The following is a 72,089-nucleotide window of genomic DNA, read 5'->3' on the forward strand; positions in this document are numbered from 1 at the left end:
GGGGAGGATGATTGAGTGATTGGAAAAGTGTTATAAGACGATCCACTAATAAGATCATTATTAGTGGTAATTATGTTTTGTTGTAATAAGGTTAAGTTGGGAGAAAATTGGTATGGAAATTGTATTTCTGGAGTGGATGTTAGGTAGTTTATTCCTATCATCTCACTTGGATGCATTGTAACTATATATAACAACTTCGAAATATAATATGATATGATATGATATGAAATGAAAACTCGAGGATATATAATGTGTTTCAGGGGCGTGTTGTGTTTTTTGTGAATGGTAATTGATAATGGAGAAGCATGGACTAAGAGGGAGATGCTTATATAGGCAAAAAATCGACTATGTTCGTGCACATAGAGCGATGCGCGCGCATACGTAAGCACACAAATAAAAGTTTTAAAAAAGAAAAATAAAATTGTGTTAGTTTGTTTGAAATTGGAAAGCAAAGAAATGAATATGCGTGTGCATGTTTTTGATTAAAATTGATTTATCCAATAATAATCGAAAGTTACGACAAAAGGAACACTGTTTTTTTTGCTTTGATGTTCTCCTACAGCAATCTAGCTTGTATGATTGGAGCATCTAATGCTAATATAATCTATTTGCATATTATGCGAATAATAATATAATATATAAATGTTTTTTGAGGTGGAAAAACTTAAAAAGTCAATGAGTAAATAATAATAATAATAATAATAATAATAATAATAATAGTAATAATAGTTGTAAAACATTTATTAATAAACACATCAAACTAGGCCTCATCAAATGATATGATTATAATTTCATCTTGGCTGATAGTATATTTGAAGTTGTTTTATAATATATTTTCTCTCGTTTTTAGTAATTGCAATACATATTTTTTCTGCTTGAATTTAAGAAAAGTGGTGGTTTACAAGATTTAAAATACTTTAAAATGGGGTGAGAGGTTGTTAGAAGTACTATAATTTAGGACCTGTCCTCATTGACTGAACTCAGCTGAACTGAACTGAACTGAACTGAATATTTGATAAGAGAAGGAAATTAGGAGCTGAACTGAACTGAATTTCAACGTATGAGAACATACCCTTAGTGGGTCATATACAATAAATAAGGGAAATACAATACTTTAATTTTCTCAAAATAACTTTTCAATTATAGTGTGTTGTAAATATTATGACATTTTCACTTTACAGAAGTATTGTAAGTATTAAAAAAAGAGGAAGTATATTCACTTAAATCATAAATAGTTGTAACATTTCAACAAAGAATAGCACTAAGAAATAGGAGTAACAAGTTATTTCGATCATATAACAATAATAATTCAATAAAAATGGTTTTATACAAGAATTTGCTTATTTGGGAATTAGAAACAATTTTATCTCAAAAGGAGTAATTTTCAACAACAAAGGTAGGTATATAAGGTGCCAAAAATGGGGGCTTTTCATGCATTTTCGTTTGTGGTGTTTTCTTGAATGCGTTTAGGTATTGGAAATTGGAAAGCTAAAGTACCCCATCTCCCAATTGTTGTTCAACTTGCTATTTCACTTGTTTTTTCTTGTCTTTTTTAAATTGGTGATTTGGAAATTGAAAGAGCAAAAAAGTTAAGGTTGTTTAGCTTCCTTTGGTATTGACTACTGAAGTACTGAGTTACTATAAAGTTGCCAAAATAGAGCTGTTTTTTGACAATGAAATAAAGGATCTTAGCCTATCTGTAAATTGAATCATGGATGCAAATTTGGGATTTTTTATAGTTTGATTTTTTCCTCATTTGTACGTATGAGGAAGAGTGTTTGTAACATAAGGTAAACGGAGAAATATATTGTTCTTCCAATTTAGGCCTCGTTGTTAAGCTCAATCATTTTTTATCTTATTACGTATTCAGGTGGTTAATGTTTTTACAACTATATGTCTGCATGAGTGCATCAGCAATGAAATGAAAATGGGCACTACACAAAGAAAGTTCGATATGCAATGAAACCATTTAAACTAATTGACATCCACCTTGTGAACGCTTTATTAATGCTTTTGTTTTTATGATGTTTAAGTTAAAATTTTATTTGAAATAATGTGCTAGATTTTTTGACATTAAGGTTAAAAATAATTATTATTATTAAATAAGTCAAATATCACTTATTTATCATATAGTCAAACGTCACTTATCACATACTCCAGAGACCAGAGCAAGGACTTAAAATCAAACTCATGTCTTAAGATTTCTCAGCAAAACGATCTGCAACATACTAAGATAAATTATTTATGCTAATTAGTAATTCGTTGCATAAGTATGACATATGTATGTATTCTCACAAAACATATGGCTCATATGATAATCGTTCATATAAATAATTATGCCTCTATTAAATTATTGTTTGTACGTCGTATCTAAGACAAATTATTTATGCAATAATATGCTAATTAATGATAATTTAATGCGATTATTGGCTTCTTTATATTTTTATTCATAGATATATTTATTGAGAAAATGGGCTGTCGTTTGCTAATTATTTTTGGACATGGTCGTTTGCCACTTTAGCAAACGTATGTGCATTTTTCATAAAAGTGGAAATGGAAATGCAAATCAACGTGGACTTTCGCATACTCGAAGAGGCATTTAGGATAGCTAACCAAATTTAAGGTCGGTAAGTCCATTTAATCGCTCGCTCAGTGTATCTATTTTTCCTTTTTTTGGTTTTTGGATAGCAAAGCTACAACAGCGAGTGATAAAAATCGATTTAGGCCCCGTTCACTTCATCTTATTTTTGCTGAATTGAAATTATTTTTAATAAAATAAAATTATATTTGCTGAATTTAAATTATTTTTACTGAAATTAAAATAATTTTACTAAAATAAAATTATTTTTGCTAAACTGAAATTATTTAACTGATTTTCTATTATAATTCTTTTTTAAGAAAACTGAATTTTACTGAACTGAACTTATTTTACTGAACTGAAAATATTTTTACTGAAATGAAATTAATTTTACTAAACTGAACTTATTTTACTGAGCTAAAATTATTTTTACTTAATATTATTTTTTAAGGTGAAGTAAACATGGCCTTATACTCTCTATTTGTTAATCCAATCTATAAAATTGAATAACTGTATTATATCTAATTACAACTAATTAATAGCATGAAATAATTAATAAAATTAAAAATAAATGCAAAAAGGCCATGTAAAAACAAAAAAAAACTACACTTGTACAAGTATACAACAACAATTTTTAAGCAGTTAAAAAATTACAAAGTACTCATTGTTATGAAAAATTTGTGGATATCCATTATCCTCCTTTGTATCATTCCAGAACAATCTAGATCTAGGGTTTATATTCTTATCCATTCAAACCCTTATATATTGTATTTATATATACCCCATTATATGGAATAGAAATATACTGATATATTCTCTATCAATCTCTCTTATATTTCTCTCTATTTTATAACACGTTATCAGCACCAAAGCTCTAATCAATATGTAAATTTTATTGTTGATTTCTTAGGTTAATGATTAATTCGTTGTATACTGAATATGCTAAATTATGCTCATTATTATCTTGTTGTGTCGCATCTTGGGAAGAAATTAGAAGGAGATTAATATTCATCATGGGTTTTGATCATTTAATAATGAAATCACACGCACACGTTTCAAGAATGTCATATCATTCCCAATCCTCATTAATTAATTTGGGTCTAGTACAAGGAGTTTCATGGTATTAATAATTTGGAATGTTAATGGTAGTGCCGCTTTATTTAATTACAAAGAACTGCTCGTATTATTTTTTTGGTTGCATTGGTTTGTTTATCTTGAATCATCTTTCTCATATATCCATAATATAATAGATTAGTCTTAATCAAGGGCTATACTTTATTTTCTTTTCATTGACGTTTTCACGAGTTATAGGCTAGCAGATGACGCTGACAACATGAATTTGACGATAAGGCTGGTTTTATGGTGGGAAAGGTTTTGATATCAGGAAAGTTCATTCTCAACTATCCTGTTATTGTTAATTTTAAACCTTTACATAATATGTTTATATTATTTCCCAATTTTTTGTATTTTTATTATTCTTGGATTCAATGAGCAATTTGGTAATAGTTGAATTTGATGCAGAATAACTAATTAGTAGTTTTGTTTTGACTATGAGTTTTGTTTAGTTTGAATATAAAAGGGTATTTAGAATTATTATTGGGGTTAATTTTATGAAAGTATGGTTTTCATAAAATTGTATTACATATATTTGCTAGATTTTGGTATTACTTTTCCTATCCGTAAATGAGTTTGGTTATTTCTCTATGCTTGATAGCAAATATGAATGGTTTGATTTAGCAATTATTTACCCATATAATTTGTTTGTGAAATCTTATGTCTAATGCCTTGAATGTTTATAAATTGTACGAAGTAAGCCTAAGGTACATGTGAAACTATTTATAATTTATGTATTGAATTATGTTTTTATATTTCAAGTATGATATGAAACACGTGGTTTTCTACTAACGTGAACGTGTTAATTTTGGTTGCTTATGTGCTTGTTTCTATTTTCTAATTAAGCTTTATCAGGCAATATATTGATATAATTGATCCGACAGTATAGTTGATTCAATCGATTCAGGTATGTTTTTATTAAAGCGTGAAGTAGTAGGTTTTCATATTTTTTACCTTCCCATTTATAGTATTATGTACCTACTTGAAGTTAGATTATTGGAATGAATGTAAATTGAATATGATGTGCGGACCTAAAGTTCCTTATATTTATAAAGAGTATTCACACACATAGACTTAAAGTTCCTAGCTTGAACATAAAAGAAATGTGCATGATCTACAAAGCTAAAGCATGATGCTTAGATATCCACTACATACTAACGTGATTCTATAAACACAATGTCATGTTTACTTATGTTTCCAAAGATTAATTTTAATTTGGCTAGTATAGTTGAGTGGATCGAATAAGGTATGTTTGATTAAAGCTCGAACTGATTATGTCATGTCTTATTTTTACCTTCTCTTTCTGAAAAATGTAGATGGATTGGTATATATTCTCGTACATATGGACTTGAAGTTCCTTAATTAATTAAATATATAGAAAAAAGTGTGTTATGAGTTCAAGTAATTAAACATGACATTGTGAGAAACTATACATAATCAACGTTTTCTTATGCCCATAAATATAAGAGGTTTTGTTTTTTTTAAGATGAATGTAATTGGGCATGAGGAACATGATAAGTGTTCTATAACTAGACCACTACTATGTAGACGGGCAAGCAAGAGTCGGATCCCAAGAGACTATGGTTCAACGAATTAAATAGACTCAAGCAATTACTAAGCAAGTAACCAAATCAAATAAGTGAGAATCAATAACTAAAGAACTAATTAAAACGACTAAAACGAAGCAATATGACAAATCAATGCTAAAAACATCCAAGATTAAGCATCACCATGAATACAATTAATGCAATAGTCGTTCTACCCCCTAACACATAATTCAATTGATTAATGAGGAAAAGTAATCCATGAATAATACCAATGGTCTCTCCCGAGTTATCAATGGCTTCTCTAATCAGAATCAAGCCTACTTCCGTGGAATCATGTAAATTAAAGACCTTAAGCACATTACTCTAACTTCCTAATCATCCATTCAACTACTCCCGTGATGAACTTCAAACCCTTAATTGATTTATTCAAATCCTTCAAAACCCAACTCCCGTCGTGATCAAAACAAAGGACTAATAACAATACCAATTATCCCTAATCTAGTATTGGCATAAGCATAATCAATCAAGCATATCAATTATAATTATTATTAGAGAATTTAAAGAATTAATTCATGCATTAATCATATTCGGGTTCCGCTAGATCTTGGAATAAGAAAACTACTCACACATATTAATGGAAGCAAAAACAATAATCAATGAAGAAAACATGATTAATAAGTAATTAAAAGTAAAAGAAGAAATAAAGATGAATACCAATTACTTGAATGAAGAAAAGTACCAATTGTTGATGAACAAAGATCAAAACTTGAAAGTGCAAATTAATCTAGATCTAGAGAGAATATTAGGGTTCTAATGAAGGTTTTAAAGCTAGAAAATAATAACTAAGTATGTTTTAGTCGGGGTTTACAAAGGGTATTTATATCCCTTAGTTAAGAAATCCCGAAAAAATAGGAAAACGGGGTCTTCGACACTCCGCCCGGTCAGGCGCGAAAAGCAAATTCGCCTCCTCGCACAATACCTTGCTCGCCCGGTCTGCCAGGGCAATGCCGCCCGGTCCGAGCGGATGGGAGTTGAACTTTTCACTTCTTTTCTTCTTCGCCCTGGCTGCCAGGGCAATGTTGCCCTCCAAGGCGGACATGGGTAAAATTCTCCAACATCTTAATAAGCTTTCGTGGCTATCCAAAACAAGTTCAAATCATCCGAAAATCTTCATATGCCTACAAAATCAATCAAATAGACCAAGCCACACTAGAGTGGAGAATATTAGCAAGAAGTAGCTCCGTAGAGTTCAAAAACCATACGGAAATAGCTATAAAATGAGGGTAAAATATGGTATAGAACGTGTACATCATCATATACTAGTTGTAAATGCTCTAATTTAAAATTGATGTCCTAAGAGTACAACATCAATTGTTGATGAACCTATAGCATGCCTGAAGCGTGATAAATCAATAGATCTAAAGATAATTAAGTATCTTTGAAAAGGAAAGGAGTCACTATTGACAATAACAAATTTGAGGAAGTGGTAAATATCATTATATTTCTAGAAGAAATCACTTTTAGTAAAGTTCATATGTTTCATGATTATATAAAAGACTCCAGAAGAGTATGAAATATCCAACAAGATTAACATGTATCAAGTTTACAGTTTAAACTCCAGTAGAGTATGAGTAATTATTGGATAAAATATTAATTGATTGTCTTGCCAATTGTATAAAGAAACACATGTTGGTGTTCTAATATCGCATCACATTCATGGGCATGCATATAGTAAGTTTAATAAAGTGATCACTAGTGTTGAAAACTGACCAGAGTTCAAATTTAGAGAAGTGATTGGATGTGATAATTAAATTAGGCCATCCGGGTTTAATAATAATTACCCGTAATGAAAACCTGAAGTTTCATTTGATAATGTGATGACGCTTTCTCAATGTTAAATATATAAAATGAATTGAATGGCAAGACGTAACATTGAGATTGAGGTATATTTGGATTGTGAGTTATAATAATTTGTACTGATGAAAATTTCAAGATTTAATATGTTTTGATTTTTTTTTTTTTATATAAAGGAGTAATGGCTGATAATGGAGTAATGGTTGATAAAAGAGTAATGGCTGACCAGAAGTTCACCAAAATAACTTATATATTATTGTCAACTATTAAGTGATCAGAAGCTCACCAAATACACTATTTAAGTCTTTAAAGATCCAGAAGATCATCACCTACTAGAATTACGAGCAAGTGATTTATGCTTGTATAACAATTCTTTTGATTGGGGCTATTATATGTCAGCACATATGAAATAGGAGAAGAAAGAAAAACGTACAACTGCACAACATATGTCTCCCCATTGACATTGATCTCCAGAAGAGAAAATATTATTGAAAATTTAATAATAAATACACATGAAATATAAAGCTAATGAATAAATGATTCTTCATCAAAATTGTTCTCCAGAAGAGATAAATTTTGATTTTGATCCTCCCAATAAAATGAATTTTAATACAAATTAATATACTAAGTTGGTATAGAATTAAACGCCCCTACAAAAGAGATATTTTACCAACTTAGGGGGAGAGGAAATAACAAAAGTTGGAAAAATAAAAAAATTAAAAAAAATTAATAAATAAATAAAGAATATTTATGATCCCTATAATGGTAGTTTGAAAAGTTATACATATGCCAACTTTTGTATATATATTATCAAGATATGTTGCACATTTATGAATTGATTTGTATTCAGTTATGACTCATGTTGCATAGCGTTGAAGATACATTTTGGTCATATTAATTATGTGTATACATTGAGATAAAATCTTGCCAATTGTACTTGAATCACTACACATGAAGTGTAGGTTGTATATGATCGGTTCCAAAATAAAGATATGTTTAATAGATATGATATTTGGCAAGATAGTGCAGTTGACACTAATAGTGTAATAGTATATAAATACCATAGTGTATGAAATACCCTAAAAGTGGTATAGATATCTGAATTATTATAATAGATGGCCTTTGATGTAAGAAAAATTATGATGGTACCAATGAGAAATGTATTCAGATATCATAGTAAAATAGCATGCGGAATGTAAGTTAAAGGAATTTTATGATACCGGTACATAATGAACCGATGAATAATATGCATATGCGTAATGGAATGGACTAATAAGTAAGGGATCTGAAATATATGTACATTTTGATGTCGACATAATGATAATGATCATAAGTTTATCATGGACGCGAAGTCCAAGAAATATGGATTTTTAAATCCACACTATACAGTATCTTGCATCATTTTGAGTCTTATATTCATGTGTATGTGAGTCATAAGTTAATGGTTTATTGGATATGTAGGAAGTTAGATGCATTAATCATTGTATAATGTGTTTATATGTTATCATGTTTTATATATCTCATATTGCATGGATTAATTTCTTACAATGGCTATGGTGTATGTGAATGTTCATTCAAAGTATAGTAAGACATATTTACAACTTTGGTGAAAAATTAGAAAGAAATATTTATATTCCAATGGGCTTATAATTGTAATGAAATTATTGATGACACTTATTAAATAACATGTTATGAATCATGTAAAAGAAGTTCCTGAAGAACTTATATACGACATATTAAATGCCCAACCCTACAAATTTTTATGTCTTGAATATTGCAATTATTATCAAACTCTTGAAAAGTCTATGTGACTACATTATTGACATCTCAACCTGAAGTTTGAGCATATGAGAGTTAGTAAGATTTACTATTTGTATTTACAAGAGAGCTATCCGGTCAATCATGAAACAACTAAATAATATCAATGGAATACTTATGCGCGAGAATGTTTTCTCTTGGTCCAGAAGAACCATGATTAGCGTACATAATTACATATGTTATATTATAATTCATATGAGATTGAAGAATGACATTATTAATATCAATTTTTGTCATCAAATTATTATTAATGAATGTTAAATCAAAGGATGATCACCAATATTTATTATTAACGACTTCCAGAATAAGTCATAACCGCATGAGTTTAACCTTTTTAATCAACTATTAAATAGAGATTTGGAATGGTGATATTAGAGATAAACACATATATGGTGAAATGAAGACACTTCACATGTTCACGTGAAGACTTGAAGAATTGAAGATGCAACTTCAGCTTAGGAGAGTCGAAGATCAACAAGTGATATTTTACCAACTTATTAGAAGATATCCAACATATTGGATTCATTGTTGCGACACTAGAAGATCTCAAGTTATGTATTCATCAGGGGGAGAAAATACGCGCTGCACTCTTTTTCCCTTGACCATGGTTTTGTCCCAAATTGGGTTTTCCTGGTAAGGTTTTTAATGAGGCAGCATCTCGAGCGTATTACGAAGAATGATGTACTCTTTTTCCTTCACTATGTTTTTATCCCACAGAGTTTTTTCGTAGTAAGGTTTTAATGAGGCACAATCTTCGATAATGGACATCCAAGAAGGAGTGTTATGAAATATTTGTGGATATCCATTATCCTACTTTGTATCATTCCGGAACAACTAGATCTAGGGTTTATATTCTTATCCATTCAAACCCTAATATATTGTATTCATATATACCCCATTATATGGAATAGAAATACACTGATATATTCTCTATCAATATCTCTTATATTTCTCTCTATTTTATAACACATACATTGTTTTTGTAATTTTTATGAACGATTATCATATGAGCCATATGTTTTGTGAAAATTATATATATAAGTGAAAAATAGGGTTAAAGTTGAAAAATAGTTAGTAAGAGTTATATATATAAAAGTGAAAATTAGGGTTAAAGTTTTTAGAGAACTATACAGCTTTTGATACCATGTGAATAATAAACGGAGACTCTACTTAATTTAGGAGCCCTGACACTCATGTAGTAATGTATAGTATATCATGTTACACAATTATAGTTTTTAGAGCATCCACAATGATTGCATAAAAAAGACCTGCTTGCCATTTCTAAATAATGTAAAGCTACATGCTAGCTATTGTGGAGCTACTATACATAAGTTGTATCTAGGCAAAATTAAACTACATAACTTGTTAAATCGATTAGGGCTCAAAGCTTAGAGACCCTCATTCATCCATTCATCATATATAGTACATAGTTTCCTAAGGAATATCAAAAGATATCTCAAGATAATTATATCTATAAACTAGGAAACTAAATATACGATAAATATGTAAAAGATATGAGATAAATAAATGCCTAATATTCCTAACCCCCCCCCCCCCCCTCAAGTTGGAGCGGAAGGATTGAAGATGCCCAACTTGCTAAGAAAAAGATCAAATTGCGATTTTCCGAGCGCTTTTGTGAAAATGTCGGCCAATTGCTCATACGTAGGAACATAGGATGGATCGATTAACCCTTCTGTAATAGCACCTCGAACGAAGTGACAGTCGACTTCAATATGCTTCGTTCGTTCATGGAAAACCGGATTCTTTGCAATGTGCAGAGCAGACTGACTATCACAAAATAGCTTGATAGCCTTAGGATGTTGCACACCCAAGCTTTTAAGGAGCCCTTTTAACCACTTCAACTCATGAGCAATAATGTCCATAGAGCGATACTCCGCATCTGCAGAGCTAGTAGCTACAGTTTTCTGTTTTTGGTTTTCCAAGAAATAGGTGACTTACCGAGAAATACTAGCCACCCTGTCAAAGATCTACGTGTCAAAGGACACGCGGACCAATCAGAATCACACCATCCCTGCAAGGTTAATTCACTGTCTGATCTGAGTAGAATACCTTGCCCGGGAGTTCCCTTCAAATATCTGACAACTCGCAGAGTTGCCTCCCAATGTTCAGTTCTTGGTTCCTGCATGAACTGCGACAAAATATGAACCGAATAGGCTAAATCTGGCCTAGTGACGGCAAGATATATCAAACGTCCAACAAGTCTGCGATATGGCCCCGGATCGGCAAGAAGAGGACCATTAGCTAGACCAAGTTTGTGATTCTGCTCCATAGGAAATCCAACTAGCTAGCTTAGATCCCAATAACCCTGCTTCTGAAATAATGTCAAGAGTATATTTTCTTTGACACAAGAACAAGCCCGAAGAACTACGAGCGACCTCAATTCCCAAAAAATATTTCAGAGTAACAAGATCTTTCATATGAAAACAATCACTAAGATACGCTTTGAAAGCCCTTAAAGTAGCGGAATTGTTCCCAGAAATAATCAGATCATCAACATACACAAGGACATTGATTTGGACTTTACCCTTTGTGTAAGTGAACACAGAATAATCAAAGTACGATTGTCGAAAACCGTATGCCTTCAAAGATGATGTTAGTTTGGCAAACCAACATCGAGGAGCCTGTTTTAGACCATACAAAGATTTCCGAAGGCGACATACCTTTTCGGATGAGATGATTCAAAACCTGGAGGGAGTTTCATGTAAACTTCTTCTGCAAGATCACCATGAAGAAAGGCATTGTGGACATCCATTTGATGTAGCTCCCAATTTTTAGAAGCTGCAATAGCAAGAAAAGCTCTAGCTGTTACCATTATAGCAACCGGAGCAAATGTTTCGCTGTAATCAATACCCTCCTTTTGATGATTGCCGAAGACGACTAATCTGGATTTTAGTCGTTCAATACTTCCATCGGAGTTATATCGATAGAGGTATGTAGTTTCACTCCATCCAATACACATATTAATTTGTTTATTATTTTTTATGTATTTGTTTGTTTATTATTATATTTTTGTGTAGCTTATACTTCCTATGTTTCTTTTTAGTTGACATGTTTCTTAACTTTAACCACGTTTGCTAATGCACAATTTCAATTATTAATATCTTTAGTTATCAATAAGCAAAAATTATGAAAAGTTGATATTTTAAAAGTATACACCGTGACGAATCTAACAAGATCTCACATAATTATATTTTTCATTACGTATATAGTACAAAACAAGGTTAAAAGAGAGCTTGTGAATAGTGCTAAACTCAAAACGTATCAATTAAAAAATAATGGAAGTAGTAACTTAGATCATGTAGCTTAAGGATTTAATATGTGACAATTCAAAGCTATATGTGCATGTAGCTAGCCATTTACTTTTAGAGTTAGATTATTAGTTCTATAGATCTCTACCCCCACTTCCACCAACCTTTCATGATATTCCCTTGTTATTTGATCATGTGATAAATGTTGATAATAATCACATAGATTAAAAAATACGGAGTAATATAATTTCGAATGTGGATTTTAAAAGTTGTGACACGAATGTTTTTCATCACTACCAATATGAGATTCTAGGTGACAATTGTGTTTAAATGGTAGACTACCATGCATCTTCTAATATTGTACCACGATTAGAAGACATAAAAATCACTTTAACTAAGAAGAATGTATCCATCATCCATTAAAATGCATGATGTGTGTGTGTTTGTGAATACAATAAATAAAGTGAAAGTTATGATTAAAAAAAAAATAAAAAAAAATAGACAGTTATAGTCCATATATAATTCTATATTATTATAATTTAATTTAGGAAAAATTGACAGGAATAATCCCAACTTTGCTCGATTCGCTCAAAATAATCCCAACTTTTGATTATTTTTTAATAATCCGAACTTTAATATGAATTTGCTTCTAATGGTCCCAATCGGTCATAAGACTTGTTATAATAAGTCACTTGACACGTGTCACGACGTGATTGGTAAAAAAAACTAAAAGAACTAAATTAATAATTAAAAAATATTAACTAAAAAGTTAAAAAAAATTAATTAAAAAAACCTTAAAAGAATTTTTATAAATAAATGAAAAAACCTCCACCAGCCAGCCACCGCTGCCACGGCTGCCCGCGCCTGACCTGTAGGCGTCGGCTGGCGGAAATCGCCGGCGCAAACCACCTTCCCCCGACGGCGAAGCTCGGCCACCTTACGCCTTTCCCTTTCCCACGAACAACCCATACTCCCTAAATTCCCCCACCCTGACGCTTCGCCTTCCTGCCAATTCCCCTTCCGCAATCCACCGTGTAAACACCCCTCCCTCCCCGAAACGACCCTCGTCCTCTATTCACCTGCCCCAGAAAGGCAGAAACGTTAAATCAGACTCAAATTACCCACCAAACGGGAAGCCAATGGGAAGGGGAGAGAATTGGTCAGTGCGATGGTCTCCAGCAAGCCAGGAACAACCGCCGACCGTCGGAGGTGGAGTCAGGGGGCGGTGGTTGTTCCATTGTATGAGTGGTGGTGTTTTTTCTAATAATTTTTTAAAGTTAATTAATTAAACAATTAATAATTAAATCAATAATATAAATTAAAATTAAACTTATTTTTGAGCAATTCTGAAATGGCACTTGTATATTAATATTTTTTTTTAAAAAAAATTACCTATTCAATAGGTTACAAGTCACCTGGGACCATTAAAAGAAAATTTATATTAAAGTTCGGATTATTAAGATATAATAAAAAAATTGGGATTATTTTGGGCGAATCGAGCAAAGTTGGGATTATTCCTGTCAATTTTTCCTTTAATTTAAACATATGGGTGTATAAGAGTTGAGCAAAACACTTATAGTCTCCTCTCAACTACATCAAATCATTCTTTTTTAACCCAAAAACATTAAATACTAAACCAAATTCACGATTTGTTTTGGTTTTAAAAAGCCAAAATCATAATCATTATGAAATCAATCAATATATATATTAAAACTCATGGCAAGACATGATGTTTTGCCACGTGTCAACAATTTTGCCATTTGGCATATGATGTGTCGTCGCCAAATCATACCATGCATTAATTATTGAAAAACTCTATGCATTAACTTTCATGTATTTATATTAAGTTTAATTGATAAACTCTTCATATGCATAACAATTTCCCTTTGAGCATTAACTAATAAAATTGTAATCATAGAGTAAAAGATTTTTGTGCATTATGGAGTAGTATATATCTTGACATCAAATTTATAAAGATTTGATTTATCATATTTTTATGATTTTAATGTAAAAAAATTATTCTTATAATCAAACCAACTCATAGAAGAAACAAACTACTTAAGCTATCATATTAAATAAATTAATTAATTAAAAAAAACACCACTTAAGCTCTCAATGACAAACAAGCCAAAAAATATATAATTCGATTAAAGTAATAAATTTATAATGACCCGGGGCATCGCCCGGGCCAATAACTAGTTATTGTGTAAACGTTAAGACTAGGTCATCACTCTTAACATTGATAAATGTTAATAGAGAAGTTCATAATAGTTTCCTCTTAAGAAATAAAGTTTCGCTTGATTTATATTAACTTTTAGTAATAAATATAGGTTCACTTTTGGCTCTAATAAGAAGAAGAATAACAGTCCCGTAAAACTATGCTCTCTATTATCCTGACAAAATGCTAGCAAATATATCAGCAATGTAGTGTAGTGAATGTAATTTTAAGTCAATTAGGGCATTTTATTTCAGCTTAATTTCAGTTCAGTCCAATTCAGTTCAGCTCCTAATTTCCTTCTCTCGTAAAATATTCATTTCAACTCAATTTAGTTCAGTAAATGTGAATAGGCCCTAAGTGTAACTTCTAGAACCTTTTAATAAACAAATGTGTCATTTGTAACTTTTTAAGATCAAGTTGAAATCTAAATTTCATAACATAAAACTCTAAAAATCAAAGAATGAATTTTAATTTAAATTCAATTAAAAAAAAATGAATTTGTGCATTCATAAAACATTGTTGATTGGTGCCGACAATGGCAAGTTGCTGTTCCTTGGAACTTCATCATGTGGTCCATCAAGAACTCTCCCTCCTAATCGCCAATTTTTTTTATTTTTTTTTATTTTTATTGAGATCAAAATCAGATACTTGAAACCCTAATTTGAGAGTATGAGTATGTATATATATAAGTAAGGAAAAGAGAGAAAATGTCATAAACTTAGCAATCATTTTCAAATGCCATAGATGGATCGCATGGAGTGATTATACTATGTAAGTAAATTACCTAAAGTCTTGAAGATAACTAAAAGGAGGAGATGAAGGGTGAGGAAGAAAAGGAAAGAAGATGAGAAAGGAATGAAGAAGCTAAAAAATGTGACAATTTATATTGTTACACGTGCAAGATGAAATGCAAATTGATCAAATAGCCTTTTATACGATTTGTGTACACCAGCTTTAATCAAGAATTTGTGTTGAACTTGTAATTTCGCCTCATGTTATAAGGTAGTAGTTCCCTAAAAAAAAACCTTTTTGGTGAGTACAAATAGTATGGAGTATATTGCTGAATAATTTTGTTAAAAATTATAGGGACCTCCTTCAATTTTCATCCAAAAAAGGTTGGCATTATTGGTGTTTAGGTCCAACCAAAAAAGTGGGTAGCTTTGTCGCCAACGATCTCTCTCATATGAGAGTGATAAATTAATTAATTAAAAAAAATTAATTAATATTAATTAAATATTTCATCAGTCTAGATTATCCAAATTACATCATCAGGTGTCCTTTAATTATTGTGTTTGACTATTAATGAAGGTACACATAATTGAAAAAAGGACTACTTTCGAAGCTATGATTACTCAACTTTACTTGGTTGTGATTTTATATAATCACTAGTGGATGGTTTTTCTTTTTAAAAATTAAAAAGAAGGGATTAGATATAATGACATAAAATTGTATTACAATTATATAAAATAGATTAATCATTAAAAAGTTTCTCCAAAAAATAAATAGACATGATCTAAAATATTTTTAAAAAGGTTACGGAGTTCTTGTGATTAATATAATTTTTTTGCCTTTTCTCAAAATAAGAAAAAGTAACGAGTATGTATTTTGCAACTTATGAATACTTCCGTTGCTAAATCACATAGAAGTATATATCTACACTACAAGACTACAAGGAGTGAAAGAGTACAACTAATAGTCCAGTCTTCCACTATTGTTTGTCACCTTGGCTGGTGTTAGTTTTGTGTTAGAATTTTCAATACTAACTTGATCCACAAAACTAGTAGTATGTATCGTGTCAACCCGTATAACTAAAGGGGTGGAAAACCCTCAACACTAACCCACTTTTTTCGGGTGTGGTTTGTGTCGTGTTAAGTTTTGCCATCTCTAAAATCATTATCACATATATATGTATGATCAATAAACATGTTAGACTAGTTATTAGTGTGTGTCTACTTTATTTGTTACTAGTATAGGTTTCGTGTCACGCACGGTAATTTTCAATAACTAACATTTTAAATTAACATTATATTAAAATTATTTACTTTCATATGCTATATCATATCAATTGAATGGAACAACAAAAATAGCAGGAAAAAATCACACTAAGGAAAAATACTCCATATGACCATAAAAAATAAAAATTAGAAAATAAAACTAAGGACACGTTCGGAGGTAACACGTGTCATTGTTGATGTGTCTTTTAATATATAGTTATTGATTGATTGATTGATTTATGTGGTATACTAATTTTTTTTTTACACGTTATAAGTTGCAACAACTCACTAATAGAAATTTAGAAGTTTAGAACACATAATTTGTAACATACCATTGAAGATGCTCTAATTTGAGAATGACAAGAAATTACTCAAACTTTTTTGGAATGGAGGAAGCTAAGTACTCCGTAGTTTTAAAGCATACTCAACACTGGAAGTAACTAAATTATTAAATTAATTAATAATTCTATAATTGTCTTTATCCTAACAAATATAAATTTAAATCTTATTATGTGCGCTTAATTAATTAACATGGTAGTTTATGTGTTATGTTATTATGTATGTACGCTTAATTAAATTGTATCATCCGAACTACAAAGTACGAGGTACATGATATGGCACAACCAAGAACCAACCAATTGACGAAATATTTGGACCTTAATTTTTGTTTCATGTCTCACTACTAAAGCTAGCATAGTATAATTATTATTGGTATGCTTACTTTTTTTTGAAAAAAAAAAAATTATAGAATAAAATTAATTATGCTACGCAATTTCCTAAATTTTTTTTATGATCTATTTATTTGATTGCATGATTTGCATCATAGCATTTGTTCTACGTAGTATGGAGTATTTATTTATTTATTTACAAGCTGTTCCAATATTTTTACTAAAAGCATTATACTCTACTTTCTAAATTATTTGATTGCTAAGTTGTTCTAATTTTGACAAGTTATTCCAATATAAGATCATCAATAAATTAACTATTATACGTTTGAAACTTTAAGATTTAAAAACAACTGGACAAATAATAATCAGAGGAACTCCAAAGAAGCATAATCCGATTGAAAAGTTGTGGCAAATCTTATAGGCAGCTAATTGCATCCACAAGTTCATTAAAGTTAACTGTTAAACTGCTAATTAATAATTTTTTTAATCTTACCTACCTTTTGCTTTTATAATCGTAGAATTTCATCCACAAAATTGATAATTAGCACTCAAAAAAAATTAAAGGCACCCAACAGTTACGAGTGATCTGCCTTCACGGCATTACTCATTGCCTAATTGGCTTAATTCCAAACTTTTATTCAAAAAAAAATTTACAAAAAGTTTGATAAAGCATACAAGCTGCAATTTTCTTTTATTCTTTTCTTATAGTCGTCTCATACTAACACTTTAATGTGCTAAATGTATTTATGTAAGAGAATTTACCACATCAATTTTTTTTGCTATGAGCAATTGATGCTTTATGTTATTGCATTTCTATGACATCAAAATGAACATTGCCTAACAATATACAAGTGTAAAATATAGGAGCATTATTCCTGATTTGGAATTTTCCATACATGTGTAGAAGGAAATGAATGTATTTCATATGGAAAAATTGGTAGGAAGGTGACCAAACATTTAGTTTTGCGAATTAATTATTTTGTTACATGGTTTTATGATGGAATCTCACATGAATTTTATGGGGGTTACTTGTCTTTCATCGATCTTGTTGCAACGACTGCATGCTAAGCATGAAGAGCATTTGGCTAGTACTATGGGTCTGTTCATATTTACTGAACTGAACTATATTGATTAAAGCTGAACTGAATATTTTATGAGAGAAGGATAATAGAAACTGAATTGAACTAAACTGATTGGAGCTGAATTGAACTAAAAATAAGAAGAGAACATGCCCTATACCTGTTTGTGACATGGTGAAAACAACTCTAGTATTCTAGATTTCTATATAGATGCACCAACCTTTAATTTTGACTTTAGAGCAAGCATGATGTACAATTAGGGGTGTCAATTCGGTTAAACAGTTCAGGTTTGGGTTGGGTTTATCAGTTTCAGGTTATAAAGGGTCGGTTTATAACAGATTGAAATAATAAGCGGGTTGGTTTGAGTCGGTTTTGAAAATTATCAGGCCAGTTCGGTTTGGTTTTTTTAATTGCAGTTTCTATTCGGATCGGGTCCTTATCGGGTCAGGTTCTAGTCGGTTCGGGTCATAATCAATTTGGGTTGAACTGGGTCGGTTTGAAAACGGGTTTAGCCCATTTAATGTGGGTTTTGGTTAAAAACAGTTCGGGTCTTAATCAGGACGGGTCGTAATTGGTTCGGGTCATAATCAGTTTGGGTTTAACTGGGTCGGTTCGAAAATGGGTTTCGGTTCAAAATAGATCGGGTGAAATCGAGTCCAACCATTATTGTTTCGGTTATAATCGGTTTAGATTGAACTTGGTTGGTTTGAAAACGAGTTTACCCAATTTGAAACGGGTTTCTAATCAAAATCATATCGGGTTAAAATTGAGTCGGATGATTATCGAGTCGAATTAGTCAGATAATGGGTAGGAACGAGTCATGTTATAATCAAGTTAAGTCATAAATAAGTTGGGTTTATCGAATAGTGGGTTGAAACAGATTAGATCATAAACATATTGGGTAACAGGTTGTAAATGACTCAGTCATAACGGGTTACGAGTTTTAAACGGTTTGGTCATAACGGGCTACGGGTCGTAAATGGTTCGGTCACAACGGGTTACGGATTATAACCGGTTCGGTCACAACGGGTTACGGGTTGGAACGATTTAGGTTTATCGGATTTTATCGGGTTTTAACGGTTTTCGGTTTAAAACGGGTCGGGTTACTATCGGGTTTAAACGTAATCGGTTTGGGTTGCTTTCAGTTTCGGGTTGTAACGGTTTGGCTTGATAACGGGTCGGGTTAGTAACGGTTTGCATAAATTCGGTTTAGTTCAGTTTCAGTTTGGAAAAAATTGGGTCGGGTCAGTTTTCGATTTTCAAAAAACGGGTTTTAAACAGTTCAGTTCCTTTTCGGATCGGTTCGAAACAGTCGGGTTTAACGGTTCGGGTCAGAAACTGACAGCTCTATGTACAACTAAGGAGAGAAATGTTGGAATCATATGTGAAAGGAGATATCATATAAGCTCTATAAAGACGTCATGAGATTCTAGATTCTTAGGGCTTCTTCGAAAAACGTAATGTATTTTCAAAAACTCCATGCATGGCATGATAATATATGTTCTGGAGCACACCTGTCACCGAGAAAGAGTCTATATCATAAGTCCAAATAGATTCCAATCAAAAATCATGACAATAGCCTATTTGCTTTAGGGCCTGTTCACTTCAGCTTAATTTCAGTTCATTTCAGTTCAGTTCAATTTTAAATTTTCTTTTCTTATAAAATATTTATTTTAACTCTATTCAGTTTAGTTCAGTTCAGCTCCAATCAGTCAAATGTGAACATACCCTTAGCTTTATCAACTTTTATTGAAGTGGAATATTAACATGTATTTTATCTTTTTAATTATTATTTCTTTTTGTTTATGTTGTAGATTTGTTTGAAAAATCTAAGCTTAACATATTGTAATACAATCTTGCAAATGTATTAATTATCAATACCACTATTTGTTTTTTTAATTATTATTATCGACAAATTGACCATAAAGTCACACATAAGAATTTGTGATATAACAAATCTACTACATCGTCTACATGTATAGTTTGATATCAAGTAAATCGTTTTTTCCTTTCTTCATTGAAAATTGTTTTTATATAATTTGTCAAATCAACCGTCCACAAGATATATGCTTGCTTGATAAATTACTACTTAGAATCATCTTTATTTTCACAATGAAAAAGTTTTTCCATATCTTTTGCGCTATAAAATCTATGTAATTTCAACGCATATGAATATTGGAATCAAGATCACTAGATTATGATACAATTAATAGTATGTTTCTTCTATGTAAAAGGGACAAAGAATTTAAATTTGCAACGTTTTCTAGTGCTCAGTTTTCTTATCAAACTGATGCCAAAATGTAGGTCCCAAACAAATTCTTCCAGTCCACTAATTTTTATACAATATGAATCTTCTTAGTTCTAATAAGATTATCAACTTTATTAATTAATTAATACTTTAATTAGATATCTGCTACCATAATTTTGTGTCATCTATGTTTCATGTCACTTGAGCAGCCACAAGTTTGTCCTCTATTTCCAATTCTATCGATGAGATCATACCACCTTTTTCTTTATGGCTAAGTGAATTATTCTAATAGGATAAGTTCATCATCACCTAACATTTCGTTTTCATGTGTACGGTCTAATCGTCTTATTAAATATTCTTAATTAATTAAACATAGTACTAAAATGTCGTGGTAGAGAGAAATCGCCTTTAATTAAGCAAAATAAAGAAGATTATGTTCAAATTCTATGGATAATTTGGATGGTAAAGTAAACTAATCAAGTGGCTAAGAGTATTTAATGATGATTAGTGCATATATTTGTTCTAAAGTAGTTTTAGGTGCACGCCCATTATTAGTTGTGCTTACGCAAGTTTTTTAAGGTCGTAGTCCACTAACAACCAAGTTGAGTATTGAATAATTCCTTGATACTAGCTTTTTTTAAGTTAGAACCTTGTTAGTTATACTATACATATTGATTTCTTGTTATTCCTTGATACCATATGATTAGTAATTTTAGTTCAACTAGCATCAAATCATTACAAGGCTTCTGTTCTTAGAGACTACATTTCAAGTTCTTGTTGCTCCACGTATAGTTCAATATTCTACTTCCTCCGTTTTTTTTTTTTATCTGCGGTACACAGTAAAGGCACATGCTGCTAGATGGTGAATATTAAAGTTAACAAACAAATTTATCACAATAATTTTACCATCAAGAATAGATCAAGAAGAGTTAGGTAATATATATATTACTTGATTGATTTGTTTATTTACATCATTTAATCTCTTCCTTAAGATGCATACCATGACATTATGCTGTAAGTAACAGAAGACTTAGGTAATATTAAATAAGTTGGATGTAATTAGAATTTGGCATTAGTCTACCTGTACAACCTCACGTGGCTTGCTAGTGGGTCTCGTGCTTAAACGAACTATGCCTAAAACGGGTCATGAGAATAAAGGGGTGTCGTGTTGGGCCCTTGCTAGTTTTTTATAAATAGAGTTCATATACAACCCTAACTGACATGTCATGATGTGTCATGCAAGCATCCTTCATTAATAAATTACTTTGGTGATAAAAAAAAAATAGTTGGGCCAACACATATCATGGGCTAGCCTATCGTGCTCGTGTTAAATAATTTCTATTTACATCCATGACCCATGTCTTTTGTGCAGTTGTGCCATGTCGAACTTGTGGCGGGTTAGTACAAAATTGGGCCATTTTTGTTCTGGCCCAACCCATATCACCTCTGTATATAATTTTTATTGTATGTGGTATCTTTAGAAAAGCTAGTAATGTGTCCAACCCATTAAATGTATAATATTTTTAAGTTAAATATATTTAGTTAGCCTGATTTGACCACTACATATATCAATGTGAAAATTTGACCAATGATATTATGTATCATCAAAGTATAAAATATAAAAATTGTTATTCGAAAATCATATATTGGCGATTTTAACAAGTACGCAATACAACATGATTATGTTTAATCTAAGATATAAAGCACAAGAATTGGTTAAAGTATTGTATTTAAATGATGCATAAGTCAGAGGGGAAAGTAGGATTGGGGTGCTTCAAATCAGTTTTTCTGGCTCACAAGTTAATTGTAGTTGATCTGTGTCATAAAGATTAGAGGATTATTCATTGTCTAATTCTAATTCTACTCTAATTGATCCAGGATTAATATATGTTTGTAATATAACCTTATAAATATAATACATGGTGTTAAACAGTTAAAGTTAAACTATTGCAAGTATTGAGGAATGTAGGGAGTATATAAAAGTAATAGAATTAGCAAAAAACAAAGGAAGTACGGAGTATAATTTAAGCTTTATAGTATATATAAGTGGTCAGACTGGTCACATACCAACGGTGCAACACCATAGCCGCTTGCCCTTGGCCTGGCCTCTTTACCACTAATGAAGCTGAATTAGGATTTTATCTGCTTATCTTAAAGTATGTTGCTGTTTATGGTATGTTAAACAAGTTCCACACCAACAAAATAAGATTTCATATAATTTAGGCTTATTTGACAAATTTTAAAGGTCCAATTATTAATTGTGACTTGAAATCTAGTGAAATGGCAAAGGGTCAACTTTGAAAGCACATATCTCTCAATTTAGAACGAAATGATCTTGAGGTGCTTCAAGTTGGAGGTGATAGCTTGTTTAAGAGCTTTCCAACAATAGGTCATATGTTCAATTCCGATATAATAAACAAGAAAGTTATGGTTGTTTTACGAAGAGCTATCAAAGCTGGGGAAGGATCACGAACGTGCCCTTTTATAGCATGCCCGTGCCTAGTTGAGTGAAGTTGATTTTGCTTCATAATTTTGGGTACGCTTTTGACGGCTACTAATGCTTTTCCTTGGGGAATAATTTAGTGTTTCCTTAGGGTTTTCTTATGCTATATAAGGAACCATTGAATAGACATGCATATATAAGAGTTATATGCTCGATCATATAGATTAGCCGAGCTAGCCAATTCAAGCCAATATTTGTTAGATGGAGAGCATTGTATCTCCTTTGTTATCTTTCTTGTTTATCCTCCATGAAAGCTAATAAGAAATACCATCTCTTACGTACTCTGTGGACGTAGGTCATGTTGACCGAACCACGTATATATGTGCATTCATCTCATCCATTATTTTCTATATATTTTATTTATCATATTTACATTTTATATATTATTGTCTATGTTCCATGCATATCAAACACATAACCTGTATCAATCTATCTTGGTCTATTTTCTAAGACAATTCAACCAAATGATTATAAGTTGATAGTTCGTTAGAGTTCCACATTTGGCTTTTATCGATTTTATAATTTATCATGCCCCTTCTAAAAATTCTAACTTTAAAATGAGAGGGGTACGGTAAGTCTTCTTGTTACATTGACTCTGCCACTCTGCCACCTTATCAAAAGATCTACTTGACCAAAAGGTTAATGTTACAAGTTCATGTAACAATGATAGTTGCATTGCAAGATCATGTTAAGTAATTTAGCTGCAATGTTTATAAAATTTGATCCAATCTTGCATGTAGGTGCTATAGTTGTTTTAGAATAATCAGCACGTACGAAAGATATTATTCATGCATGCATTGAAAATTAAATTGGCATACTCTCAAATGTCAAAGTAATTTCCAATCATCTTCCTTAAGCTTAATGGTCGGAAAGCCAACATTTTAAAAAGTACATGCAGTGAGAAAGAAGAAATATAATAGTAAATTAACGTCAAATTAAGCTTAATATCAAAGTGTTGGTGTTTGTTGGAAATGGCGGCCACTTTTTATGCTAACTCATGATCAATACCAAAACTAATGCATTATTACATATCATCTTCTACTTGCAACTTTCATGTCTAGCTTTCTGTTAGTTGTTTCCATAACCTTTCACTATACCGAAAAGTTATGTTCAATGTCTTGCATTACTACTCAGACGTCATTGAGCTTGCTTCTTTTCGGCTTTGCTCGCTAGCTAGCTAACTAGATGTTTGGTGTTCGAGTGTTATATACGTACATTAACGTTATTCATCTATTGTCTATATGTTATCGACTATATGCCAATCATATAACCTTTCAATTCTATCATCCGATTGAGTTTTACCAAATTGTTGGTTATATACTTGTAAGCAAAACAAGAATATCGTTAAAGTGAAATATAATCGTGTTATTGTGTTCAGTGACAGATCTTGGATTAAAAAGTTAGAGGGATTGGGTTAAGGTTTGATCCTCCAACGTTTTGCTAAAAATTAACTTTATAATACTTAACCACAACTTTTTATATGTAATTATTAGATATCATATTATTTATAACCAGATCAATAATTCAAGATCCCTCCCTCATTGTGTTTATGTAACCCCTAATTGTAATGTTTGTGTTTCGGGTGTTGAGGAGATGTCATACATTGTCGTTGGTTGTAAACACAAACACAAATTAGTACTCTTATTAGAGTATAAGCTAAATATATGCATGCATGTAATACTAATTATACATTAATAAGCTAAGTAATGCTATAATACGCTTGTGATGAAATGATATCAATAATACAACTATCGTATCGGATAAAATCAAAACAGTAAGGATGATGTAGTTTGTTTGTTTCGTACACTAATTCATGACTCATTTAAGCACTAAAATAGACTTTAATTTGTGACAAAATAATTAATTAGTGACGATTCTCAATCCTTCATCCTTTTGTCAACTAATTGCTACATTATGGTGATTATCTTAATATAGTTCGTAAGAAAAAGTCGTAGTTGTTTATATGTATGTCATCCCGAAGACATGTATTTTTTTTTTTTAAAAAGGTGACTTTTTTTTTTTGGTGTGTGTTTGTGTTTGTGTAAAGATTAGAAAGCTATTGGATGTTAGCATTAGCAATAGGGCCTGCCGGGAAGATGAACTTACTATAACATCAAAGACACATTCATAGAGTTTTTTCTCCCTCATAATATTTATTTTTTTCATTCTATCAACCTTTTTGTCTCTTAAATGCACAATTTTTAAGAAGAGGAGCGGAGAAACATAGAGAACAGATATATAAGAAGACGAGCTTATGTGGTGAGGGAGTTTAAGAAAAAAGTTATTCAAATAAATCAATGTTGCAATAATATTTTTTTTGAAAATTTTCAGAAAGATATACCTATAATAAATTTGCTAAAAACAAAACTAGGAAGAATAAAAGTACGTTTGTGAAAAATTTATAACCACTATATTATTATTTTTTTTTTGAAAAATATAACCATTATATTATTAGTATGTAAAAACTAAAATAGGAATCCCTTCAAAACAAAAATTAAAAAAATAAAAAAAATACTAAAAAACTAAAATAGGAATATGCAAATAGGCTATTAGGTAGTATGTGCAATTTTTAGCTCTTAATGCCATTATTTGCAAAAGTACACTTGGGTAGTAAGAGTAACACAATTTAGTTCATTATTACTTATTAGGTATATAGTGATTCTCAAAAAAACAAAAGTATAATGTAGTATGTAATATACGAGTACAACATTACAAATAGCAAGACACATTTATTTGTTAGGTACTTATTTACAAGTTTTTCTTAATATTTTAAAATTATTACTATATTGTCTGCTTGATAGAAGCTATGTAAAATGAGGGTAAGGTACTTAGGGTCTGTTCACATATACTGAACTAAGGTAAACTGAACTGATTGAAGTTGAAGTGAACTGAACTGAACTGGGCTGAACTGAGCTAAACTGAATAGAAATGAAATGAATATGTTATGAGAGAAGGAAATTAAGAGCTGAACTAAACTAAACTAATTGAAGCTGAACTGAACTGAACTGAAATTAAGCTGAAGTGAAAAGGGCCTTAAATATTTATATCAAATCAGGACACACTGCAGCTATACATAATTATATTGAAGTCCTTACGGATCGGAGTATTAAATTACACATTGGAACAATTATCATAACTAGTTAAATAAATTATACGGGTTACATTTAGGGTTTGTTTACTTCATCTTATTTTTGCTTATTTAATCTGATATGAACTTATTTAGTCTAATCTGAGCTGATCTGATTTGACTAAAATTTAACCTTATGTGTATGATAATCTATAAAGGAAAATATATATATCAAAATGGATCTTGTTAGATTCGTAATAATAAAGTGTATTTTATTAATATGTAATTTTCATAATTATTTTAGCTACAAAATTAAAGATATTTGGCGATTAAAAATCACACATTAAACGATAAAGTATGTCAAAACTTATTATTTCTAGTCTGATATGAAATAAGTAAAAGTAGGATGAACTAAACACGACCTTACTCTTTAGTATATGTAATTATGTATAACAATGATTTTTCATCCGTTTTTTAAATTGCATCACTTTTGGGGTAAAAATAGATAGAGAGAAAAAAAATAAGGTCCATGAGATAGGAAAGTGATAGAGATAATTTAGAGGTCGTTTGGTTGGATCATTTGAAATGGATCGATTGGAATGGAATTAGAATCCATTCCATCTAGCTTTTTGTTTGGTTGAGATTTTTAGTAATAGAATCTCATAACTAAGGGGTTCTAACTCCCCCCACCCCCCTACCCATGAATCTCATACCCACCCCTCCTCCTAGGATTCACAATCTGTTCTATCAATGAAGAAAAGAATTCATTCTAACAATAAAATCAAATAACTTTGAACAAGTATGAGTTTTAGAATCCATACCTCTCTAGTATGAGATTTCTTACCAATTCATTTCAACTTAATGAACCAAACACCCTCTTATTAGCTAAAATGAAAAGTGATGCATCTAATAAAATAAACGGAAGACGTAAGAAATTACCTATCACATGTAATGCTATTTTTATTTTACTTTTGGAATTGTGTGGTCTTTTCATATATCTTGAGAATGTTGTCACATTAATACTCTTGCTAGCTTACTTGCAACTCTTGCAAGCAATGGTCTTCGTAAGTCAAGAAGAATCTCCTTAATACTTGGATGTTTAAATGTTTAATTTCAACGACAAGAACATATTCTGTGGAGGTAGATTAGTTATTTGATAAATGCAGCATATATTTTTGCTTTTGTTTCATATTCTGAATTTGTTAAAGGACCAACTCAACCAAAAGCTTAAGCTAATGGTTGAGGTCCACGAATATGTTTTATAATCTATCACTCCCCCTCACATGAAAGGCTCTTTGGGCTTGAAATGTGGATGCAGCACAGGCCCACCCATACTTGGTGCGAATTAATTCCACTTTGAAGGAGGGGCGGATGAGATTCGAACCCGTGACCTTTTTGTCACGCTGGCTCCGATACCATGTCAAATTAGAGAGAAGATAGAATAGAATAGAATGGCTTGATTATTATTCATCAATAGGTTGAGTATTTATACAAAACCTAAGTTCATAAGATAGGAAACAATCTTCCTAAAAGATATACGTCTAACCATAAACCCTAAAGATATATTCTAAAAAAATAAAAATAAAAAACGACTCTCTTGTGTCGTGAAACAAGATATATTTGGTTCTCCTTGTGCCGTGAGACAAGGTTTGTGAGTTGATTCGAGCATGATTTTGCTCCTTTAGATATGAGCGTGGTTTACTCAGAAAAACCAATAAGAGATTTGAGTGTGGTTTACTCTAAAATACCAAGATTTGAGTGTGATTTACTCTGAAAGACCAATAAGAAATTTGAGTGTGGTTTACTCTGACAAACCAATATTTGATTGGAGCTCGGTTTTGCTCTGGGAAAATCAAAATTATTATATTTGCAGGTTCGAAAAGAATGACGTTCCTGCTTGATTGATTGATGACTGATGAGTTCGAAAAGATGAACGTTCTCATCATTGAAAAAGAAGAAAAAAAAATTGAAGGCGACATCACAAGAGTGTGCATCTCGGCTTCAACAAAGTGAAGAATTTCCAATCGCAACGTTCGTGTTACTGCCGTAACGATTGCGGGAGGGTGTTAGAGATATCGGAAAATTTTTCGTAGATATCAATTAAGAGAATAATATATTTAATTAGGATATTTATGTTGATATATTATTTTGAGAATATATCTTTAGGGTTTATGGTTAAACATATATCTTTTAGGAAGATTGTTTCCTATCTTATGAGCTTAGGTTTTGTATAAATACTCAACCTATTGATGAATAATAATCAAGCCATTCTATTCTATTCTCTCTTCTCTCTAATTTGTCAGAATTGCTATTTGACGACAAAAATAAATATACTCACGAATCACGATGATATTGTTAATAAATACTACGTATATATTTTTTGGGTTATGGAAAGCCCTTAAAACAACTTGTTCATGGTATAATTGGTGAATTGAACCAATACGTGATTTTTTAGTAGAATTTTAGCCAAAATATAACCCATACATCCAACGGGCTATAATAATGCTAGAATTGATTGGTTGAGACAAGATAATTCCATCTTGCATGACCTAACTAAAACTCAGTTATTTCTGCTTTGCGATTGCATTGGATAGGAAAGTATCATACTTCATACTCCAAAATTTATTGTTGGACTTAATGATTTTGATGATGACACAACCTCACTTACTTACAAACTAATAAGTGCTTGATTGTTTAAGTGTGTACTCAGTTACAAAGACTAGGAGAATGAAGTGTCTTGTAAAAATACCATGAGGAACAAAAAGGCCAGAAGCAGAGCTATCCATATAGAAGAGTTCCTTCACAGGAACTGGCGCTTCAGAAATGAAGACTGGAGAAGAGAAGGTTCCCTCAGGAAAACAGAAGCATCAGAGAAGAGAAGTTTCTCTCAAGGAACAGAAGCCTCGGAGTAGAAGCTTCATCAAAGACTAAATATATTTTTATATTTTAGGATTTATGTAAGTATAAGATATTAATATGCACTCGAAAAATCTGTGTGGAATTGGTCTTAGGATAAAATATTATGCATGCTAGTTTTTAGGAAAACTGTTATAGTTTAAACGTTTATCTTTTTCTCAAATTAAAAAGATTTTATTTTATTTCTTTTTCTGATTTTCGGAAAATATCTTTAACAAAATAAAATCTCCCATGTTTTCCAAAACTTGCGGCTTACTCTCCCATGTTCTTCTTCAGTCATGGTTTTGCACATTGAGGAGTTCATGGTTCCTTAATTCAAGGAACATGATCTTCTTAGTGGGTATGAGTAGTGGCGTAATGGATTTGCTGCACAAAGAGGTTTTTCCTATACGTTTATTGCTCTATAAATAGTCTTTGAAATCTGATGGAAAAACTCACCCTTGCTCACATAAGTTTTCAAGCTTCAAATCGAGTCATGTGTCAATTCCATACAAGTTCATTAGAGTGTTCTTAATGTTCTTATACTAGAGTTTTGTTTACTTTTCGAGTTGTAATTTGGGGAATGGGAAGTTCGAGTGAACGTTTGTGTATGAGAAAGAGAAGTGAGAAAGAGAAGAGAAAGAGAAGAGAGAATAGAGAAGTGAGAAGAGAGAAAGAGAAGAGTGACAAGTTGGGTGACTTGTTCCTCAGGGTCTCAAGTTCGTAGAGGAACTTGAGTTTGAATCGTTAGCTTGTAATAGGATCATTTGCCCTATTATAGTGAAGATTCGTTTCCCAAAATCCCAAGTTGTCATGGTTTTTCTCCTTGTCAGGGCCAAGGAGTTTTCCACGTAAAATCTCTCTTGCATTCTTTAGTTCCTTCAGTTAATCTTTCAGTTCCTTTAGCTAACTTAATTTTAATTCCGCAAAAAGTTTGGCTAATCTCTCATACTACAATTCAACCCCCCCTTCTTGTAGTATTCTTTAAAACAACATTTACACTCAGGGCCTGTTCACATTTACTGAAATGAGCTAAATTGAACTGAACTGATTGGAACTGAACTGAACTGAATTGAATTGAACTAAGCTGAAATGAATATTTTATGAGAGAGGAAAATTAGGAGCTGAATTGAGCTAAATTGAACTGAACTGATTGGAACTGAACTGAACTGAATTGAATTGAACTAAGCTGAAATGAATATTTTATGAGAGAGGAAAATTAGGAGCTGAACTGAACTAAACTGATTAGAGCTGAACTGAACTGATTGGAGCTGAACTGAAATTATATAAATGAGAACAGACCCTCAGTCATATTCCGGGGTAAATAAATAGAGTAGTAATCAATTACTTATATATACGATGTATTATATATTAATATATATGTATGATTGTGGTTGGTATAAACTTGTGGTAACTCCTAAGTCAATGCATCCTTATCATATTGCTGCTTACGTGAGTTTTTAATAAATATCTTAATCCACTTTTAGAAGTAATTGGATTCTTTAGTGAAGCAAATCTTTAAGTATCTTCTAATTATTGCATTGGTTTTTATTTTTTTCCCTAGCTATAATGATTAATGATGTTAGTTAACCATGTGTCGCGGTGTTGATTAATTATTCTCCATTAATTTTTCATCTAGTGATTTGAATATTTACCTTGGTGTATAATAAATATATATTCTTGTGAAATGGAAGCACAACCATACAATTGGGCAATTCCTATTAGAGTGCTATCATAAAAGTGACAAAGCTAGCATTCCCATTTAATTGACATGAAATTGGACTCTACCTAAAATATGAAGTAACATGAATTGATTTAAGCCCAAATTAAAATCAAAGTAACATGGACACTAATTGTCTATTTATAGTACAGTAAGTAGTAAGCTAATTGACAAATGATCCAAATTTAATCTCGGATAAACAGACACAAATTTGTACAAGTGACCCACTAAAATATGATCCAATAATAATTGCCACTTCAATATTCACTAACTACTTTTTGGTGCACATGTGAAAAATGACATGGTAATATGAAGAGATCATGCATATCAGGTTAACTAATTTTATCCCCGTGCACTATACGAATTTATAATAATAATCAATTAAAATATTATTTTATTTTATTTTGAATTATAAATTTATTTAATATTTGTCATTAAAATTTTTATGTGTTGCATATATATATATATATATATACATAAATTATTAAAAGAATTTAATTTAAAATTAAAAAAAAAATTATAAGTAACATTTTGGAGGGAAATTTTTTCACAAAATTTTATCAAGTGTCCAATCCATGGATTACTTTAGTATGTGTATAGAAATAGATATAGATAGATAGATTACTCAACTGTTTCTTTTAGAAGCATCACTTTCTAATTAAATAATGAAATTTTATATTAGATGCATTAATTTTCTTTTAAGTTAATAAATTATTTCTTTCTCTCTCACATTACATAAATTCTTTTTTTCTTGTTTCTCTTTACCTCTCTAATCTCCAAAAACTCTCTAAAAATTCATGTTTTTGCAAATGATACATCTAAAAAACACGGGTAAAGTATCAAATTTGCTAATTCTTTGATAACCTAACCACAATGTGGGGACTTCTTTAGAAATGTGAGGTATCGACGATTATTCTATGAGAGTATGCATAAAAATTGTGTTGGAAAGAACTTTAAAATAAGTTCGAAAAAGAGTTAATAAGAGATATCCAACTTAAACTTACAACAAGAATAAGTTCTAATAAGTTTAGATAAGTAAAAAATTATATAGAATAAAATCTGGACACACTTAAGTAAAAAATTATATAGATAAGTAAAAAATTATATAGAATAAGTTCTGGACACACTTAAGTAAAAAATTATATAGAATAAGTATATTTTAGCCTATTAGGTCATGATATAGTGCAGCACACAAGACTTATATCTTAGTTACCCTTCCTTTTCTTATTCGGCGACGGTACAAGACTCTGTTGTTAGGGCCTGTTCTCATAAGTTTATTTTCAGTTCAGTTCAGCTCCTAATTTCCTTCTCTTATAAAATATTCATTTCATTTCAGTTCAATTCAGTTCAGTTCAGCTGAGTTCAGTCTATGAGAACAAACCCTTATTCTTCCTGTTCTTATTCAACTCTAGTGTCTACGCTTTGCATAACATGCGTAAAATTTCATATCGATGAATACGATGATCATAATTGTATAAAAAGTAATGAGATCATTGTCATATTTTTTATTTATTATTTTATCTTCATTATATGATTAGATTTAGGGTCTGTTTAGTTCATCTTAATTTCAGTTCATTTCAGTTCAGTTCAGCTCCAACCAATTCAATTCAGTTAAGCTCCTAATTTCCTTTTCTCATAAAATATTCATTTCAACTCAGTTCAGGTGAGTTCAATAAATGTGAGGCCCTTACATATACTTCATAATTAACACATGTGTTCGCTATTTGTGTAGGATTTAAAAACAACAATATTTTTTTTTTTATAAAGTAGTGAATAAGGACATATGATACGGAAAAGGAATGCAACCATTAGACCTAACTCGTATATGGATTATTCTATTCACAAAACAAATTATAAGCTGAAAATGAAAATCCTTTTGTCCATTATCCTAAAAACATGATATTCATCTTACTCTAGTTGAGACGGTCAACGTATTGTTATATTCTAATTTATTTATATTTATGCATGCATGTTTAAGAACTTAATCTTAATAGTTAATAACTTAATACAAGCCTAGCCAAAATATGGTTACAAGAGTATTTTGTGACTTAGTAATTTAACATTCTCTTAAACCAATAACTAGTGTCATTGAAATATAATACTGTTGTACTCCTGCATTTTTAAGCTAACATATACGAATTACTAGTAATACTTAGCTTCATATTACATATTCATGAAATAATTTTTATATTCATGCCAAGCTCAAAATATGGCTCGACATAACAACAATAATTAAGTTGTAAGCCATAATTATATATCTTCTAAATCTCTCAAAGCATTGTTTAAATCATCAGTATCAAGTTGCACGTACGTAGCCATGTTTCGAAGATTCGAAGTTTCCTCCTTAAGCTGGTTATTCTCTTGAACAACTTGATTATGAGACTCAGATGCATGATTAAGCTTTTCAACAAGTTCGTGGTTCTCACCCTTTAGTCGTAACACTTGTGACCATAGCTCATTTATTTGCCTCTTCTTTCGCATCCTAGAGCGCCTAGCAGATTCTCGGTTAGACACCATTCTTCGGTGCTTCCTCTCGTCTATAAGATTATTATCTTGCTTATTCTCGGCCTCATTCGATGTTGAGCTAGTGTTATGTAGGTACCGAGCTTGAAGGTTGAATTCGTCGAAATTAAGGGAGGTTTGGTTACTAGGTTGTAGGTCATCTTGTATAAGGCTAAAATTGGATGGAAATGAGTTTTGATACTCGAAAGCCATATGATTGATATCTTCAATCTTACATTGATTCATGACTTATTTTTGGCTTAATTAAAGGCCAATTTAGTTGTAATTAGATTATGGTGATTGTGAAAATATTTGTAAATGAGGTAGAGATGCTAATTTAGAAATCCAAAGGTGCTTTTATAAGACAAGAATCAAGTGTGTCATTAGTAGTGGGGTGAGCTAAGCATAAAAGAAGAACAAAGTTAGGTGCTTACGCAATCTAACAATAATAGTACTATAATCTGTCCTGAAATACTCATTAGACTATTAAAGGATGCATCAATGATGTAATAACTTGTAACTTTATCCACTTATTGTTAATTAGTCATTGTTTAAGTTTGTCCAATTATTTTCATAGTCGTTACCATATAGAGTTTGTACTCCTTACATAGATTTGTTTAATTTATTATCGCGGCAATTTGTTATTCGCTAATGAATTGGATGAAGTGTTGCTCAACTTATTAGTAAATGTATGATGTATGTATAATGTATTTTGCTTTAAGGACGATGGAGGAGGCTAGGGTTTTAGAGAAAAAAACTGACAGAAGTTAGTTCACTCAAAGACGCAAGTTCAAATAATTTGAGAGAACAAACCAATAAAACAATTATTCAAAATAGTTTATATATATTTTTTTTTTTGTTTCATGTACATATATATGTTACCTCTAGTCGTTTATGCGTGCATTAAAATACTTTATTTCTTAGTTTGAATTCGACGAAGGATCCTATTAATGTCTTATTAGTGTTACAAATGATGATCGGTTATAATGTAGTGAGCAAGGATTTCATAAGGTACAGCATAAATCAGGTTCAATGGAGAGGCAGGTGAGACTTTTGTTAATGAACTTATTAATTGAAAAGAGTTAATATGCTTTTCTTAATGGTGGATTTGTTTAATATTGAAAGACAATGTCATTTTCTCTTTTACTAGAAGTGTGTCTATGAAGTCCCTTAACAATTTTAACACAATTAAATTAAACTTGGTCTCTAGGAAATCTGAAAGGGCAACATTTGTGTTCATAATAATATTGAAAGGGCAATAATCTTAAAGAGTTACATAGCCATATCCATATTTTTTATTTGATGGGATCACTTCCATAATTCTCTTCTTGGTTTCACCCGGATCTTCATTCCCCTCTAACCCGGTTTTCGAATCCTCAGCTCATTTGGTTGATTATATGTTGCACTCGATTTACGGCGGTTTTTTGATTCCTTGTTTGGTTGATTACAAGTTGTTTGTAATGAATAGAAGCTTATGGAAGGCGATAAAGTTTGATAACATTATATATTCCTTAACTAGTAGAAACTTCGAGCTAATTCATTATTATTGATCAAAGTTCGTTGTGAAAAAAAGCTCTTAGTTCTCTATTCTAAAATAAATGCAACAATTGACCTTTTGCATCATTCATATATTTCATTTTGACCATATTTTTTCACTAATATATACACGTTTAAAATAAACAAAAATACTACATTTTAATCAACCAAAAAAATAGATATTGCTATGTTAATTAATGATTTAAAATTCATCTTAATGTAAACATATCTGTTTTTCATAATTTTAACTAATAACAATTCTATGAATATGTAGTATATTCATTGTTAAATTTAGGCCCTGTTCAGTTCATGTTAAAAAAATAATTTTCAGTAAACATAAGTTTAGTTCATTAAAAATAATTTCAGTTCAATAAAAATCAGTAAATCTAAAGAAGAAATATAATAGAAAATCAGCAAAAATAATTTCGATTTAGCATAATAATTCAGTTCACTAAAATTAATTTCAGTTCAACAGAAATAAGGTGAAGTGAACGGGGCCTTGGTATGTTAGTAGATGCATGTACTTTGAAATCGAAGAGTATGAAAAATATTGGGTCAGACAGCAAAACATGTTCCTTAATTGGGCTATTGCCAATTGGGCTTAATTTTCCTTGGGATAATGTCTCTCTAAAATAAAATTAACAAAAACAAAATTGTTCCACGAAAATAAGGTGAAAACCCTAACTTAGAGTAGAAGTAACTCCTCTACCTTATAAAGTGGAACTACCTCTCCTCTTTCTTCAATGTGAGACACTCACAAGTGGGCTACAATGGGTTTCAACAGTAGTTGTCCTTAGTTTTTGGGACTTGGTATATGGCGTGTATAATCCGGTCAAGTATTGTCATATTAAGGTTTTAAATAATGCAACTAATTCATGGTCAAATAATAGTTGTTACAAATTTGACCTAACCTACCGTAACAGAGAAGTTAGGTTACCGTACATAAATTCCGACCCTAATTTTAGTAATTGCTTTGTCAAAGGTAAGTGTCACTGGTCACGTGGAATAAGATGCATGCATTAATGAAGAATACGGTAGTGATATAATGAAGTATGGTTTCCTTGTTTTCGACATGGTTAATGAGACTTTTGATATGATGATTGGACCTAATCATATGAGTATTGAGTATGTTAGTCTCAAGGATAACCGTAACCTAAATCGGAGTGTTTGGGGGCTTAGGGATACGATTGTTGTGGTCGCGACTTTTGCTAGGAAGGAGAAGGTTGAGGTATGGATAATGAAGGAGTATGGTGTTGAGGAGTCTTGGAATATGTTATGTTCGATTCCGGTTGGTTCAAATAATTAAGGGCTTGTTTGACGTGGTTGGGATTTATAATGAAGAACGAATTATCTATCTTATGTGATAATGATGAGAAAAAATTGGTCTCGTATGGCTTTGAGGACGACGATGATCAAGTTATTGAGCATGATGTCCAAAGTATACTTCCTCACATCAAATATGGAAGTATAGGAATGTTTAACTATGTAGAAAACTTTGCAACTTGCAAGGATACATTGATCACCAACAACATTCTTAGTACAATTATAAATTTATTAACCTAGCTTTTTTTCTTTTTTATTTTTAGGGAATTTATTGTCCTAGCTTTTTTTTTTTTTTTTGAATAGATTTATTGTCCTAGCTTAGAGTAGCTATTATTTGACAAATTAAATATGTTAGTTACCTTTCGCTTTTCTAGTCCATTATTCTTTATTTGTTTTTATTTATTGAATACTTGATTTTATTAAGGAATTGCTACTTATCTTAAGCATATCATATTACTATTGAGGATAAGCGTAACATCAACCGGAGCACAAAGTCTTATATGTGACTGGCCACACGGTGTGAGTGTGTGACCATCGACTATAAGGGTCGGTACTCATTCAGTTTTACGGGGGTTACTTTGTCGGTGTTATAGGGGTTACTTGGTCAGTATTACATGGTCTGGGTTATTTCGTCAGTGTTATCAGAGTTACTTTGTTTTTCTACAAGTGGCCACATGGTGTGGCCAACCGCACACATCCGGTATGGCTTTGAAGACGATGGAGTTATTGAGCATGATTTTCAAACTACATCTCCTTACCAGAGCTATAACACTATAGGAGTGTTTGACTACGCGGAAAACATTGTAAGCTTGCGCCCACCAAAGTCAATTGATCACCATCCTAACAACATTAATTCTTAATTAGTACTTGAAAATATTTGTTGTCGGGAGTAGCTAATATTTGTCAATTTTAACTATTTGCATTGTTATCTTTTGATTTTCTAGTCCATAATTCTTAGTAATTGCCTAATTGGTTTGTATTACAGATCATAAGGCAGGGGCAGGGGGTTTAATTCGAGGCTCGAATGGAGAACTCTTTGAGTGTTTTGCTATGAATTGCGGTATATGTTCTTGCACAAAGGCTGAGCTTATGGCGGTGCTTAAAGGTTTGATGGTTGCTTGGGATGGTGGTCATCGAAAGGTACATATATCCCTTGACTCGGAAGTTGTTGCTAATATGTTGGTGGAGGACTCTCCTCCGCACTCTCCTTATATTCATATGATTCGTAAGTGCAAGGCACTTATTAATGGCAGAGATTGGGATATCAAAATCTCACATTGTTTTAGAGAAGCTAATCGAGCGGCGGATTGGCTTGCAATTTTGGTGTGACGATTTCCTCAAAATTTGTCATGATCGAGGCGGTCCCGAAGGACCTTCGTGTAGTTTTATTGGAGGATTTGGGTGGATTGGCTTTGACTCGAATGGTTCCGGAGGGAGGAGTAAAGTGGGGATGATCCTGCTTCGTCTCTTAGCTGAATAAATGTCCCTGTGACATAGTAGTTTTGCTTTCTGCTTTAGTTCCTTTAGTTTGTTTTCTCTGTTTTGTTCTGTTTTTACTTTTCGTTTTTCTGTTTGTTTGGTTTGCTTTGTTTTTTGGGGCTTGCCCCTCTCTTCTACCAAAAAAAAAAAAAAAAAATTCTTATTTATCTTAAGGTGTATATAATATCACATTATGTAATAGGGTTATATATTACTTTGAATATCTTATGTAAAACTTTTATAATCAGAAGTACGTATCCAAAACTTCAATTGTCAAAATAATATGCACAAATTCCTAACATTAAAAAATAAAAAATAAAAAAATAACTTTATTATCCACTTTTTAATTTAATTAAAAATAGGTGATGAAGGAACCTAATTTGATTCAATTTTATTTGTTTGTTTATTTAGATTTCATTTTTAGATTCCGTCTGGTTTTTAATTAATGAATTGTTTTATTTCAAAATAAAAATAAAAATAAAAATAAAGAGTTAGCAAAAAATAAATTATTTTAGTTCAGTTCAGTTTCTAATTTCCTTCTCTTATAAAATATTTATTTCAGTTCAGTTCAGCTCAGTTCAGTTCAGTTTAGTTTAGTTCAATTCAGTTCAGTTCAGTTCAACTGAGTTCAGTCTATGAGAACAGACCCTTAATAATATAGGTGATATACGGAGTATTTTCTTTATATATATTATTGGGAGAATGATAAACTTAAGATTATAGTATATGTGAAAATATTCTTTAACAAATATAGATTTAGGATTTATGACTATGATAGTAGATCTTTTATAAGAATTGTTTCGTATCTTATGTTGTCTTAGATTTTGTATAAATACGCTGCCTAATATTCAAGGTAAGTCATACTATTAACTCTTTACCCCTAAACTTGTCACGGGCTTACCACTAAGTTTTCACCCCTTGATAAACTTGTCTCATACTCTCATGCAATCGTGCGTATACAAAAGTAACTATTGCTACATGCATTGGTTCTCTAGGGTTCAACATATATACTCACCTTTTGTTTTTCATTCAATTTTTAGAGTTTCATTTATTTTTATTTTTATCATTTCTAACAAGCTAAGATTGACATAAACATACACACGAATATAGTCTTTGGTTTTTTTTTCATTTTCTTTTGTTTATCAATTGTCTCCAACCCCTCTTATTAGCTTATAACACCCTATTAGTCCCGTCAAAAAAAAAAAAAAAAAAACACCCTATTATTAAGCAATTAATCTCTCATCTTTTCAATATCCCTCTGCCCCTAGAAATAAAATTACTATTTACATGACTACATGTATGATTGATTGATAATTTTCTAAGTTCTCCTTTGTTATTTTGATGCTACATTATATTAACAATATACTACATACTCTGTATAACTTATCAACTTATGTATATGTAAGGGTTTGTTCTCTTCAGCTTATTTTCAGTTCGGTTCCAACCATTTCAGTTTTTAATTTCCTTCACTTACTCCCTCTGTATTTTTTTAAGTGTTACAATTTGATCGGCACATAGTTTTAGGCAATTTAATTGACTTAAATAAAATAAGAGATAAGTGGGATAGTTGGAGTATTAAAAATTTGTAAAAGAAAGATAGTGGGGTTAATAGTTTATTGAAAAGTAATGAATGTGAGAGGAAAGATATAATAAAATAGTAGTATTGGGTTTGAGTGGGGGCTATGAGAGGAGAGACACATAATATTTTAATGTAGTTTTTTGCCAAAAAAGGAAGTGTAACACTTAAAAAAACACGACCGGAAATCGGAAGTGTAACACTTAAAAAAACACGGAGGAAGTATAAAATATTTAGTTCAGTTCGGTTCAGTAAATCAGAACGGGCCCTAAGTGGTGTAATATTTACATTTGGACCAATCAAACTAAAATAAAAACAGCACGAAAATGAAATGAAACGCGTTAGGCTATTCATGCATGAAACACGGTTATCTTAATTTGGTAAAAGTGATGAAGTATCGAAGAATTTATCAATCATTTTGGCACACGTACATAATGTTTCAATGAAAAGGATATAAAAAAAAAAATAAAGTTATTGGAAAATCTCACTATTGAATATTGATGCTTCTTGAAAGTCGGGGTACGTGTATGACATAAAATAGTTGCTACCAGAAAGACATGTAAAAGTCCATGTCAACAGTGTACGTAACATCTTCGACATTTTTAAGGGGAAAATTAGTCAAACGGGTGAAAAATAATTACTCTTAATTTTATTTTATTTTTTTTCTTCGTTAATCAACCATTTTATATAAACAATGTATATGCAAATAGTGAGGCTCAAATTTGAAATCTCAAAGTCATAAGGTCTCTTTTACGAGTATTTCCATCATCTTCTGATCTTCATCGAGCATGCATATATATTTTTAATGTATAGGCTAGTAACGATTATTATTACAATTATAATCCGTACATTCATAATATGATCCTTATTTCAAGCTAAAGTAGGGGGTTTGGTTTATTTAGCTTGCCCATACGCCAAAGTCGATCACTCGAACCCCTACATCCGGCCTTAATGAGAATTAAACCAAACATACTGCCTAGTCTATGACTCATGAGATGGCGAATTTAATACATCCATATTGGTTGTACTAGTCTCTTTTCGATCACTTTCACACTAAGAATAAATGTAGTATTTCTTATTAGTTTATTGATAGACTAGTAACCTTAAACAATAAATAGGATAATATTTACAGCTGATATAGAAGACCAGTATTTTTATTTATGCAATGTATGTGATAGAGATTAGAGAATATATTATGTAAAGGTATTCTTGTTATAACTTAGGATATATTTTGTGAACATTGAATATATTTTATAGATTGAGTATATTATTCTCAAAGATTTTAAAGTTTGTACCAAAATATTATGGGGCAAAAAATTAGGAGCAATGGGAATATAATATATAATTATTGGAAGGAGAGCTTATTGATTGTTCGTTCAAAGGAGGAAATTTTGCATGGTTGAGGAAACAAAAATGAGTGATAAGAGTAATATACTACCTCTGTTTTTTTTTTTTTTTTTTTTTGGAATATTTTATATCTCACAAATAATACCTCAAAATTGCAACTAAAAAAAATCGGAGATAGTATGATCATAGAAATAAAAAATAAAATTGTTTGTCCTTCGTCTTTGTACTTTTTTAGTAATACTTGATTGATAATAGACTACACTCCGTAATTACAAGTAGAAAGAAGGAAAAAACAAGAGTGAGATTTGTATTATTCGGATCATTGGATGTTTAGTAACCAACAAAATTAACTAAGGGATTGTTCACATTTACTTAATTTCACTTCAGTTTAGTTCAGTTCAGCTCCAATCAGTTTAGTTCAGTTCAGTTCAGCTCCAATCAATTCAGTTCAGTTCAGCTCTTAATTTCCCTCTCTCATAAAATATTCATTTCAGCTCAGTTCAGTTCAGCTCCAATCAGTTCAGTTCAGTTCAGCTCTAATCAGTTCATTTCAGCTCAGTAAATGTGAACATGCCCTAAGAGTATAAATTAAATTACCATTGATTAATGAATGTATGTAATAATTGGTTATTTAATCTTTTATATCAACTTTATCCAAAAATAAAAGTCCAAAACCATACACAAATAGTATTTCTTGGATATATATGAGGTTAAATTAATTTTAAAGAAAAGGTTTTTTTTTTTTTTTTTTTTTTTTTTTTTTTTTTTTTTTTTTTGAAAAAGGCTTATTTAAAAAGTCGTTACTTTAGGCTAAGACACTATATACTTGTAAGAGCATAGATAATAAAGTTTAAGATAATAATATATTCCACAAAGGCAGTAAGGGCACAAAGAATTTAAAGTTTCATTTAAAGAGTGAGATTTATTTTGTCATACAATAATGTGACATTAATTGTCTATTTAATTTGATTTGATGTTTTTGTGATTAATGTCGTATAAATATTAATTGCAAAGTAAAATTTAAAAATAAAATATTGAAATGGATCGGAGAAACTTCTACCTTAAATTCCACGTGCACCGGCCTTATCTTACGTGTTGAAAAATGAATATGCAAATACTACATTAAACTGTAATCCTATACTTCTTTCATGCTTTGATAAGCTAACCAATAATTAACATAAGAATTACCAAATAATTAAATAATCAAATGATTGACAGGCTAACCATTATCAAGTTTGCAACTGGCATATATATTTTCTTATCAAGGTAAACACTCCAACTACGCAATTCAATGTACGAAAAATTAATATAAAAACGCGTTCAAATGATATAAAACTTAGGCCTAAACTAAAACTAACTACTTCAACCAACTTCCAAACCAAAAAAAAATAAAAATGATGAACATATTTCCTATAATTCTATACTTAACCTCATTAATCAACATAGTTCTAGCAGGAGATTACATACCTAAGGATCATATCCTTGTAAATTGTGGTACTTTCGACCGGAAAACAACCGATTCCGACGGCCGAATATGGAGCTCCGACAAGGGTTCTAAGTATTTGGTATCATCCAAAGGCACCTTTAGAGCTAGTGGTAAGACTCAAGCACCGGATGTTGGTAGGGTACCTTACTTGTCCGCTAGGGTTATGTACTCCAATGCTACGTACAACTTCCCCGTTTCGCCCGGTCGTGTTTTTCTCCGGCTTTACTTCTACCCCAACGTGTATTCCCGGTCGAATGCGGCCAATGCCGTGTTCTCCGTCACGGTTGGATCGTACGCCTTGCTTAGGAACTTTAATGTGTATAAATCTACACAACAGCTTGACGTTCATTATTTGGTCAAAGAGTATTATGTCAATGTTGATAGTGGAACTTTGACCGTGACTTTTTCGCCCTCGTATAATACGTTTGCTTTTGTGAATGGTATTGAGGTTGTGTCTATGCCTAGCCTCTATGATAATGAAGATGGAGACAACATCATCGGCGCGAGTAGCCCTTTTCAGATTGAAAATTCTACTACTCTTGAGAGTTTGTATCGGCTTAATGTGGGCGGAAACTATATTCCGCCCACTAAAGATGAGCTTTCCAGGTGAGTTAAGTTAGATTTTTAAGTATTACTTTAATTTTTCTTATTAATTATTAGATACTCTCTGAATTTTATTACAAATAAACTACGTATTTTTTTGGTAAATATTTAAAAAAAAAAAAAAATTGTATGGATTACTGATGACTATAATCAAGAATTAAGGATGCTATTTTTTGTCTCAATTGTTTTAAATTTAAGAACATACATATAAACAAAACTAATATGTGTTGATGAGCATATAAAATTTAAAAGAGATCTAACTTGATAATTATTTTTTTGGTAGGTCATGGTACGATGACTCGCCTTATCGATCAAGCTACATGTTAGGTGTTGCTGAAATTGCCGATCCAGGCTTAAGCATAACATATCGAAAGTCCTTGCCCTCCTACACTGCGCCCGTGGGTGTCTACACCACGGCAAGGTATATGACACCGGACAGCTTCCGCAACCTCGAATTCAACCTAACATGGTTGCTCCCCATTGATACTAGGTTTGCTTACTTGGTGAGGCTACATTTTTGTCAAATTCTCTCAAACATTGACAAAGTCAACCAAATGGTGTTCAACATCTACATTAATCAAATAACCGCATTTTCAGCCGTTGATGTTATTGCGTTGACAAATAGCAATGGAGCTCCTTATATTATGGATTTTGTGGTGATTATGCCCATTACTAAAGATCCAAAACAAGATTTGCGGGTTGAATTAAACCCAAATACCAAATATAGACCACAATATTATAATGCATTTTTAAATGGGTTGGAGATTTTTAAGATCAATAATACTGATGGTAGTTTAACAATTTAGATCGATCCAATAATTACATGTATATTTAATAATGCCGTTAATTTAGCTTCGACCATTATCATGCACGACTAATTGTTATTCCTCCGTGATTAGTGGATTTCTTCTTTAATTGTACTATACTTAATGATATCGTGAGTGTATGATATGGGACATCAAGTTTTGATTTTGTTTTTTTTTTTTATAAAATATTGATATTAGTCTTACACGATTAGAGTCTTAGAGATTTAGTTTGACTAAAATACTATAAAGTTTTTTTTTTTTTTAGAAAAGAATGCTACAAATTTACAATGCATTCGTATATATTAGAAATATAGTTTAAATAATGATCATCATCATCATCATTATTGATACAGAATGTATTACGTGGCGAAATTTGATTGGCCCGTATTTAGTATTTTGATTTTCTTTTTGAATTATTTTTAATGTTCATAATGTATTAAAATTGTATTTATAATATGTATTCTTTTTCATATATATATTTTTTTAGATTTACATAATTATAAATTAGAAAATCTGTTTTTAAAAAACTAATTAGTTTTTGAAATTATACTTATAATTAAAAATTAAAATTGCTCATCATTGTTCTTTAATGTTCATCAATGCTCTTCATTCATGTCTAGATTAGCCACTGTACTCATCCCCAAAATCATTGTTAATTGTCAATTCGTAAATAAATTGTGTTGTTCTATTTCGTTTTTTTTTTCAGTAAATGAATTGTTGTGTACAGTTTTATTTTTTCAGTTTTGAATTTAGATTTTTGTTCATAAAAAATTTCAACAATAATCTTCTTTTTTTTAGTATTTGCTAAGGAAGAATTACCCGCATATGTGTTTTCCAATATCACGATAGATGGTCAGCGGCATAGCGATTTAGGTTGGATGATTGTTCTTCCGACTGAGTAATTGGAGAAGATGACCCATTTTTTTTTTCTTTTTGAATCCCATTAGTTTGATCCGTAAAAATTAATTAATTTTTCGCGAACTTGTTTGTGGATTAGGTAATGACCTAAACTACTTTAGGTCATTACATAGGAAAAAAGGGTTTTATATATTTTTTTTGTATTTAAGGCATTTACCTATATTTACTTTGGGCATTACCTGAAAATATAGTATTATGACGTAATTATATAAATAATATGTAGATTTTTTTTAAAGAATATATATATAACATAAAAGCACAATCAATTTACAATTATTTACACGTTATTTATGGAGTCTTAAGATTGTAGTTTTAGTTACTTCCATTTAGATATATTGTTAAATATATTATATATATCTTTATAAATGTAAATTAGTTAACATATTATTTTCTTTCCTAGTTTATAGCTTTTGATTTGTATAATTGTAAAGTAGTTGGTTGTAGATATGCTTTTCTAGTTTATATCTTTGACTTCCTTGATTGTAGCTTTTAGTTAAGCTACAGATTTGTATATAATTATGAATCAATAAAACTATTTTCTTATTTACAAAGATATATAAAATATATATAATATGCAATATTTTTAAAACATTCATACATAAATCGTAGCGGTTTTTTTTGTTTTTGATGGAAATTATATCAATTATTATTTTAAGAATTTTTTTATTTTTTTGAAAAAATAATCCTACAAATTTATTTATTATTATAATTACAGAAATTTATCCTACTAAAAATATCAATTATTATCTTACAATTTATTTTAAATACTATAATTACCAATATTTTACCTATTTTATATCAGTTATTATCCTAAAATTTGTTTAATATTTTTTGGGAAATTCTCTTTAGTGAACTCCAACTTTATAATTTTCTAAGTGGTAAACATTCTTAAATTTTATTATCAATGGTAAACTTAACTTTTTGATTACCATTGATAAGTGTTATTTCCTTAACTATAGTTAGTTTTTTATTTTTAAAATTATATTAAAATTAAAAAAAAAAAAAAAACCAACCCCTCCCTTCTCCCCCAACCAACTGCCCATCCCCCTCCCCCAACCCAGCCACCTCCCGGCGGCTGGAAACTGACAAATCTCCCCGACACCACCCTCTCCCTATCGCAACCGGCCCCCTTCCCCTGACCCCCACCCCGATTCGACCACCCACTCCCTTCTCCTCCCCATTTCTGGTCTTCCCCTCCTCTTTCCTCCCAAAATTCAACAACCACAAACCCCATCACCATTGAAATAGCAGCGCTTCTACTGCTGCTCCTCCTTCAATTCGCAAACACACCAACCACCAGCACTCTCCTTCCACCGTCGGTGATACCCTCCCTCTTCCCCGACGAGTCCCCTTTGCTTTTCGCGCGGCTTGAAAACCTTAAACCCCACCTAAACCACCGAAAACCCAAACCCGATTTCTGGGTTTGGATGAACGAATTTGGTTTTTTTTGTGTGTTTTGGGTTGGGTTTAGGGTTTTCGGGCCGGCTAATAGAGGAGAGGGTCTTCGGGGAAGGGGGTCGGTTTTCGGGGTGGTTAGGGAGGTCGATGGTGGCTAAGTGGTTTCGAATGGGTTATAGTGGTTTTGAGGGGCTGAAAAACAAAGGAGGGGTAGTTTGGGGGAGGGGAATTGGCAGTTTTTGGGGAGGTTTGGGGTGGAGTGTGAGTCGAGCTGGGGGAAATGGGGAGAGGGTATGGTGGTCGGTGGGTGGAGCAGCAGGAATGGGGAACGGGGACGTGGTGGTAGACCGTGGGTTAAAGAGGGTGGCTGACGGGGAAGGGGCTGGGCTGTGGGTGGGGTTTGCTTCTTTTTTTTTTTTTTTTTTTTTTTTTTTTTGTTTGATAACAAAATATTTCTAAAATAAATGTATAAAAAAAATAATAAAAAAAATAACTAACTATGGTTAAATAACTAGTTAAAATTCATCATTATTGTTGTAATTGACTTAATATACAAAATTTAAGTTTACCATTGATAATAAAATTGAAGAACGGTTACCACTTAGAAAATGAAAAAGTTGGAGTTCACCAAAGGGAATTTCCCATATTTTTATTAACAAAATTTATCCTATTTTAAATTATGTTTCATACTTCTGAGAATGAAAAATAGAATGTTTAATTCATTATTAAATCTATATTGCAATATAATTGTGTCGATAAATATGACAATACTGACACTATTTAATTTAAATTCGAGAAACAAATTAATACTTCCTCCTTTTTTTTAGTTGACACCGTTTGACTTTTACACTATTCACACACTACACTTTGACTCGCTTTGGTGATTTATAGATACTATAAAATATAATCATGTGGGATCTTGTTTGAATCATCTACATATTGATATGTCTATTTTATATAGTGTTTTACCCCCGTCTCGTGGTCACTATTAGTAGTGTTTTTGGCTCTTTCGGGCCACTTTTATTACTAATATGTGTTTTCTAGTGTTTTCGTAGTTTTGGTTGAGTTTTGCAGGGAATTGCGCCTTTGGAGCATTTTCCCGGGATTTTTATGAAGCAACTACGAGCATTGGAAGAACACGACCACTTATGAGGCCCAAGGCCGGTTAGAGCCATCGAGACAGTGATTAAGCGCTCGGTTATTTGGATCACAAGGCAATTGGACCATGTATTCGAGACCCGAGAGGAAATATGGATTGGGCCGAGAAATCTAGCCCAATCGAAGTCCAAGCCTTGGAGAAGAAGACCGGACCCGATCGGGCAAACATACGCCCGATCGGGCGGATGCGTGCAAGGGCAGGATGCGCAGCAAGCCGAGGCGCGCCCGATCGTGCGAGGCTTAGCACGATCGGGCAATGCAGCGAGAAGAGCATGCGAGAAAAAAGGCGCGCCCGATCGAGCGGCCTCTAGCCCGATCGGGCGCGTGTTTCTGGAAGAGTCTTTTGGACGAGAAATTAATTTCTAATTAGGAGTTGTTTTAGTTTTGTTTTAAAAATACGTTTTGTACGGAATAATTACTTCTTCTTTTTACTTTCTGGACTCTCTTAATTATTCTCTTAGAATTCTCTCTCTAAACTTTTGTTCTTAATTCTACTCTTAATTCCAGATTTATTTCGGTAACGATTTATCTTCCCTTAATCTTAGTTATTTATTCTATTCCTTTAATCATGTCTTATTTTATTGCTTTGATTTGTTTAGTTTCTATTATGTGTGAGTAGTTTAATTTCTAGGGTTTATGGGGATCTAATAAATAATATGAAGGGGTAATTTATTGTTGTTGATTATCAATGTTAGATTAATTTCCTATTGATTGATTTAATGCTCTGTGACTAGATTAGGCCTATCTTTTATGCATGAGTTTGACAATATTGATTCAAGAATCGAGAGATGAGAATTAATGTTTAGGTCTAGTTTCAATAGGCAAGTTAATTTATAAATGGTTAAGTCAAGATTCGAGAGATGAGATTTAATACCGGTAAATTAATTATGTGATTGTAATACGTAGCGAGAGCCCTTTACAATCTGGTTAATTGATGCATTGATGATTGACTATTATTGATTATTGGTTTTGCATGATAATTTCTTATTGGATTGTTTTAATGTTTTACAATTGCGGCTTGTAAAAGTATAGCAATATTAAATTGATGAATCGAGCAGATGTTAATTTGATATTAAAGGCTATTTTCAATAAGGACTTAGATCTAGTAAATTTCGAGAGCCTGTTAGATCTATGTTGATTAATAAATTGCGAGAGCCTGTTAATCATGTTATTTATGCAATGTCAATGATTGATTACTATGTTTTACCCTGGAGTATTATTTATTAGTGAACCTACGCCCTAGATCCCTTTATATATCGTTCTCTCGCTACTCTTGTTCTTTGTAATTTAGTTTCTTGCTTAATTATAAATATTGGTTACTTAAATAGTTTAGAATATAATAATTAATTAGGAGTAAAAAGACTAGTTTCCCTGTGGAGATCGACCCTACTTCCCTATCTACCTTAGTTAGTGATTTAGGTAATTATTTTTGATTAGGGGATACGACTTTACCCTGTCAAAATTTGGCGCCGTTGCCGGGGAAACGGTTTTATTTTTATTTCTAATTATTATTAGAGTCTAGATTATTTTTAATTTTTTTTTTTTTTATTATTATTTATTTTTTTTTTAATTTTTAATTTTTTTTTATGAGTTGAAAATATCCATGCTTATATGTCACTACAAGAATTATATAATTTTTATGCAGCACCTAACTACTGTAGTTGTCAACGTCTTTGTCATGAAAATCCTGAATGCCCTTATAGTGAGTTTTTTGTGCGTGCTCCGGATGATTTTAGAGTCTTTCCGTATACATATGATCATATTCGAAAACGATTAGTTGCTAATGAAAGTTATTGGAAGGCTCTTGATGAAAAAGTCTATGGACACTATAATAATATGAATGTTATTGAGGATGAAGAACCATCGGTTATAGAATTTGTGGTTGAAAAATCATTGGTTGACGAATCAGTGATTGAAAAATCATTAGTTGTAGAAACGGTGGTTGATAATTCCTTTGTTGATGATGAGGTTATTTGTGAGGGTAAAATTTTAAAGTCATTATTGGATGATAAAGACAATGACTACCTCCATGTTCGTTATATTAATTCTAAATTTTTAGCGGAGGAAGTAGAAGGTTGTGGTGTATTTTCATCTCCCTCTTTTGATTTTTCTTTCTACCTTGAGTTCTCTTTATGTGCTCCTAACTTTTTCTTTGTAGGGATAAATAATGTGCTTGCTATTAAGCCCTATATAGTGCTTAATGAAATGTTTGCAGGAGCGTTTGATAAGTTACTCAAGGCATTGAATTCTTCCGATTGAGAGAAGGAGTATGGTCGAGCGGGACCTTGATAAAATAGCGCTTTGCGGGAGGCAACCCGTATTTTGTTGTTTTTATTTATTTTTTTTATTTATTTATTTGTTTGTGTGTGTGTGTGTGTGTTTTTTTGTTTTAGAGAGGTAGAGGAGAGTATATCTTATATTTGTGGGAGTGTGATTTTGTGCATAAATACTAGAAAAGTTGAGAAAAGATCGAAGGGCTAAAGGAATCCCGGGGCAATTAGAAGCAGCAAGCTACCCCGTCAAATCAGTAGCACAGGCCCGATGGGCAGAGCTCGCCCGATCGGGCGCGCGTACGCGTCAGCAACTTCATCAACTTCGACAGACCATAACTTTTGCGTTTCTTATCCGATTTTTGCGTGTGACCTGTCGTTGGAAAGCTCTTCAAGTCTAGTTTCCAATGAAATTAGAATTACTGTATTATAATTTATATATAAAAATTTATGACCAGAATAGTGAACCTGACTCAAATTTGAACTTTTTCCCACTAACACTTTGTTTCTTTCTTGGCCAATTTTGTTCCAAAGAGATGCATTGCAATCCTCGAGGCTTTGGTGACATTGATGTGGTGATGATGAAGAGTAGTCACCTTGACTACTAGCTTCCCTTTAAGACAATGAGGACATTGTCTGATTTAGCTTGGGGGGAGGTTCTCGTGTTCGTATGGTACATCTTTCACTCTCTCTCTTCTCTTTTTATTTTTATTTTTCTTAGTGTAGATTTTATTACTTTCTTAGGATAGTTTTGTTCCAATGAATTGTAAATCATGCTTCCCTGTGCCCCTTACTTGATAAAATTGTTTTGATTCTTGGTATTTGATGATAAGCATTGTGGATTAGTTGATCATGATTTGAAGTTTGATTTCCTTGAAACCTTAACATGCGTCAATTTTGTCCAACTACTTGTGAATATAGTGCTTGACTAGTTGATTTGATTAGGAAATGTGTGATAGTTCCATAATTCCTGGTATGTCAATGAATTTGAGTATTGATTTGCAACTATGAGTAGTGTTTCATGACTTTTTATTATGCACATGAGGAGGACGAAGGCATTCATTCTTTTAGGTAGCCTTCAGAGTATTTAGATACATTTGTTCCCTTCTTGTCACCCATGTTGTTGCTTGTGCCCTTTTATTGTTTATAGCCACATTACAAGCCTTAATTGCCCCATTGGTTACTAGTCCCAAGCTTGGCTTGGGGTTAGTGAGTGAGGTGAGGGTGTTTGTAGTGTGCACATTATTTGCACAATTTGGGTGGGTTTTGAGAAGTAATTTGTTTTGATCATATTTTTGTTTTTATGAGGTTGAAAGTTGTAGATATTCGAGAAAAATAAAAGTGTGATGAAAAAGGAAGTTCAAAGAAAAAAAAAGGTGAGAAATTTGAAAAAAAAGAAAGTGAACTTCTAAGAAAAAAGAGGAAAAAATTCTTGATGTTCAAATGTTCTAAGTGAAGGTTAATTAAAGAAAGAAAAAAAAAAGTTGAGTTTCAATGTAAATATTTCAAGTTACGAGCTCAAAGTTTGTTATTCACTCTTGTTCTACATTATCATATTTTTATGAGTGAAATTGTGAGTGTTGGGATTGTTATATTGTTTGGAGTATATTTGGTGTTTTGTTGTTTGGAGTTGGTTATGTTGGAGATGTGTATGATCATTATTTTTGATCATGGATTTATTAGGATTTGGCTCCCTTAATGCATAGCTTTTCTCTCACATAATCCCAAATTTATCCTACCCTTTACCCTAGCCTTACATTACAAGCTTTAAAGACCTTCCGACTTTTGTGCATAGAAGTTATGTAAATGTGAAAGTGTTGTTTTTCAATGCAAGTTATGACTTGGCATATTTCGAGTCGACTAGTAGGATGAGCGTTCATTGTTTTATACACATGAGAGTGTGAGTTGGGAGGGCATTGTTCACATTAAAGGGCTTGGGTGGAGAGCGATCGAGTACATTCTTTACTCGCCACATAAATGAGAGTCGAGTGTGTGAGCACTAGTCTTGAATTCTATATCTCTTGTGGTTTGCTTTACTTGACAATTGTTGGGGAGGAAGGGTGATTAGATGAATAAGATTGATTGATGTTGAAGCATGTTCATTTAATTTTACCTTGAATCGTTGGTTGTTGATTTGATTATTGGGGTGAAGTATGTTTTATATGTTCATTGATGAGCTCTTTGCTTAGGGACAAGCAAAGGTTTGGCTTGGGGGAGTTTGATATGTCTATTTTATATAGTGTTTTACCCCCATCATGTGGTCATTATTAGTAGTGTTTTTGGCTCTTTCGGGCCACTTTTATTACTAATATGTGTTTTCTAGTGTTTTCGTAGTTTTGGTTGAGTTTTGCAGGGAATTGTACCTTTGGAGCATTTTCCCGGGATTTTTATGAAGCACCTACGAGCATTGGAAGAACACGGCCACTTATGGAGCCCAAGGCCGGTTAGAGCCATCGAGCCAGTGATTAAGGGCTCGGTTATTTGGATCACGAGGCAATTGGATCATGTATTCGAGACCCGAGAGGAAATATGGATTGGGCCGAGAAATCTAGCCCAATCGAAGTCCAAGCCTTGGAGAAAAAGACCGGGCCCGAACGGGCAAACATACGCTCGATCGGGCGGATACGTGCAAGGGCAGGATGCGCAGCAAGCCGAGGCGCGCCCGATCGTGCGAGGCTTAGCACGATCGGGCGATGCAGCGAGAAGAGCATGCGAGAAAAAAGGCACGCCCGATCGGGCGGCCTCTAGCCCGATCGGGCGCGTGTTTCTGGAAGAGTCTTTTGGACGAGCAATTAATTTCTAATTAGGAGTTGTTTTAGTTTTGTTTTAAAAATACGTTTTGTACGGAATAATTACTTCTTCTTTTTACTTTCTGGACTCTCTTAATTATTCTCTTAGAATTCTCTCTCTAAACTTTTGTTCTTAATTCTACTCTTAATTCCAGATTTATTTCGGTAACGATTTATCTTCCCTTAATCTTAGTTATTTATTCTATTCCTTTAATCATGTCTTATTTTATTGCTTTGATTTGTTTAGTTTCTATTATGTGTGAGTAGTTTAATTTCTAGGGTTTATGGGGATCTAATAAATAATATGAAGGGGTAATTTGTTGTTGTTGATTATCAATGTTAGATTAATTTCCTATTGATTGTTTTAATGCTCTGTGACTAGATTAGGCCTATCTTTTATGCATGAGTTTGACAATATTGATTCAAGAATCGAGAGATGAGAATTAATGTTTAGGTCTAGTTTCAATAGGCAAGTTAATTTATAAATGGTTAAGTCAAGATTCGAGAGATGAGATTTAATACCGGTAAATTAATTATGTGATTGTAATACGTAGCGAGAGCCCTTTACAATCTGGTTAATTGATGCATTGATGATCGACTATTATTGATTATTGGTTTTGCATGATAATTTCTTATTGGATTGTTTTAATGTTTTACAATTGCGGCTTGTAAAAGTATAGCAATATTAAATTGATGAATCGAGCAGATGTTAATTTGATATTAAAGGCTATTTTCAATAAGGACTTAGATCTAGTAAATTGCGAGAGCCTGTTAGATCTATGTTGATTAATAAATTGCGAGAGCCTGTTAATCATGTTATTTATGCAATGTCAATGATTGATTACTATGTTTTACCCTGGAGTATTATTTATTGGTGAACCTACGCCCTAGATCCCTTTATATATCGTTCTCTCCCTACTCTTGTTCTTTGTAATTTAGTTTCTTGCTTAATTATAAATATTGGTTACTTAAATAGTTTAGATGATAATAATTAATTAGGAGTAAAAAGACTAGTTTCCCTGTGGAGATCGACCCTACTTCCCTATCTACCTTAGTTAGTGATTTAGGTAATTATTTTTTATTAGGGGATACGACTTTACCCTGTCACATATATACTTCCTCTGTTTTCTTTTACTTGCAACACTTTCCTAAAAAGGAAATGTCATAATACTTGCAACACACTATAAAAGGAAAATTACTTTAGGGAAAAATTATACTATATCCCTTATTTAAAGCACATGGGCCACTGAATTACACTCCTAAAACCACTCATCCTATTTTAAAGTTTATTATATCATGTAAACCCCACCTTTCTTAATTACTGTGCTAAAGGGTGTGTTGCATCTAAAAGAAAACGGAGGAAGTATATTTTATTTATATCCATTTTTTTATAATTTTATAATGTTGACAATTAAAGTTATTAAGCATTAAAACATGCATTGGCAAGCGTGATAATAGAAAGGTGTCAACTAAATAAAAAACAGGGGAAGTATTAGGCATGACCTAATATAATAAAATGTATATGTATTGTTCATACTTTATATAAGGAGGTCGATATTTGTTTTAAATATAAAAAAGATATATGTAGCTTACTTGCATTATATAACCCGCTTGTATATTTATCTATAAGTATTTCAAGTAATAACCTAAACTTTTATAAGTAATAACATTTTTAATTGATGCTATTTAGTTAGTGCACTCCCTTTTTAAAGTATGAATTGAATGTCTAATGGTCAAATAGGTATTAGTTTACACTTTATAAATGGAAATGTTACTATCTTTAATTTATAGTTGCAACACTTTCATAAAATAGAATTATCACAATAGTTGCAATACATTATAATAGGAAGCTAGGTTTTTATGGCGAAAATTGTATTATTACATTTATCTAAACTCATGACCCACTTGATTATACTCTTAATAACCTCTTAATCCCATTTTAAATGTATTATAACATATGAGATCCACTTTTTTTAACAACCGTGGTAAAGTTTATGTTATAACTCTACAAAAATGGAGGAAGTATGCAATTTTTTCTTTTAAAAAATATATATGATCACATAAATAGTACAATAATGTACATGTTATATTTAGAGTCTAATAATGATGAACAATTCAAATTAAAGAATATTTACTATTACTTCCAAATATGAATCATAGTAGGCAATTTTTTTTATCTCAGTGTCATGAAAGACAATTATTTAATAAGTTTTATTGGAGTAAAAAATTATTTTAGATGACAAATTCAGGTAATGGGATAACACAATATAGGTCATTACCTTTTAGTTGATGTTATTACTACTACTACTATAATGGTTAGGAAAAAGGACTAGGTGCATTAAATGTGTTATGTTCTTAAGATTTTGAGAATTGATACACTCCCTTTATTTTAAATGTTTTGATTCAGTTTACATTTGTATGGTTTCCAATGAACATCTTTGACCATTAATAAGTTCGGCTACATATAAGTAAAATTTTAAAAAAGTTGATGTTTTGAAAAATTATCATAAAAGAAATCTAATAAGATCAAACTTGTTAATTGTCTTTTATGACACTGAGATAATATAATTTCCTACTATGATTTATATTTGGAATTTATCGTATACATTTTTTAATTTGAACACAAATTTTTATATGTGGCAGGTTACACCGTGTGGCCCGTGTTACTCAAAGTTACTCGGTTAGGGGTTACTCGAGTTACTCGGTCATAAGCTATTTGAGGGGTTAGATCAGGGGTTACTCAATCAAGGGTTACTTGAGGAGTTCGATCAGGGGTTACTCAATCAAGGGTTACTTAAGGGGTTGGTCAGGGGTTACTTGATCAAGGGTTACTCATGGGGTTACCCGATCATAGGTTAGTTGAGGGGTTACTCGAGGGAATATTCGATTATGGGTACTTGAGAGATTTGGTCAGGGGTTACTCGGTTAGGGGTTACTTAAGGGGTTACTCGGTCAGGACTAACTCACTAACTCGAGTCACCCCTGACCGAGTAACTCGAGTCACCCCTGACCGAGTAACTCGAGTAACCCCAACCACACATTGTGGCCAGTCACACAGCAAAATCCCCCAAAATTTCCTTTTATAGTGTGTTCTAACTATTGTGACATTTCTATTTTAGTAAAGTGTTACAACTATGAATTAAAAATGATACTGTAACATTTTTATTTATAAAGTGTTAAACTAACATTTATTAGACTTTCAATTGATGCTTTAAGAACAGGGATACACTAATTAAATAACATTAAATAAAAATGTTATGACTAATTAATGTTTAGGTCATTACTTCGAGTACAAATATATAAATATGGAACCGTGTTATATAATGTAAGTACGCTACATAATTTATTTATTTTTTTCATTTTAAAAACAAATATTCAACCACCTTATATAAAGTAAGGAAATTACATAAATTTTATTATTAGGTCATGTCTATTGTCTAGTATTAATTTATTTCTCCTATTTAGTTAAAACAGTGATATTATTATTATCATTTTTATCGACACAATTATATTACAATATAAATTTCATCATGAATTAAACATTCTATTTTTATTCATTCACATAAATCTATTTTAATTCATTCACAGAATTATGAAACATAATTTCAAAATAGGATAAATTTTGTTAATTACAATATTAAACTAATTATAGGATAATAACAAATATATTTTTTCGAATGGAAAATTACTAATATATTAAATAGGGATAATTTTGGTTGTTATAAAATAAATTATAAGCTTATAGCTGATATATTTTTTTTTTGGTGAAAAGAGAGGGCAAAACCCAAGGGGAAAAACAATAAAAAAAAACACACAGCAAGCAAAACAAAAGAAAAAGAAAAACAGAACAAACAGCAGCTAAACCACTAATCCACTACAAACCAGCTCGTAAGCACTAGGACTTTTCCACTGGGACCAGCCGAGCACGAGCAACACCACTAAGGTTCTCCAATAAAACGGCACCAAGATCCCTCGGGATCGCTTCAAAAACCACCAACTTTTGAGACGAGGTTACTCCAAAATTAGCTAACCAATCGGCCGCTCGATTGGCTTCTCTATAACAATGATTCACTTTAACTTCCCATCCTTGCCTCAAGATGATAGCCTTACACTTACGAACAATATGAATGTATGGAGAGTGAGCAGGGGTCTGCTCAACTAAGAGACGCACTACAACCTCCGAATCAATCAATACTAGCACCTTCTTGTGGCCAGCATTCCAAGCAATTGCAAGACCTCTCAACACTCCCAGCAGCTCTGCTTTCGTATTAGAACAAATTCCACAATTAACAGCAAAAATCTCGAATAGCTCTCCTCCACTTCCCCTAATCAGCCCACCAGCCCCTGCAGGCCCTGGATTGCCTTTCGAAGCTCCATCAGTATTAAGCTTTATCCATCCCTCTCTCGGGAATTGCCACTTGATAAAAACTTCAGTCCTTTTCTTTCCCATATCCTCATCAAGTCTGTTGGAATTGTCAATGGCACGATTGATATCTCCAACTCGAGCAATGAGGAAAGAGATTTGATCAAAGGGGATATTAACCTCTCTTGCGAACACCCTTTCATTCCTCCATCTCCATAGCCACCAACAACAAACCGCAAACATAGTGGGCATACTTTCTCCAGCTAGGGATTTACTAGGGGCTATGCCATTAAGAATCCATTCTGAACACGAAAGAGAAGATTGAATCTCATAATCTTTCCACCCCAACTTGCGCCATATACGAGTAGCAGCAGGACACCTCCTGAGGATATGCTCAACACTTTCTTCATCTGCTCCACAGACCCCACATCTAGGATCATTAGTCAATTTGCGCATAAACCTGTTAGAGTTGGACATTAATCTGTCACGAACAGCTAGCCACAAGAACATACGAATTCTTTGTGGTACTCTGGCTTTCCATATACTATGCCAACCTTGGGACTGTTCAAAAGGCACATCCTCTCCTCTTCTAATAATTTTAATAGCTGAACTTATAGAAAAACCACCTGAAGATGTTCCTTTCCAAAAAATTTCATCAATTGCATCTTCGTCCTCTGATAACTCATGAGAAGCAATTGCTGCCAAAGTCTCAGCATCAAGATAATCTGCAAAAAGCTCATATTGCCAACCCGTGTTAGCATCCCAGAATTCTCTCACATTAGCATCTTGAATAGCCAAAGGGGGAAAAGGGTCAGCTAGTTCTAGGAGGGGGGAATTAGTCGCCCAACTATGTTTCCAGAAGAGAGTTTTATCTCCTCTTCCTACTGCCATATAAATGCCTTTCTTCAATATATCCACATGTTCAACAATCACCTTCCAAGCATTCGACGCATCTTGTTTCTTTGTAAACATATCGATGTCACAACGACCACCACAATATTTGTTTCGTAATACTCTTGACCAAAAAGCATGTTGAGCCTTTTGGTTTTGATGGACAAATTGACAAACTCGACTAATGAATGTTGTAAGTCTTTGGTGAATAAAGGGTTCAAGCAAAGTTCGTTCCGGAGTAGGAACTTGGATGCGGAGTAGCATTCTCTAAAAAGCCTCATGCAAATCTCACGTTCTAGTTTTAATTGTGAGCACTCAATAATATAAAGTCGGAAAGGAACTCAATGACTTATGTTATTAAAAAGACTACTGGAATAAAAGTTAGTTTTAAAAGATAATTTCTTAAGGAAAAAGATAATTTATCAAAGTTTTATCTAGTCATCTAATTTCGAATAAAGATAATTATCGAAGATAATTATCTAGTTGTTTTAATATAAATAATTAATTTATCTTTTTAAATAAAATCCTTTTTAAAACGAACTTTTGATAAAGTTAGCAAGCAGTTTTCTTTGTGAAAATCTCTGATTATACGGCTAATGTTTATCAAGTTGTTGAGATAGTGGATTAGTGAGATAAGGCTAGGAAACCTCTTCATGATCACCATCTGTCAAGATAACTCCACAAGTTGTTAGTGGGGTGTTGGCATGTGGACGTGATTATAGTGGAGGTTAATGACTAAGCCTTCTCTATAAATACTCATGCAAACTATCTCAGCAAAACACAACTCTTGAGCATAAAAATTCCAGTAGCAACCTAATAATATAAAGAGAGTTATTTTCCTTCATATATTCTTGAGTGCAATAGGTATTTGTAATTACAGATTGTATTCAAGCACTTTGGGGTTGGGATTGTGAGTTTGTAAAGTGAGGTCAAGGAAGCTTCGTTGCTGAAGGCTTCTGTGAGAGTTGGGAACAAGTTCCTAATTTGTGGAACTTGTTAACGGGTTTAAATCTTCACTTGTAAAGAGTTTGATTACATAGTGGAAATTTAGAAAAGCATATATCTACTCTCGTCATTATTTCATTTAGTTGAATTCCGCAAAAGTTTTTAGATTTCAACTCAAATACATTTCACCCCCCTCTTGTATTAGCCAGTTAGACTTTCAGTTGGTATCAGAGCAGGAACTCAGAGCACGCAGGCAACCCTGTTGAGTAAGTTCCTAGGAAAATGGCTTACACAGAGGAAAAGGAATTCGGTGGAGTACATCCATTCAAAGGCCTCCATACTTCAACGGCAAATATTATCCTTATTGGAAGGATAAGATGGAAATCTTTATCCAAGCAGAAAACTATCAGGTATGGCGGATTATACAAGTAGGAGATTACGAAATTACAAAAACGAATGCTAACAATGAGGTAATCCCTAAACCTATGGATGAATATGAAAAAACTGATTTCGAAAAATTAGAAATGAATGCTACTGCCAAAAAGTTTCTAATTTGGGGACTTGGACCCGATGAACATACTCGTGTCAAAGGGTGCAAATCCGCAAAAGAAATTTGGGATCTTCTGGAAGTTACACATGAAGGAACGTCAGATGTTAAACGTTCCAAAATAGACATTCTTTTATCTCAGTATGAGCGCTTTGAAATGGGAAACAAAGAATCCATAAAAGACATGTTTACTCGATTTAAAAGTATTACTAACGAACTAACGTGTCTTGGTAAGATAATTCCTATAGATGAGCAGGTCAGAAAGGTCTTAAGAAGTCTTCCAGACAATGACAGATGGAGAGCAAAGGTTGCAGCTGTGCAGGAATCAAAAGACTTCACCAAGTTCAATCTGGAACAGCTTGCAGGTTCCCTCATTACCCACGAGATCCAGTCGAACAATCGGACTCAGGAGACTGTCAAAAGTCAAGGGCTAGCACTAAGAGCTAATGAAGAATCCGAAGAGAAGTCTGACATTGATGAAGAAGAAGCTGCAATGTTGGTGAGAAGGCTGAAAAAATTCTACCGTAACAATAAGTTTTTAGACAAGAAGAAAGGATACAGTAAAAGAAATCAGGAATCCAAAGCCAAGTCTTCTTGTCACAAATGTGGAAGCACCAACCACTTCATCAAAGAGTGTCCATTATGGGAATCTGAGAAAGGCAAGGGAAAAGAAGCTGATCAAAACAAAAACTCCAAGCCTAACTTTTCTAAAACAAATTTCAGGAAAGCAATGATTTCCACGTGGGGAGAATCAAGTTCCGAAGAAGAGGAACAGGAACACACAGACGATGAAGTAGCAAATCTCTGTCTAATGGCAAAGCATGATGATGAGGTAGTCATTCAACCTAGTTATTTGAAATCTCTCTCAAAGGATAAGTTAATCTCTTTATTGTTAGAAACCTTAGTGAATATAAAGAATTATGTGCAAAACTAAGGCAAGCCGAAAAGGCAACTGGAATTTGTAGAGATCATGTTAAGTATCTGAATAGCTTAAGAAATGATGTTCAAGGCAGATTCTTTGAATTGTTAGATAAAAATATTATGCTAAAAGAATCCCTTGAAAGAGTCAAGAGTGAGAATATCATGCTGAACATTGAATTGACTCAATATAAAATGTTGTGTACTAACATTGATTCTTGCAGGTCTACTGAAATTCTTTTAATCTTGTTTAATAATGAACTAGAGCATGTTAAGAAAGAGATAAAGGAAACTAATGATAAAAATGAGAAACTAGAAAAGGACCTAGAAATTGCAAGAAAAAGTAAAAATACAGCAAGCACGGGTGTTCCCAAGTGGGTAAAGGAAGCTCAGACAAAAAGAACAGAAGGTCTAGGCTATGTTCATAAGAAGAAGTCCACTGGAAAGAAAAAGAAATATGTGAACTTACCTAGTGAGACCGTTTGTTCTTTTTGTGGTAAAAAGGAACATCGCAGTGAAGAATGTACTAAGAAAGCAAATCTGTACAATAAGAATGTGAACTATGTTTGGCAGAAGAAATCTGATTCAAATGTGTCAACACAGGAACCCATGAATTAAAGAGTTCCTGCTACTAACCCTTAATTTCTTTTGCAGGTCGCAATGAGGGGGAACAACCAGTGGTACCTCGATAGCGGTTGTTCTAAGCACATGACAGGAGATGAATCCAGATTTCTCTCACTGACGGCCTATACAGGGGGAACGGTGACCTTTGGAGACAATAAGAAAGGCAACATTGTTGCTGTTGGCAAAGTAGGAAGGTCAAGTTCCCATGCAATTGACAATGTATTTTTAGTCGAGGGTTTGAAGCATAATCTACTCAGTATTTCTCAGTTTTGTGATTAAGGAAACTCTGTAAGCTTTTCTTCTGAAAAATGCAAAATCATCAACAATAACACTGGAAAAATCGTTTTGGAAGGAACTCGTAAAGGGAACACGTATACCGTGGACCTTAACAAAGTTCCAAAATACAATCTATCCTGCTTAAGTGTTATTGAGGATGATCCACTTCTATGGCATAAGCGTTTTGGACATGCTAGTCTTTCATTGCTTGATAAATTAAGGTCAAAGGACTTGGTAATCGGATTACCTTCTATCAAGTTCCTAAATGACAAAATTTGTGAAGTCTGTATCAAAGGAAAGCATGTTCGATCATCATTTAAATCAAAGAAAATGGTAAGCACCACAAAACCATTGGAACTCATTCATATGGATTTGTGTGGCCCCGTTAGAATTCAAAGTAGAAGTGGAAAAAGATATGTCTTAGTTCTTGTGGATGATTATTCTAGATTTACATGGGTCATATTCTTACATAGTAAAGATGAAACTTTTGATATGTTTATGACTTTCTTGAAAAAGACACAAAAATCAATAGGTAATCAACTTATTCATATGAGAACTGACCATGGTACGGAATTCGAAAATTCCAAGTTTGATGAATTTTGCAGGGAACAGGGAATAAGTCACAATTTCTCAGCGCCAAGAACACCACAACAAAATGGTGTGGTTGAGAGGAAGAACCGAACATTGGAATACATGGCAAGAACAATGCTAATAGCAAGTGGGCTTCCAAGGAATTTTTGGGCAGAAGCCGTCAACACAGCATGCTATATCATCAACCGAGCCATGCTCAGACCAATGTTGGACAAGACACCTTATGAACTGTTAAAAGGGAGAAAACCTAATATTGCTCATTTAAGAGCCTTTGGATGCAAATGCTTTGTTCACAATAATGATAAAAGAAATCTTGGAAAATTTGATGAAAGGAGTGATGAAGCAGTCTTTTTAGGATATGCATCTAATAGTAAAGCTTATAGAGTTTACAATAAGAGGACTATGTGTGTAGAAGAAAGTATACATGTGATTTTTGATGAAACTAATAATTATAATTGTATACAGGAATATGAAGATGAAGATTTTGAAATTGGTCTCACTCGTTCAACAGACCAAGATGAAGAATTAATTCCCAGAAAGCAGCCTGTTCGAATTACTGAAAATACTGATAAGGAACCTACTAAAGTTCCAAATAATACTGAAGCCTCTGCTCAAAATACAGAAGAAACATAAAACACAGAAGGCGAAGCAAATGCAGAAGCAGAACACCATGAAGAAATGGAAGAAAGAGCAACTCAAAATAACACTTTTATACCAGCTCAATCATTCCATCCAAAGCCATGGAAACATCAAAGGTCACACCCCCTGGATAAAATTATAAGTGACCTAAGCAAGGGAACTCAGACGAGATCCCAACTGAGAAACTTTTGTGCATTCAACGCCTTCCTATCAACACTGGAACCTCGAAATCACAAAGAAGCCTTGGAAGATGCTGATTGGATTGTTGCCATGCAAGAGGAATTAAATGAATTCGAAAGAAACAAAGTGTGGCACCTTGAACCTAAACCAAAGAATCAAAAGGTTATTGGTCTCAAATGGGTATACAGGAATAATCTAGATGAACATGGCACAATTGTAAGGAACAAGGCAAGATTGGTTGTTAAAGGCTACAATCAGCAGGAAGGTATCGATTTTGAGGAGACTTTTGCTCCTGTATCTAGATTAGAAGCAATTCGTATTTTAATTGCATTTGCTGCATTTATGGGTTTTAAACTTTATCAAATGGACGTCAAATGTGTTTTTTTAAATGGTTTTTTAAAGGAAGACGTCTATGTTGAACAACCACCTGGATTTGAGGATCCAAACCTTCCTAACCATGTTTTTAAGCTTGATAAAGCACTGTATGGATTAAAACAAGCTCCAAGAGCATGGTATGAAAGACTTTCTAAATTCCTTTTACAAAATGATTTCAAAAGAGGAAAAGTTGATAAAAACTTTGTTCTTAAAATCAAAAGGAACTCATTTATTAATTGTACAAATTTATGTTGATGATATTATTTTCGGTGCAACTAATGAATCCTTGTGCAAGTACTTTGCCGATTTAATGAGCAGTGAGTTTGAGATGAGCATGATGGGGGAAATCAACTTCTTCCTTGGGCTCCAAATTAAGCAAACTAACGAAGGAATAATGATCCATCAGCAGAAATATGTGAAGGAGTTATTGAAAAAATACAGTATGGAAAGCACAAAGATAAACCACACTCCCATGGGAACAACCACAAGGTTGGACCAAGACCCCAAGGGAACTCGTGTGGACCAAACAAAATACAGAGGTATGATTGGTTCCTTGTTATATATAACTGCTAGCAGACCTGACATTTCGTTTAGTGTAGGTCTTTGTGCAAGATTTCAATCAGATCCAAAGGAATCGCATCTAACAACCGTCAAAAGGATTCTACGATACTTAAAAGGGACGGAAGACTTGTGTCTGTTCTATCCAAAAAGTGACTCATTTGACCTAAGAGGATATGCTGATGCTGACTATGCAGGAGATTTAGTAAATCGTAAAAGCACGTCAGGTATGGTCCAATTCTTAGGCTCTTGCATGGTTTCTTGGAGTTCCAAGAAACAAAACACTGTTGCTCTATCCACTGCCGAAGCAGAATATGTGGCTGCTGTTGCATGTTGCTCTCAATTGCTATGGATAAAACAACAGTTACGTGACTATGGCATTATTTTAGAGTGTGTTCCTATTCATTGTGATAACACAAGTGCCATTTGCATCTCTAAAGATCCAGTACAACACTCTAAAGTTAAGCATATACATGTAAGGCATCACTTTTTGAAAGATAATGTTGAAAAGGGCTTAATTAAGCTAGATTTTATTTCTACTGAATGTCAAATTGCTGATATATTAACTAAGCCTTTAAGCAGAGACAAGTTTGAAAAGATGCGTGTGGAATTGGGAATGCTACGGCTCAAGTGATTTTTGTTTGGAACCCCTAAGGTAAAATCGGATGTAACTAACAATGCTATGCTCAATCTTGTGTGCATAACACATCTGAAATTACCCAGGGGAAAGATTTGTGAAGTATTGAAAAGCCACTTATACATACTTTTAATATGATAAAAATACTGAGCCATGTTGTCTCAAGTTCCCTTTTCATCATTCTTTATTCTCTGTATTATGATCACGTAAATTATCATCATAATTTACTATCAATTTGCACTTATCTATCTTCTTTAATATTTATCTGTTTTCCTTCTTGTTATTATCTTTTTTTCTTCCTTATATTTTTATTCTTTCCTTATTTTTTATTCTTATCTTTTTCCTTCCTTACTTTTTATGTTCAATTCTTTTTCTATTCCTCATACAATTCAAAAATACAAAAAGATTTTTTTTCTTCGTAAGATAAGGAGCTAGTATATTCACTACTCCTTACCTTCCGTATATTTCTTATCTTTTATACGTTTATCTTTTATTGTGGTAAGTTTGAAAGTTGCAATTAATTCACCCTATTAAAATCTTACTACCCCTAAAACTACTCCACTACCTCACCATATAAACCGTCACTTTTTCTCACCCTCATCAGTCCTATCAAATTAACTTCTCCATACACCCTCATAAAACCGGCCTCACTCTCTCTCCTTCCTATTCACACTATTCATCTTCTTCTTCCTTTCAACTCACCTTCATCACCATGAAAACCAACCTAAACTCAACACCGAAACCACCAAAAACCCGGAAATCTTCCTCTGCTGGCGGCTCCCCTGAACTAGTCCCACGTGCCGTCGTTCACCCTCAAGCTCCAGCAAAAAGAAAGGCTACAATTGTGAAAGGAGGTGACAGAAAGAGGCGAAGCTCTCAAAAGTCTCCATCTTGGAACTACACTCACGGCTATCACATCAATTATGACTGGTGTACGGCAAGTAAGTTCTCCGAATTCATCTCCTTAATTGATTATCAAGAATGGGTGCATTTGTTCCAAAATTGCTCTCACTACCCAATTTACCCTAAGCTTTTGTTTGAATCCAAAAATACTTTCAAACACAACAATGACGTATGCACGGCTACAGTCAAAGATACTCACATTCATTTTGATGTTGCATATTTAGGGAACTTGTTTCAAGTCCCCACCTCTGGCTATAGTTCGTACCTAAAACACAAACAAATTGTGCGAATTGGGCATTATGATGAGAATAGAATAATAAAATTTATAGGTGGAAACCCGAAAAGCAAGACTTCACATCATAACATACTCACTCCTCTTCACAAATTATTGATCAATTTCACATGGAGAGGCATTGTTCCTCGATTGCAAAAACGAAGCACAATATCCTTACTAGATGCAACCATCATCTTTTGTCTTGCTCGGAAAATAAAAATAAACTTTCCAAAACTGATGATTGAACATTTGGTTTTCTATGCTACTAAAACTACTATTCCGTATGGATCTCTCCTTATTGTGTTGTTTAAGTCTTTTGGGATTGATGTTGAAAGTGAGTCACCCACTTATATTAAACCTGAGAACATTCTCTCGGAGCAATCTTTGCTTCGCCTGAGCCTTAAACTTGAGAGTGGGATAATTACTTTCTTGACTAGAGGAGGAGAGGAGAAAAATAGTGGAAAAGGGAAAACACAGGTTGTAGAGGGAGATACAAGTGAGTCAGAAGAGGAGGAAAGTGAATCTGAAAAAGAAGAACGTAAAGAAAAACGAGAGGAAGACAAAGAGGAGGAAGAAATTTCTGAGGGGGAACCACAGAAGGCAGAATCTGAGAAAGAAGAGGAGACTCAGAGTGAGGGGGAATCTAGCTCCGAAAGTGAGAGTCTTGATCTCCCTTATAAAGGGGAACTCAGGAGGAGTAAGAGGAAAATTGTCAAACCTGCTACTTCTACTCTAAAGCCTGTGATTATTGAAGACATTAGTTCTTCAGATCACTCTGACCCTGATTTTACCCCTACACAAGTTCCTTTTTCTTCCGAGCCATCTTCTGTTCATGACTCTCCCCCAAAACAAGCTAAACCCTCTTCCACTCTTGTTTCACCTCCAAAACAGACTTCTCCCTCTCCCACCCCAGCTTTTCCTACATCACAGCCTACAGGCTTTGCTGCCTTCTCTGGAACAAATGCTTTTGGTTTTGATATTCAACAGGTGAAAGCAGAAATGGAGCAGCTGATAAAGATGGTGTGCACAAAGCTGGAGGACATGGCAAAGCAGCTGGCTTCTCTTCAACGCCAAGTGCAGGCTGTGGCAGATGCTCAGGCAACCAGTTTTACTGGGATGGAGAACAAAGTTGATGCTGCTGAGAAGAACATACTGCACAGCACTCAGGAGATATTGGAGACAATTAACAGGGTGGATTTTGAAGAAGTGGAGGAAGCTTCTAATGACCCCATAACCCCAGCTGATGAACCTACCTATTCCCCATAATTGCAATTTCGAACTTGTCACTTTTAATTTCTTTTGCTTTTGCTTGTTTCATTTGGATTTCAGTTTATAATCTTTAACTCTTGCTACTCTTTCCTGCTTTTGATTTTTGTCTATGGGAACTTGGCTCGTATTTTTCATATGATTGTGTGTGTTTGCTGATAATTTAGTACCTAACTTATTTTTTCCTTGCATTATTTGAGCTCACTATTCCCTACGTAGTCTAGTAGGAGTATAGCAAAATGTTTTTTTTCAATCTTTTGATAATGCCAAAAGGGGGAAAAGACAAACTTCATGGCGGCTAAGGTGTTTACCAAGGAACTCACACATCGAAGGTACAAACTTTTGCTAAGTTCAGTTAATTCAATAAAGTCCTAGTAATCTAAGTTTTTAAAGTCTTTGTTAATTTTTCTTTTGCTCAGTCTTTTTAAACTAAATACTTTTTAGTATTTTTCTAAGTTCTTTAATTACTCTTTTTGTTTTCATGTCGTGCTTTAAATTTTTGTTGCATGCCTGGATGATTTTATTTACCTAAGTTTGTCAATGTTTGTCATCATCAAAAAGGGGGAATTTGTTGAGCCTTTTGGTTTTGATGGACAAATTGACAAACTCGACTAATGAATGTTGTAAGTCTTTGGTGAATAAAGGGTTCAAGCAAAGTTCGTTCCGGAGTAGGAACTTGGATGCGGAGTAGCATTCTCTAAAAATCCTCATGCAAATTTCACGTTCTAGTTTTAATTGTGAGCACTCAATAATGTAAAGTCGGAAAGGAACTCAATGACTTATGTTATTAAAAAGACTACTGGAATAAAAGTTAGTTTTAAAAGATAATTTCTTAAGGAAAAAGATAATTTATCAAAGTTTTATCTAGTCATCTAATTTCGAATAAAGATAATTATCGAAGATAATTATCTAGTTGTTTTAATATAAATAATTAATTTATCTTTTTAAATAAAATCCTTTTTAAAATAAAATCTTTTTAAAACGAACTTTTGATAAAGTTAGCAAGCAGTTTTCTTTGTGAAAATCTCTGATTATACGGCTAATGTTTATCAAGTTGTTGAGATAGTGGATTAGTGAGATAAGGCTAGGAAACCTCTTCATGATCACCATCTGTCAAGATAGCTCCACAAGTTGTTAGTGGGGTGTTGGCATGTGGACGTGATTATAGTGGAGGTTAATGACTAAGCCTTCTCTATAAATACTCATGCAAACTATCTCAGCAAAACACAACTCTTGAGCATAAAAATTTCAGTAGCAACCTAATAATATAAAGAGAGTTATTTTCCTTCATATATTCTTGAGTGCAATAGGTATTTGTAATTACATATTGTATTCAAGCACTTTGGGGTTGGGATTGTGAGTTTGTAAAGTGAGGTCAAGGAAGCTTCGTTGCTGAAGGCTTCTGTGAGAGTTGGGAACAAGTTCCTAATTTGTGGAACTTGTTAACGGGTTTGAATCTTCACTTGTAAAGAGTTTGATTACATAGTGGAAATTTAGAAAAGCCTATATCTACTCTCGTCATTATTTCATTTAGTTGAATTCCGCAAAAGTTTTTAGATTTCACCTCAAATACAATTCACCCCCCCCCCCTCTTGTATTAGCCAGTTAGACTTTCAAAGCATCCGGCTCCGTTAACACTCTCCAACCCAACTTAGTAAGGAACGCCGCATTAGCTTGCCTCATCGATCGAATGCCGAGTCCTCCCTCTTTTTTAGGCTTCGAAACTGTTTCCCACGCAACTAGGTTCATCTTACGATGCTCATCATCCCCTCCCCACAGAAATCTTCTCGATTTTTTTATCAATTTCATCGCAGATAGATCTAGGCAACTTAGTTGTTTGCATAGTGTAATACGGGATGGAAGACAAACATGCCTGAGCAAGGGTGTTACGACCTGCCAGGGAGAGGGTATTAGTCTTCCACTTCGCAAGCTTTGAATTGACCTTCTCGACAAGGTACTGGTAATCCTGCTTGGTTGTTCTTCCATTAATTGTTGGAACCCCAAGGTACTTGCCAAGATCATCCGTAACAGCCATGTTCAATGTATCACATATAGCAGCCTTTATATCATTGTGAGTATTATCAGAAAAAAATACACACGATTTCTCAAAGCTAACTTTGCTTCCAGAAGCCGCACAAAACTTATCTAGGCAGCCCTTCATACACATTGCTTGCTCTACTGATGCTTCACAAATGTGAATTAGTGAAGTGTTAGGAAGTGTTAAATATATTGTATGCTAAATATATTGTATATATCTTTGTAAATGTGAATTAGTTAGGTGTATTATTTTCCTTCCTACTTTATAGCCTAAGACTTGTATAATTGTAAATTAGTTGGTTGAATTGTAGATATTCTTTCCTAGTTTATACATTTGACCCCCTGATTGTATATTTGTAGCAACGCTACAGTTTTGTATATGATTATGAGGTCATGCCCAAAGTATGCATAGGTAAATGCCTTAAATATAAAATAGACCATATAATTATTATATGTAATGACCAAAAGTAGTTTAAGTCATTACCTAATCGACAAACAAGTTTGCGAAAAATTAATTAATTTGTGCGGATCAAACTGACGGGACTCGAAAAGAAAAAAAAATGGTCGTCTTCTCCGATTACACAGTCGAAAGAACACCAGTCATTCAACCTAAATCACTATGCCGCCGACCACTATGGTATTGCAAAATACATATGCATATATTTCTTCTTTAACAAATACTTATTAATGAGATTATTGTTGAGATTTTTTTATGAACAAAACCTAAAAATTAAAACTAAAAACACGAAACTCTACAACACAATTCATTTATGAATTTTAATGAGGATTTATTCCGGATTTAAGTATACTTTAACAAATAACAATGATTTTGGGAATGTGTGGTTAATATATGACATGAATGAAGAACATTGTTGAACATGAATGAAGAACATTGTTGAACAATGATGAATTTTTAATTTCTAATTTTTTATTATAATTTAATTTTTCGAAAATAATCTTAAAAAGATAAAAATAGAATTTAAAAAGCTATAATTACGTATTGTTAAAAAAAAATACATGTATTTACAATTAAATATACATGTATAATACATTTAGGCTTTTAAAATAAATAAAAATTTGACCATTCATAATTGTACACATCATCATCTTATGGTGTCATTTTTTGAAAAATGACATAGTAGAATAATCCCATCAAGTTTTGATTTTTTTTTTTTATAAAATATTGATATTAGTCTTACACGATTAGATTCTTAGAGATTTAGTTTGACTAAAATACTATAAAGTTTTTTTATTTTTTAGAAAAGAATGCTACAAATTTACAATGCATTTTTGAATACTTCGTATATATTAGAAATATAGTTTAAATAATGATCATCATCATCATCATTATTGATAGAGAATGTATTCAATTCCCATTATACAATTTTAATTCCCTTCGGTTTCATAATTATATTCTCATTAAGCTTTGTCTATTTAAAATAAGAGGGATTCTCTCTCAATGTAGGAACCAACATAGTCATATAAGATCTTGTTAAATTTATTTTAATGAATACTTTATTAATATTATATTTTTATAATTACCATCATCATGGTCATTATTATTGATAGATTATATATAACAAATACTTGGAAAAAATAATAATTTGTGTATACCTGGCTCACAATGATACAATTCTGATAGTGAGGAATAGCTCAAGTGGTTAGAGCTTTCATCCTGATTCTAGGAGGTTCTGAGATCGATTCTCAACCCCGCCCTTGCGGCTCTCTAAAAACCAAAAAATAAAAAAATAAAAAATAAATTAAAAAAATACAATTGTCCCTCCAATTCATATCTAATTGTTATTCTATGTAATTTTTGCTATCCATACTATATACTAAAGTAATAACCAGATAAAACACCTGTCATATATGAAAATTCTATGATATACAATTTATATTAGAGTGAGCAAAAATTCAAGGTTCCCTGACTTGGAACCGGAACCTGTAGATCAGGTTTCGGTTCCGGGTAATAAAAATGGAAACCTGTTGCAACATGTTCTGGTTCCGAGTAATAAAATTTTGGACCCGGAACCTGTAGGGTACCCTGTTAATATAGGTTCCTTATAGGTTACGTGAAATCGAAACCTATCATTTAAGCCTAAGTATAAAAGCCCTATATTAAAATTGCATTAAAGCCGTCACCTACCTCTCTCCCTTCTCTTATTCATTTTTCATCTTACTCTTAATGATTTAATTACTAGTATTGATATAAGTATTTGTAATTTTGTATTAAATATTCTAGACAATCAAGTAACTATTAAAGCTTACTTTGTAAGACAGGGTACCCTGGCCTGTTCCAGAACCGAAACCTGTTGAATGAGTTTCGGTTCCGGTTTCGGTTCCTATTTTTAGGAACCTATTGCAACATGTTTTGATTCCGGGTCCTAAGATTTTTACAGGACACCCTACTATGCTCACTTCCAATTTTTATTGGCTGATTTTTTATTCATTTTTTATTTCATAATTAATTATAAATGTTTTTGCTTATTTTGAAAATTTATTTATTTTTTATATTTTTATAATAAATTTATGAATTTTTTTAAACTTCAAATAAAAACTGAATTTTGTAAATTAATTAGGAAAATTAAAAAAAATACAAAAATTACTTCATTTTAAAAGTTAGATAAAGTAGTTGTAATTTTGTATTAAATATTCTAGGCAATCACGTAACTATTAAATCTTACTTTGAAAGACAGGGTACCCTATTTCGGAATCGGTTTCGGTTCCTATTTTTAGGAACCTGTTGCAATAGTTTCCGGTTCCAGATCCTGAGATTTTTACAGGGTACCCTGCTATGCTCACCCCTAATTTTTATTAGCTGATTTTTTCTTTATTTTTTATGTCATATTTAATTATAAATTTTTTTTTCTTATTTCTTATTTTATTTTTTATATTTTTATAATCAATTCATGAATTATTTTTAAATTTCAGTAATAATAAAATCTGAATTTTGTAAATTAATTAGGAAAATTAAAAAAAATAATTCAAAATTAATAAATGCATTTTAAAAATTAGATAAAAAATTATAATTAATTTTTTATTATATTAAAATGTAAATCAAAATTGGCCAATTGGAATTTAGTATAATGGTACTTATTGTAAGGATAACTACCACGAGGTCATCCCTAGGCATAATTTGGTGAAAAATTCCCCTCCAAAATACTAGACAATCTTTTTGAAAAAAAAATCCATTAAAAGATAATTAATAAAATTGTGAACTAGATCCTCACATTATACTGGTTGGTGAACATGGGAAATTTTTGGATTTTTTTTAAATAAAAATTTAACTAAATATATCAAAATATTAATGCATTTAAATGTCATATTTACTATTGTGTGGTAGTAGAAATTACAACATATGTTTGAAAAAAAAATATTTAATTACATTATTGACAATTCAAAAAAAAATGACTAACAAAGATGTGGGGCATTATTGAGTTGGATTGTACTGTAAAAGAAATTGTTACATAATATGTATTTTAAAAAATAAAATAGAAAATTAATAACAAATAACAACAACAACAACAACAATAATAATAATAATAATAATAATAATAATAATATAGACGGAATATTCCTCACGATTATTTTCCGGTGACCGGCATACTATTTCACACATATAGTACAAAAGGTGGTACCGCTAATTGCAAATAGTTGAATATTGCACACATCGTAGATAGTTGGTATTGTTTTTAGCCAATATTCCAAAAACAGTTTCGTCTTATTTTTCCTACCTTTTAAAAAACATAAACAATTACGTCAGTTCGGTTGACCAAATGTTTCGTCAGTCCAACGGGTTTTTGATATCCTCTATTGGCTATATGATATCCTATATTGGTTGGATGGTATCATCTATTGGCTATATATATGATATCATGGTTGGATGATATCGTCGATCTATTGGCTGCTACAAGGTATCATTTATAACTAGGTGTGAAGCCCGTGCGTTGCACAGCTTTATTTTTAATATTATTTTAGATTTGTTTTTTTATTATTATTATATAATAATAATATTAATAATAATAATAATAATTAAAAATTGATAAAATCATAAACTAAAAGACATTTATTATTATTATTATTATTATTATTATTATTATTATTATTATTATTATTATATTAAAATAAAATAAAATAAAATAAAAAACAATGTGTGCTTCAAATATAATTCTTTCTCTCATCTACACATCTATGCAGAGTACTCTATTGTGTCTCATGTGAATGACGCTGACAGGATTATCCTATTCCCTTTTTCAGCCCTAAATATGTAGTGTGTAGAGTATATCGTTTCTTTATAATTCTT

At 32.2% G+C, this 72,089-nt stretch overlaps 3 protein-coding genes across 3 annotated transcripts in view; 1 reads left to right on the forward strand and 2 right to left on the reverse strand.

Annotated features, from left to right (window-relative positions):
- LOC110721063 (basic leucine zipper 43-like) overlaps positions 1-309 on the reverse strand; it is a 980-nt gene extending 671 nt beyond the window's left edge. The window contains exon 1 of the mRNA XM_021900181.1: positions 1-309. This exon is cut by the window's left edge and continues 671 nt beyond it. Coding sequence (XP_021755873.1) covers positions 1-176 — 176 coding nt within the window. The 5' untranslated portion in view covers positions 177-309.
- Positions 310-32,710: 32,401 nt separating this feature from the next.
- Positions 32,711-33,414, reverse strand: LOC110695693 (basic leucine zipper 43-like). Its single transcript, XM_021872952.1, has one exon. It carries the CDS (start codon positions 33,317-33,319, stop codon positions 32,822-32,824), a length of 498 nt encoding a protein of 165 aa, XP_021728644.1. The 5' UTR covers positions 33,320-33,414; the 3' UTR covers positions 32,711-32,821.
- Positions 33,415-41,081: 7,667 nt separating this feature from the next.
- On the forward strand, positions 41,082-43,646 carry LOC110721074 (receptor-like protein kinase FERONIA). Its single transcript, XM_021900193.1, has 2 exons — positions 41,082-42,426; positions 42,707-43,646. Exons 1-2 carry the CDS (start codon positions 41,729-41,731, stop codon positions 43,227-43,229), a joined length of 1,221 nt encoding a protein of 406 aa, XP_021755885.1. The 5' UTR covers positions 41,082-41,728; the 3' UTR covers positions 43,230-43,646.
- Positions 43,647-72,089: the final 28,443 nt, after the last annotated feature.

The sequence above is a fragment of the Chenopodium quinoa genome, unplaced genomic scaffold (assembly GCF_001683475.1).
Source record: "Chenopodium quinoa cultivar QQ74 unplaced genomic scaffold, ASM168347v1, whole genome shotgun sequence".
Taxonomy (NCBI): Eukaryota; Viridiplantae; Streptophyta; class Magnoliopsida; order Caryophyllales; family Amaranthaceae; genus Chenopodium; species Chenopodium quinoa.

What these genes read in the sequence shown, in the direction of transcription:
- LOC110695693 (XM_021872952.1), bottom strand. Translation starts at nt 33,319, where the DNA reads ATGAATCAATGTAAGATTGAAGATATCAATCATATGGCTTTCGAGTAT.
- LOC110721074 (XM_021900193.1), top strand. Translation starts at nt 41,729, where the DNA reads ATGATGAACATATTTCCTATAATTCTATACTTAACCTCATTAATCAAC. An exon ending in ACTAAAGATGAGCTTTCCAG is followed by an intron (nt 42,427 to 42,706) that starts GTGAGTTAAGTT and finishes TTTTTTTGGTAG; the next exon opens with GTCATGGTACGATGACTCGC.